Raw genomic sequence first — 69,063 nt, 5'->3', positions numbered from 1 at the left:
CATAATCCCTGGTGGCAGGTAGGATTGAAACCTACTGTAATCCATTCTGGAAGACTGATTCTTTGAGATCATCTGTGGCTGAAGCTATTCATGCTTGATCATGGCGGAAATAAGTTTTGTTCTCTCTGAAGAATATTTTTTGGAGAACAGGATCCCAAGTTCTTTATCCCAAAGTCCTTCAGAAGAAATACTACTGTTCTAGCAGCAATTCACAAATACTCAGTAGTTGTGAGCAGCTCTAGAATCAGGTCCTGCGATAGCAAGCTGAAGGTTGGTCTATTAAAAGATCCTGGTTGTAAGGGGCAAAAACTTAAGCAGTGACATTCAGGAGCTGAAAGCTGTCCTTTCCTAAGATGTCCCATTCCTGCAGCTGGCAGGGAACTTTCCAAGAGAAGAAGAGGGGAATTGTTAAGCAGTTGTTAGTCTAGTCTGGAGTACACTTTCCATTTGTGGAGCAGTTTAATTAACACTGTAGCATTCAGCCTTCCAGTCAGAATTTTATATCAAAAAAGCAAATGCTAAGTGGGTAAATAAAATTTTATTCATAATACATTGGATTTTGTCTTTGTCAGACTGTATTGTTTCATCTTACTTTTGCCTTGATATTGCTTTGTAGCTGAAGAAAGTGACCAACAGGTGTTATCTGCACAGTCCATTCTGAATCAGTGGAAGGACAGCATATAGTGCAGTAAATGCATGTCCTTGACATCTACCCAAAGTATTACTGCACCCTTTTTGTCAGCTTCCCTTCTATGCAAACAGAAATTTTTTTCTGTTGTGGCACACCAGATTCTAAGTTCTGCTACCTCCTGGCTGTGTTTCCCTAGGTGAGCAGTACCTGTTTGTGTATGGTGGCCGCTCTGCTCTGGAGACTGTGCTCGGCGATTGGCATTTCCTGCACGCTCCAGAACTCTCCTGCACTGCGGTAAGAATACACTCTGTGGGGATTAGAGTTAGAGCTGACTTCTGAACACCCAGCTTTTTAGTCACATACAGTCTCTACAGAACAGTGGAGGTTGGAAGTGACATCTGGAGGTCATCTAGTCCAGCATTCTAACTTAAAACTGGTCTAACAAGAGCAGGTTGCTCAATATATTGTCCAGGTAGGATTATCTCCATAGATGGAGACTCCACAATCTCTTTGGGCAACTTACTCCAGTGCTTGACCACCCTGATAGAACAATATGAGGGGGTTTTATGTCTATTTTTTTCTATGTCAGTTTGTGCCCATTGCCTCTTGCCCTTCTGCTGGATGCTACTGAGAACATATTGTCTCTGTCTTCTTTCACCTCTCCCATCATGAACTTAGTTAACTGTGAGCTGGACATTTTTGTGGAAGGATACTGTTGGAGACAGTATTAAAAGCTTTGCTACAGTCAAAACTGCCTCCACGTCTGCCGATTTGCCACAGTCATCTAGATTGCTGAATGTGTCATAAGAGGAAATTGAGTAGCAGAGGACTTACTCCCTCATTTACATACTGGCCACCAGCCTATGTAACTCTGTTTACTGTAACTCTTTGAGCCCAACCTTGTACATAGCACAGTTGTAGGGTGGGAGATGCATAATTGCAAGAGGTCACAAGCTAAGCGTGAGTAAGCAACATCCCACTGTCGTAGGAGGCCTACACTGTGTCTTCAGCTATGTAACCAGGAATGTTATCTGGTAGACACATGAATTGCTTCTTTTGTTTTTTACAGTGTTCTTAATGTCAGCAGACCTCCTGTAAAATACGCAAAGCTGACAGCTGAAAAGGAGGTGTAGGAGTGTAGGAGAGTGCCCCTTAATGACAGAGTGGCAAAGCTAGCCTTTGTTCCCCAAAACAGGAAAGAAGCCTAGAAGTTTCTCTCAATGATTAGGTAAAAAGCCACCTCATAGGACCTCAGAGACTTCACCAAAAACTCAGGGTCATCTTATTGGATAGAAGCCAAAAAGTCCCGCCTGGCCCATCAGGTAGAAAAGAGGAGAACAAAAAAACTAAGAGGCTTTTGTGAAGGTGTTTATACCAGGGGCAGACCTCTGTACCTGGCTCGAGTTTTTCTGTTTGTTATTTTGCCTTTTATTAAACCTTTTTGTTTCTAACACTGCAGCAGAAGCCATCCTGCTCATTACTTCCCTCCAAAGGTAATAGCTAAGCTATCCTTGGGTGTGTTAGGTTCCCTTTTGAGGGTTCATAAGACCTGGCCCGAGAAAAAGAACCTAGCAGACAGGGTGTAAAACAGCTGTATAGAGATATGCACCAAGAATGACCAGGCCACATACCTCACAGGGGGAGGTTTTGAAGGTCTTCTAGCTGTTGAATCTGAAGAAGATTCAAGATAGAAATAAATTTTCTAATATTTAAAATACTGCTGCAGAGAAGAAAATAATTGTTCTTAATTTTAACTTTGAGTAGTACAGGGAATCAGATGGACACTGAGAAAAGCTATTGATTGTGAAGCTAGCTGAGTCTGCAATAGACTGCCTAAAGAGGTGAGAAATTCTTGTTACTGCAGACTTTTGGAAATGGTTACATAAACATCCATCCATCCAGATGATAACATATAGTTTCATTTGTTGTAGGGAAAAGGTATGGATGAAGTGACCTCCAAATTTTTCAACATCACTTATTTGCTGTGATATTCCTTTAATGCCTGACCTTACATATTTTCATTTAGTGCTTGCACTAAAGGTTTTATTTCTGGATTTTAGTCCTGCAGTTGAGCCTTTTAACCCTCTCTATGGTTTGAGCAATTGATCACCTGCTTTGCTGGTCTCTGCATTAGTCTATGTGTTTCTAAGCTAACTTGGAGTTCCCAGGTGTATGTCTTGAGCAGAAAGCAGCCTGCAGGAATGAAGATAAAGTTACCTCTAATAAATGTGTGAAAATATAGCCTCTAAGGACTGATTGTATTAAATGTACTGAGAGCCAGACACAATGAAAATGGGAGCATGAAGCAGTCCCTAGAGGAACATGTGGGGAAGGTTCGATGTCAAAAAATGCAACCCCACAGGAAAAGGCATTTAAAAGCTTGGACATTGAGCAGACACTTAGCTTGGCAAACTTCAGCCTTGGATTGTGTTTTTTCAGATTGCTGTTGAGGGTCCAGTCCCAGAAAGCCGCCACTCTCACAGTGCCTGCAGCTGGGAAGGAGGTGTGCTGATTGCAGGAGGTCTGGGAATAGCTGAGCAGCCCTTGGGTTCAGTTTTCCTTCTGAGGGAGCTTGAACATGGCTTTCAGTGGCAGATGATAGAGACACACCCTCCTCTTGTCCCAAGGTAAGCAGAAGGCATTCATAGCATCATAAAATGGTTTGATTTGAAAGGGACCTCTTAAAGGCCGAGTAGTGCAACCTCCCTGCAATGAGTTAGGGGCATCTTCAACTAGACAGGTTTCTCATAGCATTCAGCAGAGACTCTTCAGCCTGTCTCTACCAGTGTCCCTTGCTAATGCAGTTCAACCTCATTTTGATCTCACAGGTATTCACATACTGCACATGTGCACGAAGGAAAGCTTCTGCTCGTTGGTGGAGTGTGGCTCCATGCATCCTCTGTGCCAGGTGTCACTGTCATAGACTTAATGACTGGTCTCTGCTTGAACTATGTGATTAATGTGGTAAGTACTGACATTTTTCTTTCAGGATAAGCAGTGTCCTGTGAAGGAACATAGTAACTTTATGGAGAGATATGATCAAATTCCAAAATGCTGTTACCCAGCACAGAGAACGTACAGTGTTAAGAGAGGGAGAGGTGGAATGTGCAGAAAACTGGAATGTGGAGTCGCTCTGTTTCAGACAAGGGGCAGCAGAACTGAAATGGGCACAAGCATAGTCACTTCAGGATGTCTGTGGAGGAAGGGAACAGGTAAACCAGAGGCTAAGTTAGTGTTTATGAAGGTCTGTAGTATAATTTCATTGAGAACTTTCGGATGGAAACTGCAGTGTGCTCTAGCTGCTGCCTGAAATATGAGAAAAAAAAAACACCACAGAAATACTGGAAACTCCACTGGAACATAAAAGCTTCCTGTAAGGATGATTGGACCCTGAACAGATTGCTCAGAGAGGCTGTCATATATCCATTATTGGCGATATTTGAAACCTGACTGGGCAAGCTATTGAAAAGCTTGCTTGAGTTGAGCCTGCTTTGAATGGGGTGGTTGGACTGGATGATGCTTGGAAGACCCTTCCTTTTCACTTACACTATTTGGTGACTTTCTTCTATGCATCACTGAAGAGCAGTCATACAGGTGGTGTCACAAAGCAGGACTTTGGCATACTCTGGCCAAAACTTGGTCTATGTCTTTGAGTATCCCTCATCTCAGATAATACTGCCTTGAGTAAAAAAAAGACATAGATCTGTTGGATGAAATCCATAGAAGGGCCACAAAGATGAGCAGAGAGCTGGAGCTGATCTCCTGTGAGGATGTGCTGAGAAAGTTGGGGTTGTTCAGCCTTAAGAGAGAGGGAGGGCTCTGGGGGGCTTCAGAGCCCCATCCAGTACTTAAAGCGGAGCTTGTAAGAAAGGTGGGAACATACTTTTTAGCAGGACCTGTCGTGATGGGACAAGGGGTGGTGGTTTTCATCTAAAGGACAGTAGCCTCAAACTAGGTATATGGATGAAATTTTTTATGAAGAGTACGGTGAGGCACTGACAAAGGCTGCCCAGAAAAGCTTTGGCTGCCCCATCCCTGCAAGAGCTAGAGGCCAGGTTAGATTGGGCTTGGAGCAGCCTGGTCTAGTGGAAGCTGTCCCTGCCCAGTGCAGGGGGTTGGAACAAGGTGGCATTTTTTAAGGTCCTTCCATCCCAAACCATTCTCTGTTTCTATAAGAACATTTCTTTGGCCTGATAAGTTTTTATTTGTCCTTTATGTAAAGAAACAAGTTTCTTTTGATAACTGTACATATGGCACCTGTTGTTGGTGAAACTGGAATTTGTGACGAGTCCATTTTTTATAGTGAACAGTGTGTGTGCATCCAGTTGACCTTGCAGCATTTTGCTAAGAGAGTAAAAGCATGAAACATGCTTAATTGTAGCTTAGTTTTCAATTACTGTCTGTAGCAGAAGTTATAAGTGGCCTCATTTAAATAAAATAGACTGTCCTTGTTGGACAGCAATGAGGATGGGTACAGTGATAGCAAAGTTGTATCTAAAAGAATGTAACTTTTTTTTGTTTACACTGAATAAGAAGTTGCAGATGGATTAGTGTCTTCCTTTGCTTGGGACCTGTTTGCTTTGACTAAGGTGAAACTAGGCATTTGAACCTGCCAGTTACATAGATAAGCTCTGGAACTCCTTGCCACAGGCCACGAATGCCAAAGATTTACATTGAATCACTGATTGGCTACCTTCTTGGGAGGAAAAGCATTAAGATTCAGGGAGTACAAAGGCATTTTCTCTCATTAAAAAATCACTGAACTGCAAGTTGGTGGGTGGGTGTCGTGGAGGAGTGCACCTCAGAGGTTACTTGTTCCTATATTCTCTAGCTGTCTGTTCTTGCCCACATTCAGGGCATGAAGTCCTGTGTGTTCAAAATCTGCTTTCCTTTTTCAGGAGCACCTGGAGTGGCCATTAATGCTACATAATCATAGCAGTGTCTTTCTGCCAGATGAGAAGGAGCTGTTGGTTATAGGCGGTGGTGGAAACTGCTTCTCCTTTGGGACACACTTGAATCCAGAGCCCGTCTTGCTGAGCCTCAGCAGCATCCTGACCAGACACTGAGTGGGACCAAGCAGGGCTGAACCCTGCTACTGCTCTGTGGGGAGACATCTGTTCACTCGAAGTCCAAAAGCAGCACAATATTTCCACAAAGGCTTTGTGTCCAGAATGCATTTGTGAAGGTGGGATCAGCAGCAACAGTTACAGCGAGGGATTCAAACCTCACTGGCTGTTGTGTTTTTACAGCTCTTTGTGTTGCTGTAAATAAAGTACTTCAAAAGCTGGCAGCAGTAGTCCTTAGAGGTGAAGAACAGTGTGGTTTGGGTTGGAAGACACTGTAAAGATCATCCTGTCTTACCCCCTGCCATGGGTAGGGAAACCTTCCACTAGACCAAGTTACTCCAAGCCCCATCCAACCTGGCCTTGGACACTTTCATGGATGGGGCAGGAACAGCTTCTTGGGGCAACTTGAGCCAGGGCCTCACCAGCCTCACAGGGAAGAATTTCTTCCCAATATCCAATCTAACTCTGTCTCATTTAGAAGCTGTTTTCCCATGTCCAGTCACTCCACGCCCTTGTAAATAGTCTTTCTCCATCCTTCTTCTTGGCCCCCTTCAAGTACTGCGAGGCCACAATTAGGTCACTTCAAAGCTTCTCCAGGTTGAACAACCCCAATTCTCTCAGCCTTTCCTCATAGCATGGAGGTGCTCCATCCTTTTCATCATCTTGGGGTCTCCTCTGGATTCTCCACATCTTTCCTGTGCTGGGTCCCCAGAGCTGCAGGCAGCACTGCAGATGAGATCTTACCAGAGGGCAGAAGTGAAGAATCCCCCCCCTTTACTGCTGCTCACACTATGGGATCAGCCCAGCACACAGGGCCAGAGCATGTCCAGCCTTTTATTCACCAGCATCCCCAAGGTCTTGGCCAGGACTGTTCTTGATCTCTTCATTCCCCAGCCTGGTTTGATACTGGGGGTTGTCCTGATCCACATGCAGCCCCACCAGTTGGTCATGTTAAACCTCATGGGCTCCCACGGGCCCTCTTCTTGAGCTTATTCAGGTCCCTCTGGATGGCATTTGGTCCTTTAGGATGTGGAGCTGCTAGAATGACTCCAGAGGAGGCCACAGAGATGCTCGAAGGCTGGAGCCTGTCTGTTCTGGAGACAGTCTGAAAGAGCTGGAGGTGTTCAGCCTGAGGAGGAGAAGGTTCCAGGGAGACCTTAGAGCCCCTGACTTCAAGAGAGCTGGAAATAAACTTTGGACAAGGGCCTGGAGTGCCAGGACAAGGGGGAATGGCTTCCCTTTGCCAGAGGGAAGGAATAGATGGGATATTGGGAAGTAATTGTTCCCTGTGAGGCCCTGCACAGGTTTCCTGGAGAAGCTGTGGCTGCCATTTATTTGGAAGTGTCCAAGGCCAGGTTGGATGGGGCTTGGAGCAACCTGGTCCAGTGGAAGGTTTGCCTGCCCATGGCAAGATGGTCGTACTTGATCTTTAAGGTCCCTTCCAACCCAAACCAATCTGTGATTCCATGATGGGTGACTGACTGCACATCAGTTGTTGGGTGCAGAGAAATTGTTAATAACTTTGTTTTCTTCTTTCTTTCTTTTCTCTCATCCAATATTTTTAGAATTTGTTTCTATTTATTGAACTGTCTCACTTTATGAGTTTCTTTCTCACTTTTTTTTCCTTACTGAATTGCCAGCTAGTGTTAAAGCACAAGACCCTTCCTTAGCTCCAGTGCCCTTCTCTGGATACACTCCAGCAACCTCAATGTCGTTATTGTTGTGCAGGGCCCAAAACTGAACACAGGATTCGAAGTCCAAGCTCACCAGTGCCCAGCACAGGGGCATGATCACTGCTCTTGTGTCATGGAGGCTCCCGAAACTGAGACAAATCATCTATTCAAAAGAGATCTATTTTATGAAGCAGTTAGCCTCCTCTTGCTCTCAGCAATTACAGATCCAACAACAACTGAAAACAGATTCATGATGTCAAATGAAATTGTTACCACCTGACTGACTTAAAGAATCCTGAAGGTTTCAGCAGGGCAATGTGGAATGCATGGCAGCAAGGGCTCTCCATTGGCCTCCTGTGGGGCTCCTGGGTATCCATAAGGGGGTTCTGACTGCCCCAGGATGATACACAGAGGGCTCTGTCTGCCCCACACTGTCACAAAGAGATTTCTGAGTGCCCCACACTGTCACAAAGAGGGCTCTGGCTGCCCCATGATGTCACACAGGAGACTCTGCCAGGCTATAAAAGGGGCACCACAGGAGCAGACAGTGCTGGGCACCACAGTCTGGCAGTGTCCTGGCAGACAACAGCCTCAGCCTCTGCCACCCCAGCAGGTTGGATTCCCCGCATGGGATCCTGCAGCTCTCTGGGGAGCCTCTTCACCAGCCCGTGCTGGTGACCTGGATTGCCACAGACGGTGCCATGGCCTTCCTCAACATCTTCACCGTGGGTGAGCTGGTGGCAATCACCATGGTGGTCCTGCAACTCATCCTGGTCATTGTCATGCTACGGGACAAGTGTCTATGGGTAGGTGGCCTCTGATCTGCTGTGTGCACTGGGCTGGGCTGGGCTGGGTTTGGCTGGGCTGGGTTGGGCTGAGCTGGGCCGGCCTGGGCTGGGCTGGGCTGGGCTGGGCTGGGCTGGGCTGGGCTGGGCTGGGCTGGGTTTGGCTGGGCTGGGTTGGGCTGAGCTGGGCCGGCCTGGGCTGGGCTGGGCTGGGCTGGGCCAGCTGGGTTGAGCTGAGCTGAGCTGGGCTGGGCTGGGCCGGGCCGTGTGGGTTTGGGGTGTGTTGGTGTGGCATGCCTGGCAGGACAGTGTGGAGCATTCTGGGGAGCTGCTCTTGTCTCACCCGTCCGTGGTTCTTGCAGAGGATCCGTCAGAGCCCAAAGCATCCAAGCGCAGCGAGAGGCCGGCTGGAGGGGCAGGGCAGCGTGGGCAGGGCACGGGGATCAGCACAGACCGGGCTGCCCCATGGCAGCTCCCCACGCGGTTCTGTGAGCTCCAGGAGGCGTTTCCCAAGGTTCATCCGGAGCTGCCAGGACTCCCAGGCGCTCTTCGAGGAGCACCGCAAGGAGCTGGAGGCGCAGCTGTCCCAGTGGCGATGGGGCCGGGGGAGCGGCATGGTGGTCCAGGCTGATACGCATGTTACACCAAGGCTGCTGGGGGCCAGAGAGCGTCCCCAGTGCCTTGGAGTGGAGTTGGCAAGGCCAGACAAGTACAAGGTGACAGAAGAGAACAAACCTAAGGACATAAGACGACGCAGTAGCAACAGCTCCGTGATGCTGCAGCGCAGAAGATCTGTGGCCATTGCCAGGTTGCTCCCTAGACTAGTGGTGATCATGAATCCCATTGTATTGGAAAGCAGCTGCAGCTGCAGCAGCAGCAGCAGCAGCAGCTCAGTGGAGCTGGAATACAGCACCAGCACTGCTGCTGGAAGGTTCCTGAGGCAGCTTCATGCCCATCTTCGGAGATACCTGGAAGCCTGGCAGACACGCCATGGGCAGCGCCGACGGTGCTTCAGCATCCGCTTGAGGCCTCGGTGGTGGCGGCGGTGCTGGACCCAGTTGAGAAAAAGGGTGTAATAAGAATGAGTAGTCAGGGAGGGGCAGGGGAGGAGGGGGTTTCAGGAACTGCCTGGGACAGCACAATCCCTGGGCCTCTACAGAGCCCTCTATGGAGCCTTCCTGTCCTCTGGCAGATCCTTTACAATTTGGCTGAGCGTCCCCTCCTCCAGGTCATTGATAGAAACAGGACTGGTCTCAGTGCTGCCCAGGGGAGCCCCACTGGTCACGGGATAGCAGCTGAATTAAACTGTCCCCTACCACTCTCTGGGTCTGGCCATCCAGACCTTTTTTTACTGTGAACAGTGGACCTGTCCAAGCCATGGGCAGCCAGTTTCTCCACAAGAATGCTTTGGGGAATGGCGTCAAAGGCTTAATAAAAGCCCAGGTAAACATCATCCTCAGCATTTTTTGTCTCCCACCAAGCAGTCACTTTGTCACAGAAGGAAAGCTGTGGACAATCCAGGAAACTTCATTGCACCCTGCTTTAAGGGTAGACTGAAGGACCCTGGGAACTACCACTCTGCCTACCAGCCTTCCCCTTGTGTCTGAGAAGATTCCCACTTTGGTATCTGCTCTTCCCCTGATTCTTACCCATCAACCCTTGACTCTGTCATCACCACTGTCAATTCCTAGAGTCAAAACATGCTGTCATATACAGGGCTGCCTCACTGCTTCTCCCTTGCTGAGCCCTTCTGAAGAGTTTATCTCCTCCCAAGTCCTTGTGCAACACCAGCCTATTTGTTGGCAGGATGCTGTGAGGGGCACCAAAGGCCTTGATGCTCAGCACTGATTGAAATATCCCAGGGCTGTCAACAGTCTGTTCAGCACAAATCCAAACCACAGGCCCACTGGAAGAAATTGAACTCTTCCTGCCCAACTCAGCATGTTCTCCAGCCTTTAATAATCCATGTTGTGTATGTCCTGCTCAGGTCCCACACCATCACAACACATGCTCACCACTCCTTTGCCCATTAAATGTCTGGGAAATGTCCATCAATCTCCAGAGCTGGGCAGCCTCTGTCCTGTGGAACCAGTGAAGTGGAGGGTGATGGAAGTGGAGGATCTTGTAGAGCCAGATAGGAGAAGCAGCTCCATTGGGCTGTGTAGCACTGTCACCCTTGCTCTGGGTAGAAGTGGTTCCCCAGGTCTTCTGCTTTCCCCTTTCCAAAAATGGAGGTTATAGTTCCCTTTTTCCAGTCATCAGGGACTTTACCTAACTGGCACAATTTTCCAAAAAATTATGGATAATGGCTTAGCAACTTCTGCTAGTTCCCTCTGGACCTGGGGGTGTATCTCTTCAGGTCCCATGGACTTGAGCACATTCAGGTTCCTTAGATGGTCTCAAGTCTGATCCTCTCAGTTGGCTCAGGGTCTTAATTCTCCCAGTCCCTGCATTTGCCTTTCTCAACTTGGCAGCATGGCTGGAGCACTTGGCATTGAAGACTGAGGCACAGAAGTCCTTGAGAACATCAGTCTTCTCTTTGTGCAGGGTAGTCAGGTCTGTTTCCTTCTGGAGGGGGCCCACATTATCCCAAGTCTCTTGCTTGCAACGCATCTATAGAAGGCCTTCTGTTATCCTTAATATCCCTGTGCTTGCCCTCCCCTTAATCTTCACCCACAAGCTCTCAGCTGGCTCCTCGTACTTCCCCAGGCAGAGTTCCATATCCCTAGAGGGCTGCATCCCCTCCTCATCTTCCTAGCTTGTCTTTCCTAAAAAGCCTCAGCCCTTCCATTCCAGTGCTCTAGTCATAGGAGCCATCCTACTATGTCTCCGAGGTATTCTGCTTTCCTTTTCACTTGTTGGTCGTTGCCAGTGCTTGCTTTTATTCAGATGGGAAAATTGCCAAGCAGTTTGGTTAAAAATGGCTTTCCTAAGTGTTTGGAGGAGATGAAAGAACCTGAAACTGTTTCTTCTGAAAAGTCCATAAAGATGGGATGCAGTATGAAGCTCACTGCTGTAACTGGCCAGTAACTTTCACTGATATTTTAACTATTAAAAAATGTGACTTCTATCATGAGTGTGTGTGTAGAATACAAAGGCTGTTGAGCCTTCTCCATTCTATGAAGCTTTGTTTGTGCATCTACATCCTAGGGAGCCCTTTGGGGTCCCCGTGGGGGTCTCCACCTCCTGCAGGGGGGCCAGATGCTGCGGGGGTGTGACCCCTGGGTGCCCGGAGCTGCGAGGGAGAGCATCTCACAGGGGCTGGGCAGGGCCTGCAGCATTGCTCAGGCATGCAGGGACAAGCCCTGCGCCAAGGGGCAGCGCCAGAGCGGGAGAGGAGAGGAACTCATCTACCCCAACCCACCTGAGCAGGTGGGACAGGGTGGGGGCACAAGAAGTTCTTTTTCCATTCATCTTTCCAGTCCATCCCACTAACCCCAGAAAATGGAGGTTTTTGTAGGGAAAAGGGTTTAAATTGAGGAGAAAATCTTTTCCATTTCTGTGTTTAATTTGAGGGTAAACACCTTATTTAATCTCCAGTATTTATTAAAATATTTGAAAAATGTCTCACAGTTTTAAGGTCAGTATTGTCAGTTTTTGTATTCTAAAAACCATCATCAAAACCCAGAAGGTTTTGACAGTTTAAAGTGATGGTGTTCTGGATTTAAATTGATATACATTTGATCTGACCATTTTTCTATTTATTCACACAGATTTTAAAAACATGGGAAATCTTCCGTAACGGACAGTGTTTCATTTACTTTGTCTATTATTTATACCAATATCTGGAATTTGGTACAGCTACTGACTGGAATTTTCTGGATGGATTCTGTGACATGTCCAGTGAGACGGAGAAGTAGCACTTCACAAATCTTCCCGAGTACTAATAATTGTACTCCTTTAGCTACACATTAAAACTAACAGATAACAGATCAGAACAGCAAGCAGAAAAAGAGAAGAAAAAAACCTCAGCAAGGGAACTCCTGGAGTTTTTCTGTTGTCAGTTTAAGATTGTGATCTTCCAACCATCCAGAAAAGCATCAGTACTAAAGAATTTAGGGAATTAAATGGAAATAAAATAGAGGGAATTAAAGCAAAATGCCACTGCTAAATATTCGTTGGCAAATTCTGCCTGTGTACCAGACAGAGAAAGCAGATTCCTGATCAAGGTTACTAAAAACAATACTCAGTGACTACTTCCAGCTGAGTATGAGCATTTGCTGTGATGTCACCTACCAATTAGAAGCCCAGGGACACTGCTTTGCAGATAAATAATGAGGAGAGAGGCTCTCAACTTCCTTCAGGTATGGCTTCCCCTGCTTGGTGGCAACAAGGCAGAGAATATGGCAAGAACTTTGACGTGTTTTAAGTTTTAGGGAAGGATGTTAGCAGTCAAGGTAAGTGGGCTAGGTGAGCAGTGGCTGGAGGGTGGAAGCAGTTGGTATTGCTCAGGTCTCCGTTCCTGGTGCAGCTCTCAGCTGCCGTTCTTGTTCACTGGTATAGCACCGAGACCCCCTCACCAATGACCCGGATCATTGCTCTTGTGGGAACTGATATTGAGCAGTAAATTTACGTTTGAGTGATTATGGGTTTTTTTAATATATATTATTATGTTGAGTCTAAGTCGTGTTAATAGTTTTAAATTATATTTTTGATACTTTGAGGTAACTTCTTTTTGGTTTTGTGGTTTTTTGTTCGTTTTTTTTTTTTTTCCTCTTTGTAACTAATATTATCAAGTAATTTTGTAACGATTTTGTGGTTTAACTGTAATCTGGGTAAGAGCGTACAAATTGTATTTTAAGAGTTTATGTTATGTATAGGATTTTTTGATTTACAATTTAAAGTTTGTGAGGGATAAGGTTAGGTGTTAAGAGGTATACTAACAATGTAGGTAGAAAATGGACTTTGTGGATTGGTGACTGACAAATACTGTATTTGGGTGTGTGGTTTTAGTTAGTTTAGTCTTGCTTATTTTTTGTTTTGGTTGTGGAACTATTTATCTTGAGGGTTTTGGTGTGTTTTAAATAAGGTTTGACAGAGTGATTAGGAATCTCATGTGGTTTCTTTTTTGTGGAAAGAGAAGTATAACTTTTTCTTTAGGTTATGAAATTTACAGGATTACTTTACTGACTACTTACTAAGTCTTGTACTAGAGTAGGTTTTTGTAACTCTGATTTTGAAATCAAAGAAGAAAAATGAGAAAACAGAGGTAGAGCAGTTTTCTGCTTATGGGATATAAAGGGTTTAACACGGAAGCTGCTTTGTCTAATCTTGCTTGGGGGGGTTTCCGTGCGACGGCCGGGCCGCCCTTGGGACCCGGCTGCAGGAGCGCAGCGATCTGCGCGCGCTGAACGTGAGGCGGCTCCGAGCCGAGCCGAACGGAGCCGAGCCGAGCCGAACGGAGCCGAGCCGGGCCGAACGGAGCCGAACGCACAGAGCGGCTCCGAGTTCGGCCGAATATAGATATTATTGTTTTATAATTCTAAATATAGAAACATATAATCAAGATATAAAAATATATATAGAAATATAAATTATAAATAGAAATATAAGTAATACGAAGATACGTAATATAGAACATAAATAACACTATACATCAATATACGTTTTAAAGGTAAATGTGAATATAAATATGAAAAATATAATTTTTAAAAAAATTAAATACCGTTTAAAAGAAAGGGGTTCTTTTTGGCTGTTACTTGGAGAGCGGCAGGGGTTTTATTTTAAATAATATAAGCGTTACAGAAGCAAAAATCTTAAAACAGAAATATATAATCAATATATACAGGCATGTATAAAAATATATAAATAAGTATAAATAATAGGAATAGATGCAATATAGAATATAAATTTATATAAAAATAGAAATTTATAAATATAAATTTAAAATCAACCTATGCATCCATATACATTATAAATGCAGAATATACATTATAAATGCAGAATATATTTAAATATTGTTTAAAATAAAGGGTGTTTTTTATGGTTTTTTTTGGGTTCTCATTGGATTAAAGGCAGTGGGATTTTTTATTCTGGGTGGTTGTGGGGCATTTATTTGAGAGGAGTTTTTGTAGGGGATCCCCCCTGTTCGTTTTAGCCCCGCCCCGCCCCGCCCGCAGCCCCGCGGCGTGCGGCACCCCCGGCTGAGGCGGGCGGCAGCGCCGCCGCCTTGTGGCCAGAGCGCGGTACTGCAGCTCCCCCCGGCTGAGGCGGGCGGCAGCGCCACCGCCTTGTGGCCAGAGCGCGGTACTGCAGCTCCCCCCGGCTGAGGCGGGCGGCAGCGCCGCCGCCTTGTGGCCAGAGCGCGGTACTGCAGCCTCCCGACAGGCAGCCGAGGGGCGGCGGCGAAAACGCCTCTCTGTGCCGCGCTGCTGCAGCGGCCGACGGCGTGGGGGGGGCTCGGCCGGGACGCGCTCGACCTTCTCAAGATGGCGGCAAAAAAGAGCGGGAAAGTCGAGGACCTCCGTCCGTTTACTGGACTGCCTGCGTGGCACCCCGAGGCCAGAGCAGCAGCGGCGGGATTTTGTGTGGCGATTCAAGTGCTGTGGACACGGGCTGTGGGCTCAACGGCACCGAGAGCTGAGGTATTTCGGCGGGTTTCTGACAGGCATAGGCGAAAACGCCTTTCTCTGCCGGGGGCCTGTCGCGGCCGCCATCTTGGGAGTGGCGTGTCGCGTCGTGTCGCGGACCGGCTTGACCTTCTCAAGAGGGCGGCCAAAAGGGCGGGAAAATCCAGGTTAGCCGAGAATAGCCGAGTGTAGCCGAAGAGCCGACGATAGCCGAGTTTTGCCGACAATAGCCGGGTGTAGCCGAAGAGCCGATGATAGCCGAGTTCAGCCGAAGTGCCGAAACAAGCCCAGCTTAGACCAACAGCCGAACCAAACCGCCGCTGCACGTACGTGTTTTAATCGCGTAACCAGGCGGACTCGGGAAAGCCGACAGCCGGAGTAGATTTCTGTTTGGTCTGTGTCTGTGAGGAGCGGGCTGTGTGCTGGACAGGCAGAGACGCTGTCGGAGCGTGGCGACAGCGCCAGCTGTGAGCTCTGACGATGATGAGGGCTCCGAGCAGCCCCAGCCCTGAGCTGCGAGGATGAGGAGGGGGCGGCTCCTGCCGGGAGGAGGCTGTTTTAGGGGGGAAGGGGTTGCCTGAGCTCCCTTTTGCCTGGAGCTGCTGAGCAGAGGGGTTTATGGGGGGCTCCCGGCGCTGTCTCGTGGAAGGACGCCGAGAGCTTCTCCGAGGGTCTGGGGGAACACCTGGATACGCACTTGGATGCGTGGAGCATTGCTCAAAGGAGGTGCCGAGGAACAAAGCTCCGTGCCGGGAAGCAGCAGCCGAACAGGTGAGCTCGTGTGGATTTGTAGCGGGGACTTTTCTCCTTTCCCTTTGCAATTTCATCTTGCCAATCCCACCCCGGTGCCCCCAGGAAAAAAACAAAAGAAAACCCCTAAAAAAACAACAACAACAAAAAAGGCAGGTGCCGTTATGAGAGCAAAAGTAATTAAAAAGCAGGAGGGGTGTTATGAGGGAAAAAAGTATTAAAAAGAAGGAAGCAACTCCTCTTCCATTACTGTCTGTGTTTGAACTGGGGAAGTTCCCTCCTCCATTTGTCGTTTTAAGGGTATTGGTTTGAAGGAAAACCTGCCTTCTCCAGTCTGTTAGGGGTATCGCAGGGGTGATAGGGAGTCCCTGGGTTCTATTTTAAATGGAAGGGGAAAAATGTTGTATCATGGGTTTGATTTGGAGTTTGCCCCCCCCCCCAAATTTTCATCATCCTAAGGTCTAAATTGAGGGGGCAGCGCTGTTGTCCCTCCTTTTCAAGGGTTTGAACTGAGGTCAAAATCCCCCTTTTACCACAGCTGGAGGAAAAGCCCTTTTTCTGCTACCGTCGGGGATGAAATTGCAGGGGAGAACACATTAATTCGCCCTGGCTGAAGCGGGCTGAGCAGCCCGCGCTGCCTCAGTTTCGGGGCTCGGCTGAAGGAAGCTGCAGCTCTCGCAGCCTTTGCGGGGTTGAACTGGGGCCGTGCCGCTGCCTTTGAGGGCGCTTCTTGTGCCCGCGGCCCGGCCCCGAAGGTTGCGGCGCGGGAGCGCTCCTGGCGCGGCCCGGGCAGTTGCTGCGCTGGGAGGGGAGCGCGGCCGGGCTGCCGCGGGAGTGCCGGAGCCGCGCCGGTGCGAGCCGTGCGGAGCCGAGGGGAGCCGTGCCGGGCCGGCGGGCGGCAGAGGCGGCACGGGCGCTGCGCGGGCCCCGGCCGCTGCCGGCCGCTCCGGGCGCGGGGCTCGGGCGCCGCCGGGGCCCCCTGGGCCCGGTGCCGGCCCCGCCGGGCAGGGGCAGCGGGCGGGGCTCTCCCGGCGCGGCGCGGCCCCTGCGTGCCGGAGGAGCCGCCGGAGGAGCCGCGTTCCTGCCGGGAGCCGCGGCTTTAATTATGGAAAGTTCTTTTACGTCGTGGCTTTGAGGTGGTTTGTAGGAATTTACTGTATCATTTTGTTTGCAGTTGGTGTGTCGTGAACTTCTTCGATGTTTCGGTTGTTGGCTCAGGCGTTGATGACAGGGCTGTTTTGGAATTGAGTTTTGTTGTCGCCTTTTTTTTTTTTTTTTTTTTTTTTTGGTGGGGTATTATGCTTTTAAACGATATGTTTTTTATAGTTGACTATGGTTTTTATGGATCGTGAAGCTTGCAGTGGAATGTAGGTTTTAAATTCCCTTGTGGTGGCTTTTATTAGCGTATGTAGTGTTTGTTTCTAGGTAGTGTCCTGTAGTAAATTTGTGCGGCTTTAAAAGTTCATATTATTGCATTTTTGTTTATCATATTATCGGGGTTTTATGTATTTGGTTTGTTTGATTGTAGTGTATGTTTTATGGTTACGAATAGTTAGGGAGGTATTGTTTCTGGTTACATTTATCCTTTGGCTTTGTGTTTATTTCTAGGTGGTATTTTTGTTTTATTGGACGGAGGAATTTTGGGTTTATTGAGTCAGGAATAATTTTTTTGTTAATTCTAGTTTGTTTGTTGGGGTTTTTTTTGGAGTTTGACTTGTTTTGTTTTTGCTTTTTATTGGTTTTATTTTTGGGGACGTGGGTATTTATATGGTGGGGTTTTTTGGTAGTTATTTGAGTAGGTTTTTTATTGTTTTCAATTTTTATTGTATCGTTAATTTGTTTAGTTATTAAGTTAATTTTATAGAGTATTGCTGCCTCCTTGAGTTAGCGTAGAGGTAGAGATTTGCTTATTTTTTTCAATAACATGAGGGGTCTGTTGCACAATTTGGAGTTTAGTAAGTTGGTTGGGTTTCTCTTTTTTTAGTGGTTTCTGGCATTTGCTGTGTGGTTTCCTATAGGGTTGGTTTTTAATTTTGTTCCATTTTTGTGATGTGATAAGAATTGTTAGTGAAAAGAGTGTAGTGTGTTTTTTTTCACTAGTATTTGGTTGCATGGTGGAGTTTTTTCGGTTTGTGGGGTTTTTTTTGGGTTTTTTTAAATTTTTCCTTGTTGCTTAGAGATTAAAGTTTTGTTTTTTGGGGTTAATTTGTAACTATTTTCACGGTTTTAGTGTGGTTTAGATTTGTGATGTGGGTGCAATGTATGATGAGAGTAATATTATGTGGAATTGATGGCAGGGTCGAAGACAGTTTTGTATCGCATATGCATTTTAATAATGGTAGTTGGGATGGTCAGAGGAATTGCATTTTAGTGTTTGTTTTTGAGGTGGTCTGGGGTTTTATTAGAGGCTAGGGGTTTTTTTTCGCTGGTGGAGCTATTCTGACTTTTTAATGATATTGGTGGGAATTTCATGCTGTTTCTTTTGTTATTTTACTTTTAGGAATTGGATCTTTGCAGTAGGCTTTTTGGTTTTGTATTTTTTCATGATCAAGTTGTTTTTGAGGAGAATTTGGATGGGTGTTTCAATTATTTTTGCTATACTTTTTATCTGATGTTGGTTTATTGTAAATGTTTTGGAGGTGATTTTTTAGTTTAATTTAGCTGCATTTACGGTAGATGGTAGGACTGTGTTTTTGTTTTTGGGGCAGTTGGTTATAGGTGTATTGTATGTTCTTTAAGTGAAGGTAAATGGTAGTTTGTATTTGTTAGAGGAAATGTTAGGGGAAAATGTATTGGTAATGTTAATAATGGCGTGTTATTTTGTGGTTTTGGATTTTAGTTTGTATTGGAGTTTTAATAAGTTTGATACAGTAGTGTTTAGTGGTGGAGTTATTTAAGGTATGTCAGCTTATGGTTCTTTTTAATTTGTTTTAGATCTGTGCATGGGTTAAATGGGGTTCTTGAAAGCTGAGTAGGTTTTGTTGATTACTTTTTGGTGTTTTAGTTTATGGAATATTTTTTGGATGGGAGTTCAAGTATTTTGAGTTGCTTGGTCTTGCTGGAGGTGTATTGTTGAGGAGATAATGGATATTTGTAGGGTTGTTTTTAAAGAGGTTTTGTTGTAGCTTGTCCTAGATAGTTGAGGTTAGGTGTTTATTTGTTTGATGGTTCTTGGCATTATAGTAGCTATTCTAAGGGTTTGTGTTTTTTTGGTTTTTGAAATATTTCTTTTAGACAAAGTTCATGTTCAGAATGTATGAATTTTTGGGTCAAAATAGAACTTAAGAATTTTATTTGTAGTGTGGGTTTTATAGGTTGTATTACAGTTAAACTTTATATTTGTATTAGGTTAGTAAAACAAATAGGTTTGTTTTATATTTTATGATAAGGATAGCGTATACTGTGTACAGGTGTTCATTAAGGTATTATATTTTAGCAGGTCTGAAGTGTTAAGTTAATGAATTTATATAGTTCACATGACAGGGATTATTTGTGTTTATTTAGTTAGAGGCAGGGCTTTTTTAGCTTTAAGGGTGATTTTAGCAAAGATATCAGAGGTTTTATTAACTGTATTGGGAATGGGGGCCTTTGTAAATAAGTGTGGTAGCTAGGTTGTGGGAAAATGGAATTGACATTTTTGGTGGCATTTTTGGGTATTGTCCTTTCAGAAATTTATGATTGTATTGCTGATTGCAGCTGTGACCAAGGGACCAGAGCCCGGTGACAGCGGGAAATTGCCAGCGAGAGAGGCGGCCTTCCTTTGCAGCGGACGTGGATTCTCATCCCAGGATGCTCGAGAGATAAGTCGAGGGCTGTGCCACGCTGAGGGGATGGAAGCGAGGTGCTGGGAGGGCCTTTTGAGTAGCTTCTTGGGAGGCAGGGATGTGCAGGAGATGGCCCCTTAGGCCACATGGAGGAGAAGTCTCAGCGTGCTGAGGTGCTCAGGGCAGAGCGGTCCTGGTGCCTGTCACTTGTGTCACTTGTCTGTCGTGCCTTCTGTGTCTTTTGGATGTCTCGTGTCTTGTGCCTTAGTCCTTTGAGGGGCTTATGGTTTGTCCTGTTCTGTGTCACGGGTGTCTGGGTGTTTGGGCCGATGCCGCTCTGCCCTGCTGCAAAGCCTGGTGTAGGTATCATAGGAGAAGTCCTGGGGGCCTGGAAAGATGCTGGTTTTTTCTGGAAGAATTACGTGAGAGCAGAAAAGTTACAATGGCATTGCAGTTCCCTGCACAGAAAAGACCCAGGGAAGCGGAACACAGCCAGGTGGTTTTGTGTGGCACCACAACTGAGAGCATCAGTTAGGTGAGGAGGCGCGAGCAGCTCCCCGCTTTCGCAGACACAGTAGCAATGTCAAGCAGTTTCGCCCTTTTCCAGACCACTGGCACGTGCTTGGGGACAATAAGCTGTATTTTTTACAGCCAGGTCTTCTGAGCCGCACTCCTCCTGCTCTGGGGTGGCCGCTGCTCACTGATCACGGTGAAAACAACCTTGTGTCCCGGCACCCTGCAAAATTCCCAGCTTAGATGCCACTGAAGCGCAGCTTTGGCTTTCAGGCATCTCCCTTGCAACCTGTGCCTTGTGTGGTCTCTGCAGGGAATTAGTTATTAATTAATTGCTTCCAATTTTTTTTTAATTTCCAAAGAATATCAGGTGACTTTTACATCCTCTTCAGTGCTCCCCAAGCTTCACACCACACCTGAGTGCTGACTTTCACTGCCTACAGGTCTTTTCTGACCGAAATGATTCTGTGAATTTTTCCCTTAACTTGAGCTTAAGGGCAAAGCGCCGCATTGATTGCATTTTGGAGAGAGAGGTTTGAAGGCTCGGCTGTAAATTTCTCTTATGTCCCGTCTTCCGGGTTCATTCCATTCGTGTTGTAATTTGCAAGTGGCAGAAGAGTGTTGCTGTTTATTAAAAGCAATAGCGCTCTCAAAGTGTTGATGGGGGTGATGATGGCAGGGGTGCCAATTGTGAAAAATAACTTTGCCCACATCTTCCCCAGGGCCTGGGCAGAGAGAGGTGGAGCTGGGCCGTGGAGTCCCCCGGATCCTTCCACGGGTGTGGGCGTCTGCAGCACCGGGGATCCGTGGCAACAACTCCTTCCTGCAGAGGCTGAAAGCTGAGCCTACAATTTCAAGCAGGACAATCACCTTCCCAAGGCAATAACAAGCGCCTCCCAAGAGCAGCTGGTGAAGGCGGCTCAGAAGGGATGTGGTGAAACGTTTGGTCCATCCGTCGTGCTTCTGGACGTGGTAGGGGAGACACACCTTTTCATAGACGACACTGTATTTTTTAGTCTTTGTGTTTGTCTGTGCTCCCATTCTGATCACCCCTTGAATTATTATTTTTCAAGAAGATGTCTAGGAGAGAAATTCCGTTTATTCGGGGACAGCCATAATTTTCATCTGTTTAAAATGCACCAGGTGTCTTTAAGCCCTGCAAAGCCACCGAGAGCTCCAGAGTTTGTAGTGCAGTTTTCTGCAGCACTGACTTACTCTCTGTTGCGGTACCCATGCCCTGAGGTACCAGGTAGGCTCAATAGCAGGAGCAGGAGAAACTGACCTGAGAGATGCTTTGGGTACTACAGCCCAGCCAGGTTTTATGCCGCCTGCAAAGTCTGGCCTTGCACTACAAAGCGGTCTGCTGTTGCCATCGGCTGGAAACATCCCTAATGGATGTTTCCAGACGTGGGGAGGAGTATCTGCTCCTGTTACAGCAGTACTGGGGGCTTTTCCCCCACTGGGTCTCTGTGAACTGGCCAAGACCAAGGCGTGCAGCAGGCTGTTACCGCTCTCTGCACGGTGAAGCACCTTCGACCAAGGTCAGTGTAAGAGCAAAGCAATTCTTGCAAGAAAAGCCTGCTACTAGAGGGGTCAAAAATTATCCTTCCAAAGGAATTCATGCTTCTTGTCCCTTACAACTCTCCTGTTGCATCACACCGTAGAATGGTTTGGGTTGGAAGGGACCTCAAAAACGACCCAGTTCCATCCCCCTGTCCCGGGCAGGGACACCTTCCCCTGGGCCAGGTTGCTTTGCTGTGCCCCCAGATCTGTCACCTGAGCTGAGCCGTCCCCACACGTTCCACGCATGTTCCCGCAGAGACCACGCAAGCTTTGCCACAAGGAAAAGTCCTAAAGGCCCTGTTCATCCCAAAGACATCAAGCCTAGAATTTCTTTCTTGCTGCACTGTTTGCACTCCTTTCTTTCTCAAAGTGTCACGCACACGAAATATTGCTGCGGCCTACTCCTGTGGGATTTTCAGGAGTATTGGATATAGTTTCCTTTTTTTTTTCCCTTTTCTTTGTAGCAGGAATCTTCAAAATCCTTTCCTCCTCCTCAAGACTCTGGGGCTCCTCATTCCGTAGAAGGTAAGAGCACATAAAGTGGTGGGACGGGGAAATGCCTTCTCGCTTGCCAACAGCCTTAAGCTGTACAGGGTGCTGTTTGCCACAGGCATTCTTAGCTCCGTGTCATCAGGCCCCAGTCTAATCTGCCAGGTGTAATTGCCATGGAATAAAATCCTTTGCTGGTGGCTGATCGCCCCCAGTCAATTGGATTACACAGGCAGGAGCTGGTGCTGCCAAAGGCAGCGAGGGTTTAGGAATCGTGGCTGCTGCTGCTGCTGCCGGGGCTTTAAAGGCTCCTGCTGAAAGGAGGAGTCAATGGGGTGTGCATCCTCCCCCAGCAGAGCTGGGAATAGCAGGACCCGTGACTGTGCTGTCTCTGAGCTACGCTGCTACTGCCTAAAACCTGTCCTGCAGTGTGCCGTGGAATTGCAGAGCAAGGGCTGGTTAGGGCATAAAGCCTGGCCAGGGGTGACAGGGACCGTTTCAGGCAGCACAGGGAAGTGGTGCCGCTTTGCCTGGTGGAGAAGGTGTGAAAATGAGTTAGCCCAGACCCAGGGCACCGTCGGCTGTGGCCATTGGCCTCCAGCTGGCTGCGCGGGGGGACAGAGGCAGCCTGCGCCTTTACAAACGTGTTTATTGTTCAAAGCGCCTCTCTTAGCCTTCGCTAGCAGAATTCCGCATCTTCAGTTTGAAAACTACCAGACCCAGAGCCCGAGCATCTATTGTAGCCTGGAGGACTTGTAGCATGGGAGAGGCAAGAACCTGCATCCTGCGCCGTGCGTGCTCTTACTTGATGTGGGAGTCCTAATGGTATTATTAAGGCGTGGCCTCAATATGTCTCTTACTGCCTTGCCATTCGTGAAGCCCGAGGCTGGCTTGTCCTGGTTAGCTGTCTGATGTGGAGGAGCTGACCTGCCAACTCCTGTGGAAGTGAGTGCTCTCCGTGGAGTGACATCCTGTAAAATTTCTGTCACAGAATCTCTGTCTTTATGGCTCTCCTCCACCGAGAAGGACATGGCCTCGTTGTCAGCAATTGCTATTTCTGCAATAGCGTAAAAATGCTATCTTAGTACTATTTATTATTTCAAAAGAAAATACTTTGAATCTGTGTAAGTGATAGCTAAAATGCCACCTGAAAGCTAGAAAGAGCACATACCTATAATCCTCTTCCCTCTTGTGTCACCGAGTGTGTGAGACAGAAAGGCCCTTCCCGTGGAGGGATAACGGCACTGAAAGATCTTTTTCGGGAAAAGCAGAACACTGGAACACGGAAGTAGCCTTCAGTTCCTGCAGCAGATTTGGGACCACGTGGAAGGAGGAGCAGAGCTGGCCCGGTGCCACAGCTGCGCATGCAGTGGGGATGGAGAAGCTGCCATTGTCTGTCTTCTCGGCTGAGCCTTTAAAAACAAGGCACGTCTCTGTAGTGCCTTTTCGAGCCTGACATAAAAGTTCCCCCTAGACGTCCAAAGGCAGCTGTTTTCTTAGCAGAAGGCGGTCAGGAAGAGGCAAAGCAGGCAAAGGCATCAGCTAAGTCTGGCTAAAAAAGTTGGCTAACCTGTTTCTCCCCCCTCCTAAGCAGCCAATTTGGAAGCACTCTGCAGAGATCTATCTGCCTGGGAGGAGAAGCAGAGGCAACCACTGAAAAGTGGCACGTGAGCTCTGGTGAGGACTGCTGCTCCGCCTGCCTTGGTGTGGGAACTGCTGAGCTGCCGTTCCTGTGGTGGGAGTGTTTCTCCTCTCATGCAGGCAAGGCAGAGACCTCCCAGGTAAGGAGCAGGTAAGGTTTAAGTGACGAGATGTCCCAAGGAAGAAGTGACATGACAAAAGGAAATGGCCTCGAGTTGCACCAGGGAAGGCTTAGATTGGATTGTAGGAAACACTTCCTGACTGAAAGGGTGGTGAGGCATTGGAGCAGGCTGCCCAGGGAAGTCCCCGTCCCTGGAGACATGGAAAGGATGTGTAGACGTGGTGTTTAGGGACCTGATTTGGGGGTGGGGGGGGCTTGGCAGTGCTGGGGCAACGAGGGAGGGAGGCAGGGAGGGAGAAAAATCCTCTCTTAACATGTACCAATTAATCTGTGAAACTCATCACGGCAGGACAGCACGAAGACTGAAAGTGTGGCAAGATGTGGAGTGAAATGGAGAATCCGAGAAGTGACAAGAGCATCCGGTGCACAGGGGGACTGTGCATTTTGCTTTTTGCTTGGATTTCAACTCCAAAGTTGTGAGGAATTTGGAATGAGATGGGACATTTCAGAAGAAGACCAAGGAGAGGAAGAAGAACTTGTTGCAGTCCTGGCAAAATCTTTTTTTCCTAGCTAATAAAAGAAGTTAGTGTGGAAAAAAAAAAAAAAAAGAAAAAGTGTTTTTTTTCCCTTCACTCGTATATTCTTTGGTGGTGGATGTATGGTGTGTTGTTTTCCTTTTTGGTATTATTAACTATGTGCAATTTGGTTTTGGAGTGAAGATAACCTTATGGATGGGGTTGGTTTGTATTTGAGGTAGAATTAATTTCAGTAGGTTTTCTTAACAGACTTCTGAGATGTATGATATTGGGATTTTGGTTGTGTTCCTTGTATGTGTAAAGATACAGATTTGGTAGGGCTAGCTGGGCTGCTGGAGTTTTGGGTGGTAATTTATTAGATGGCTTTTGCTGGATGCCATTTTTAATTTTTGAAAGTTTTTTTTTAATGTAGCAGTTTTAAAGTGGTTTTTAAGAATTCATAGTATTGTTTTATATTGTTTCTGCTTGGTGTATGATAAGGGATATGGTGTACCTCTTGAATGTTATGCTTTTGGTGTTCATAAGTTTCGATTTATTTCTGGATAAATGTTTTTTTTTTTTTTTTTTTTTTAGTTTTTGGGCTCAGGCGCATTTATGTGGTGGGTTTCTATAGGCAATTTTTAAAAATCTGTGTAGTGATCTTTTAAAGTATTTTAATATTCAATTTTTATTATGCTTTTAATTGGCTTTTTAAAAATTCTTTTCATGGATTATTGGTTATTATTTGTGAGTTAGCATAAAGGTAGAGCTTTGGGGGCTTTTTTTAGACGTGTTTAGGGTCAGTTGTACAGTTTGGAGTTTAGTGAGTTGGTCTGATGTATTTTTTATGCCATTTGTTTTTATTAGCAGTTATTTCATTTTAAATGTGTATTTGAGTTTTTTGGGTTTTTGAGATGTTGGTTGAGGAGGAAGTTTATGATTCTAAATGATGGGGGTTTTGGGGTAATAACAATGGGATTTTAAAATTGATTTATAGTTGGGTTTATTTGAATTTTGAATGGGGTTAAGTGTGGTGGGATCCTTGTTCTGTTAGTAATAGAAACAGGTTTTGTTTTTAAACGGTGTGACGGGGCGAGCGTGTACTGCGGCCTGGTGCTGAGCAGGGCGTGGTGGTTTTGTGCTGCTGATGTGTTAGGTCAGTGAATGCATATGGTTTACTGTATAGTTTAAAATAGAAATAGCTTCAAATTTTAAAAGAAAAATGAAATTATAATGATAAAAATAAATACAGAAAAGAGATCAATACATAAAACTATAATATAGAGTGTACTATTGTAAAGATAATATGATATATAAAATGCTGTCTGTTGTATATCTATACAAATATATAAATGTAGATTGTAAATATAAAAATATTTCAATATAGTTTAAAATAGGGTGTTTTTTGTTTTTATTAGGTTGTAGGCAGGGGTTTTTAATAAATAGTATAAAGATAATTAATCTGAAAATATAAATCAAATCTAAACATATAGAAAATATATATCGAGAGGTATAAATATTAAATATAAAGAATCTAATTTAATAGATGATATAATATTATATTATATTTTCTAGAATATATATAAAGAAAATTATAAATGTCTATGTAAATATAATTATGAGAGAGATAATTTAAGTATTTTAAAATATGGTTAAAATAAAGGGCTGTCTTTGGTTTTTATTTTGTTAGAGGCAAGGGTTTTATTTGAAATCATGTAAAGTATTATAGAAATATAAATCTAAATATAGAAATTCGTAATAAAGGTACAAAGACAGATAATTAGAATTAAACCATAAATACAAATTTAAATAGATGTAAGTAATATGAAGGTAAGTAATATAGAATATAAATAATATTATAGAGCAATAGCAACTATAAATATAAATGTGAATATAAACATGAAAAAAGATAAATATTAAAATATGTAAATATAATTTAAATAAAGGGGTTTTTGGTTTTTATTTGGTTAGAGACGGGGTTTTCATTTTAAATAATATAAATATGGATATTGTTTCATAATCATCAATATAGAAATCTATAATCAGGATGTAAAAATATATATAGAAATATAAAATATAAATAAAGTAATGAGAAGAGATCTAGTAGAATACAAGTAACACTGTAAGTCAATATACATTTTAAGTGTAAATGAATATAAATTTTGAAAGTAATTTAAAAAAAAAATTAAACACAGTTTAAGAGAAAGGTTCTTTTTGGCTTTTCTTTGGATAGCTGCAGGGGTTTTATTTTAAATAATATGTGTTACAGAACTAAAAATATGAATCCAGAAATATAGAATCAATATATAAAGAAATGCATAAACATATATAAGTAAAGTAATATGAGTAGATGTAATATAGAATATGAATTTATCTATAAATTTATAAATATGAATGTAGAACTAAACATGATATATCCATGTACATTATGGATATAAAAGTGAATATAAATATGAAAAAATAATGCAATATATTTAAATATTGTTTAAAAGGAAGGCTTTGTGGGGTTTTTTTGGTTGTTACTGGGTTAGAGGCAGGGATTTTTTTTTTTCCCCCCTTCCGGGTTGTTTTGGGGTATTTATTTTAGAAGAGGTTTTGGAGGGGATCTCCCCTGTTCGTTTTAGCCCCGCCCCGCCCCGCCCGCAGCCCCGCGGCGTGCGGCGCCCCCGGCTGAGGCGGGCGGCAGCGCCGCCGCCTTGTGGCCAGAGCGCGGTACTGCAGCTCCCCCCGGCTGAGGCGGGCGGCAGCGCCGCCGCCTTGTGGCCAGAGCGCGGTACTGCAGCTCCCCCCGGCTGAGGCGGGCGGCAGCGCCGCCGCCTTGTGGCCAGAGCGCGGTACTGCAGTCTCCCGACAGGCAGCCGAGAGGCGGCGGCGAAAACGCCTCTCTGTGCCGCGCTGCTGCAGCGGCCGACGGCGTGGGGGGGGCTCGGCCGGGACGCGCTCGACCTTGTCAAGATGGCGGCAAAAAGAGCGGGAAAGTCGAGGACCTCCGTCCGTTTACTGGACTGCCTGCGTGGCACCCCGAGGCCCGAGCAGCAGCGGCGGGATTTTCTGTGGCGATTCAAGTGCTGTGGACACGGGCTGTGGGCTCAACGGCACCGAGAGCTGAGGTATTTCGGCGGGTTTCTGACAGGCATGGGCGAAAACGCCTTTCTCTGCCGGGGGCCTGTCGCGGCCGCCATCTTGGAAGTGGCGTGTCGCGTCGTGTCGCGGACCGGCTTGACCTTCTCAAGAGGGCGGTCAAAAGGGCGGGAAAAATGAGGCCCACGGTGTGTCTATTGAGCTGCCCGCAGGGCGCTTCAACGCCGGCGCGGCCCCGGAGGATTTTTCTGTGGCGATTCAAGTGCTGTGGACACGGGCTGTGCGCTCAGCGGCGCCGCGGGCGGTGGCGTTTGTGGCGGGCGCTGACAGGCTTGAGTATAGACGCCTCCCTTTGCCGAGGGCTTCTCGCGGCCGCCATCTTGAGAGTGGCGTGTCGCGTCGTGTCGCGGACCGGCTTGACCTTCTCAAGAGGGCGGCCAAAAGGGCGGGAAAATCCAGGTTAGCCGAGAATAGCCGGGTGTAGCCGAAGAGCCGGCGATAGCCGAGTTTTGCCGACAATAGCCGGGTGTAGCCGAAGAGCCGACGATAGCCGAGTTTTGCCGACAATAGCCGGGTGTAGCCGAAGAGCCGACGATAGCCGAGTGTAGCCGAAGAGCCGACGATAGCCGAGTTCAGCCGAAGTGCCGAAACAAGCCCAGCTTAGACCAACAGCCGAACCAAACCGCCGCTGCACGTACGTGTTTTAATCGCGTAACCAGGCGGACTCGGGAAAGCCGACAGCCGGAGTAGATTTCTCTTTGGTCTGTGTCTGTGAGGAGCGGGCTGTGTGCTGGACAGGCAGAGACGCTGTCGGAGCGTGGCGACAGCGCCAGCTGTGAGCTCTGACGATGATGAGGGCTCCGAGCAGCCCCAGCCCTGAGCTGCGAGGATGAGGAGGGGGCGGCTCCTGCCGGGAGGAGGCTGTTTTAGGGGGGAAGGGGTTGCCTGAGCTCCCTTTTGCCTGGAGCTGCTGAGCAGAGGGGTTTATGGGGGGCTCCCGGCGCTGTCTCGTGGAAGGACGCCGAGAGCTTCTCCGAGGGTCTGGGGGAACACCTGGATACGCACTTGGATGCGTGGAGCATTGCTCAAAGGAGGTGCCGAGGAACAAAGCTCCGTGCCGGGAAGCAGCAGCCGAACAGGTGAGCTCGTGTGGCTTTGTAGCGGGGACTTTTCTCCTTTCCCTTTGCAATTTCATCTTGCCAATCCCACCCCGGTGCCCCCAGGAAAAAAACAAAAGAAAACCCCTAAAAAAACAACAACAACAAAAAAGGCAGGTGCGGTTATGAGAGCAAAAGTAATTAAAAAGCAGGAGGGGGTGTTATGAGGGAAAAAAGTATTGAAAAGAAGGAAGCAACTCCTCTTCCATTACTGTCTGTGTTTGAACTGGGGAAGTTCCCTCCTCCATTTGTCGTTTTAAGGGTATTGGTTTGAAGGAAAACCTGCCTTCTCCAGTCTGTTAGGGGTATCGCAGGGGTGATAGGGAGTCCCTGGGTTCTATTTTAAATGGAAGGGGAAAAATGTTGTATCATGGGTTTGATTTGGAGTTTGCCCCCCCCCCAAATTTTCATCATCCTAAGGTCTAAATTGAGGGGGCAGCGCTGTTGTCCCTCCTTTTCAAGGGTTTGAACTGAGGTCAAAATCCCCCTTTTACCACAGTTGGAGGAAAAGCCCTTTTTCTGCTACCGTCGGGGATGAAATTGCAGGGGAGAACACATTAATTCGCCCTGGCTGAAGCGGGCTGAGCAGCCCGCGCTGCCTCAGTTTCGGGGCTCGGCTGAAGGAAGCTGCAGCTCTCGCAGCCTTTGCGGGGTTGAACTGGGGCCGTGCCGCTGCCTTTGAGGGCGCTTCTTGTGCCCGCGGCCCGGCCCCGAAGGTTGCGGCGCGGGAGCGCTCCTGGCGCGGCCCGGGCAGTTGCTGCGCTGGGAGGGGAGCGCGGCCGGGCTGCCGCGGGAGTGCCGGAGCCGCGCCGGTGCGAGCCGTGCGGAGCCGAGGGGAGCCGTGCCGGGCCGGCGGGCGGCAGAGGCGGCACGGGCGCTGCGCGGGCCCCGGCCGCTGCCGGCCGCTCCGGGCGCGGGGCTCGGGCGCCGCCGGGGCCCCCTGGGCCCGGTGCCGGCCCCGCCGGGCAGGGGCAGCGGGCGGGGCTCTCCCGGCGCGGCGCGGCCCCTGCGTGCCGGAGGAGGAGCCGCCGGAGGAGCCGCGTTCCCGCCGGGAGCCGCGGCTTTAATTATGGAAAGTTCTTTTACGTCGTGGCTTTGAGGTGGTTTGTAGGAATTTACTGTATCATTTTGTTTGCAGTTGGTGTGTCGTGAACTTCTTCGATGTTTCGGTTGTTGGCTCAGGCGTTGATGACAGGGCTGTTTTGGAATTGAGTTTTGTTGTCGGTTTTTTTTTTTTTTTTGGTGGGGTATTATGCTTTTAAACGATATGTTTTTTATAGTTGACTATGGTTTTTATGGATCGTGAAGCTTGCAGTGGAATGTAGGTTTTAAATTCCCTTGTGGTGGCTTTTATTAGCGTATGTAGTGTTTGTTTCTAGGTAGTGTCCTGTAGTAAATTTGTGCGGCTTTAAAAGTTCATATTATTGCATTTTTGTTTATCATATTATCGGGGTTTTATGTATTTGGTTTGTTTGATTGTAGTGTATGTTTTATGGTTACGAATAGTTAGGGAGGTATTGTTTCTGGTTACATTTATCCTTTGGCTTTGTGTTTATTTCTAGGTGGTATTTTTGTTTTATTGGACGGAGGAATTTTGGGTTTATTGAGTCAGGAATAATTTTTTTGTTAATTCTAGTTTGTTTGTTGGGGTTTTTTTGTAGTTTGACTTGTTTTGTTTTTGCTTTTTATTGGTTTTATTTTTGGGGACGTGGGTATTTATATGGTGGGTTTTTTTGGTAGTTATTTGAGTAGGTTTTTTATTGTTTTCAATTTTTATTGTATCGTTAATTTGTTTAGTTATTAAGTTAATTTTATAGAGTATTGCTGCCTCCTTGAGTTAGCGTAGAGGTAGAGATTTGCTTATTTTTTTTAATAACATGAGGGGTCTGTTGTACAATTTGGAGTTTAGTAAGTTGGTTGGGTTTCTCTTTTTTTAGTGGTTTCTGGCATTTGCTGTGTGGTTTCCTATAGGGTTGGTTTTTAATTTTGTTCCATTTTTTGTGATGTGATAAGAATTGTTAGTGAAAAGAGTGTAGTGTGTTTTTTTTTCGCTAGTATTTGGTTGCATGGTGGAGTTTTTTCGGTTTGTGGGGGTTTTTTTGGTTTTTTTTTGGGTTTTTTTAAATTTTTCCTTGTTGCTTAGAGATTAAAGTTTTGTTTTTTGGGGTTAATTTGTAACTATTTTCACGGTTTTAGTGTGGTTTAGATTTGTGATGTGGGTGCAATGTATGATGAGAGTAATATTATGTGGAATTGATGGCAGGGTCGAAGACAGTTTTGTATCGCATATGCATTTTAATAATGGTAGTTGGGATGGTCAGAGGAATTGCATTTTGGTGTTTGTTTTTGAGGTGGTCTGGGGTTTTATTAGAGGCTAGGGGGTTTTTTTCGCTGGTGGAGCTATTCTGACTTTTTAATGATATTGGTGGGAATTTCATGCTGTTTCTTTTGTTATTTTACTTTTAGGAATTGGATCTTTGCAGTAGGCTTTTTGGTTTTGTATTTTTTCATGATCAAGTTGTTTTTGAGGAGAATTTGGATGGGTGTTTCAATTATTTTTGCTATACTTTCTATCTGATGTTGGTTTATTGTAAATGTTTTGGAGGTGATTTTTTAGTTTAATTTAGCTGCATTTACGGTAGATGGTAGGACTGTGTTTTTGCTTTTGGGGCAGTTGGTTATAGGTGTATTGTATGTTCTTTAAGTGAAGGTAAATGGTAGTTTGTATTTGTTAGAGGAAATGTTAGAAAAAAATGTATTGGTAATGTTAATAATGGCGTGTTATTTTGTGGTTTTGGATTTTAGTTTGTATTGGAGTTTTAATAAGTTTGATACAGTAGTGTTTAGTGGTGGAGTTATTTAAGGTATGTCAGCTTATGGTTCTTTTTAATTTGTTTTAGATCTGTGCATAGGTTAAATGGGGTTCTTGAAAGCTGAGTAGGTTTTGTTGATTACTTTTTGGTGTTTTAGTTTATGGAATATTTTTTGGATGGGAGTTCAAGTATTTTGAGTTGCTTGGTCTTGCTGGAGGTGTATTGTTGAGGAGATAATGGTTATTTGTAGGGTTGTTTTTAAAGAGGTTTTGTTGTAGCTTGTCCTAGATATTTGAGGGTAGGTGTTTATTTGTTTGATGGTTCTTGGCATTATAGTAGCTATTCTAAGGGTTTGTGTTTTTTTGGTTTTTGAAATATTTCTTTTAGACAAAGTTCATGTTCAGAATGTATGAATTTTTGGGTCAAAATAGAACTTATGAATTTTATTTGTAGTGTGGGTTTTATAGGTTGTGTTACAGTTAAACTTTATATTTGTATTAGGTGAGTAAAACAAATAGGTTTGTTTTATATTTTATGATAAGGATAGCGTATACTGTGTACAGGTGTTCATTAAGGTATTATATTTTAGCAGGTCTGAAGTGTTAAGTTAATGAATTTATATAGTTCACCAGACAGGGATTATTTGTGTTTATTTAGTTAGAGGCAGGGCTTTTTTAGCTTTAAGGGTGATTTTAGCAAAGATATCAGAGGTTTTATTAACTGTATTGGGAATGGGGGCCTTTGTAAATAATGTGGTAGCTAGCTTGTGGGAAAATGGAATTGACATTTTTGGTGGCATTTTTGGGTATTGTCCTTTCAGAAATTTATGATTGTGTTCCTGATTGCAGCCGTGACCAAGGGACCAGAGCCCGGTGACTGCGGGACATTGCCAGCGAGACAGGCGGCCTTCCTTTGCAGCGGACGTGGATTCTCATCCCAGGATGCTCGAGCGATAAGTCGAGGGCTGTGCCACGCTGAGGGGATGGAAGCGAGGTGCTGGGAGGGCCTTTTGAGTAGCTTCTTGGGAGGCAGGGATGTGCAGGAGATGGCCCCTTAGGCCACATGGAGGAGAAGTCTCAGCGTGCTGAGGTGCTCAGGGCAGAGCGGTCCTGGTGCCTGTCACTTGTGTCACTTGTCTGTCGTGCCTTCTGTGTCTTTTGGATGTCTCGTGCCTTAGTCCTTTGAGGGGCTTATGGTTTGTCCTGTTCTGTGTCACGGGTGTCTGGGTGTTTGGGCCGATGCCGCTCTGCCCTGCTGCAAAGCCTGGTGTAGGTATCATAGGAGAAGTCCTGGGGGCCTGGAAAGATGCTGGTTTTTTCTGAAAGATTTACGTGAGAGCAGAAAAGTTACAATGGCATTGCAGTTCCCTGCACAGAAAAGACCCAGGGAAGCGGAACACAGCCAGGTGGTTTTGTGTGGCACCACAACTGAGAGCATCAGTTAGGTGAGGAGGCGCGAGCAGCTCCCCGCTTTCGCAGACACAGTAGCAATGTCAAGCAGTTTCGCCCTTTTCCAGACCACTGGCACGTGCTTGGGGACAATAAGCTGTATTTTTTACAGCCAGGTCTTCTGAGCCGCACTCCTCCTGCTCTGGGGTGGCCGCTGCTCACTGATCACGGTGAAAACAACCTTGTGTCCCGGCACCCTGCAAAATTCCCAGCTTAGATGGCACTGAAGCGCAGCTTTGGCTTTCAGGCATCTCCCTTGCAACCTGTGCCTTGTGTGGTCTCTGCAGGGAATTAGTTATTAATTAATTGCTTCCAATTTTTTTTTAATTTCCAAAGAATATCAGGTGACTTTTACATCCTCTGCAGAGATCTGTCTGCCTGGGAGGAGAAGCAGAGGCAACCACTGAAAAGTGGCACGTGAGCTCTGGTGAGGACTGCTGCTCCGCCTGCCTTGGTGTGGGAACTGCTGAGCTGCCGTTCCTGTGGTGGGAGTGTTTCTCCTCTCATGCAGGCAAGGCAGAGACCTCCCAGGTAAGGAGCAGGTAAGGTTTAAGTGACGAGATGTCCCAAGGAAGAAGTGACATGACAAAAGGAAATGGCCTCGAGTTGCACCAGGGAAGGCTTAGATTGGATTGTAGGAAACACTTCCTGACTGAAAGGGTGGTGAGGCATTGGAGCAGGCTGCCCAGGGAAGTCCCCGTCCCTGGAGACATGGAAAGGATGTGTAGACGTGGTGTTTAGGGACCTGATTTGGGGGTGGGGGGGGCTTGGCAGTGCTGGGGCAACGAGGGAGGGAGGCAGGGAGGGAGAAAAATCCTCTCTTAACATGTACCAATTAATCTGTGAAACTCATCACAGCAGGACAGCACGAAGACTGAAAGTGTGGCTAGATGTGGAGTGAAATGGAGAATCCGAGAAGTGACAAGAGCATCCGGTGCACAGGGGGACTGTGCATTTTGCTTTTTGCTTGGATTTCAACTCCAAAGTTGTGAGGAATTTGGAATGAGATGGGACATTTCAGAAGAAGACCAAGGAGAGGAAGAAGAACTTGTTGCAGTCCTGGCAAAATCTTTTTTTCCTAGCTAATAAAAGAAGTTAGTTTGAAAAAAAAAAAAGTGGTTTTTTTTTCCTTCACTCGTATATTCTTTGGTGGTGGATGTATGGTGTGTTGTTTTCCTTTTCGGTATTATTAACTATGTGCAATTTGGTTTTGGAGTGAAGATAACCTTATGGATGGGGTTGATTTGTATTTGAGGTAGAATTAATTTCAGTAGGTTTTCTTAACAGACTTCTGAGATGTATAATATTGGGATTTTGGTTGTGTTCCTTGTATGTGTAAAGATACAGATTTGGTAGGGCTAGCTGGGCTGCTGGAGTTTTGAGTGTTAATTTATTAGATGGCTTTTGCTGGATGCCATTTTTAATTTTTGAAATTTTTTTTTTCATGTAGCAGTTTTAAAGTGGTTTTTAAGAATTCATAGTATTGTTTTATATTTTTTCTGCTTGGTGTATGATAAGGGATATGGTGTACCTCTTGAATGTTATGCTTTTGGTGTTCATAAGTTTCGATTTATTTCTGGATAAATTTTTTTTTTTTTTTTTTTAGTTTTAGTTTTTGGGCTCAGGCGCATTTATGTGGTGGGTTTCTATAGGCAATTTTTTAAAATCTGTGTAGTGATCTTTTAAAGTATTTTAATATTCAATTTTTATTATGCTTTTAATTGGCTTTTTAGAAATTCTTTTTATGGATTATTGGTTATTATTTGTGAGTTAGCATAAAGGTAGAGCTTTGGGGGCTTTTTGAAGACGTGTTTAGGGTCAGTTGTACAGTTTGGAGTTTAGTGAGTTGGTCTGATGTATTTTTTATGCTATTTGTTTTTATTAGCAGTTATTTCATTTTAAATGTGTATTTGAGTTTTTTGGGTTTTTGAGATGTTGGTTGAGGAGGAAGTTTACGCTTATAAATGATGGGGGTTTTGGGGTAATAGCAATGGGATTTTAAAATTGATTTATAGTTGGGTTTATTTGAATTTTGAATGGGGTTAAGTGTGGTGGGATCCTTGTTCTGTTAGTAATAGAAACAGGTTTTGTTTTTAAACGGTGTGACGGGGCGAGCGTGTACTGCGGCCTGGTGCTGAGCAGGGCGTGGTGGTTTTGTGCTGCTGATGTGTTAGGTCAGTGAATGCATATGGTTTACTGTATAGTTTAAAATAGAAATAGCTTCAAATTTTAAAAGAAAAATGAAATTATAATGATAAAAATAAATACAGAAAAGAGATCAATACATAAAACTATAATATAGAGTGTACTATTGTAAAGATAATATGATATATAAAATGCTGTCTGTTGTATATCTATACAAATATATAAATGTAGATTGTAAATATAAAAATATTTCAATATAGTTTAAAATAGGGTGTTTTTTGTTTTTATTAGGTTGTAGGCAGGGGTTTTTAATAAATAGTATAAAGATAATTAATCTGAAAATATAAATCAAATCTAAACATATAGAAAATATATATCGAGAGGTATAAATATTAAATATAAAGAATCTAATTTAATAGATGATATAATATTATATTATATTTTCTAGAATATATATAAAGAAAATTATAAATGTCTATGTAAATATAATTATGAGAGAGATAATTTAAGTATTTTAAAATATGGTTAAAATAAAGGGCTGTCTTTGGTTTTTATTTTGTTAGAGGCAAGGGTTTTATTTGAAATCATGTAAAGTATTATAGAAATATAAATCTAAATATAGAAATTCGTAATAAAGGTACAAAGACAGATAATTAGAATTAAACCATAAATACAAATTTAAATAGATGTAAGTAATATGAAGGTAAGTAATATAGAATATAAATAATATTATAGAGCAATAGCAACTATAAATATAAATGTGAATATAAACATGAAAAAAGATAAATATTAAAATATGTAAATATAATTTAAATAAAGGGGTTTTTGGTTTTTATTTGGTTAGAGACGGGGTTTTCATTTTAAATAATATAAATATGGATATTGTTTCATAATCATCAATATAGAAATCTATAATCAGGATGTAAAAATATATATAGAAATATAAAATATAAATAAAGTAATGAGAAGAGATCTAGTAGAATACAAGTAACACTGTAAGTCAATATACATTTTAAGTGTAAATGAATATAAATTTTGAAAGTAATTTAAAAAAAAAATTAAACACAGTTTAAGAGAAAGGTTCTTTTTGGCTTTTCTTTGGATAGCTGCAGGGGTTTTATTTTAAATAATATGTGTTACAGAACTAAAAATATGAATCCAGAAATATAGAATCAATATATAAAGAAATGCATAAACATATATAAGTAAAGTAATATGAGTAGATGTAATATAGAATATGAATTTATCTATAAATTTATAAATATGAATGTAGAACTAAACATGATATATCCATGTACATTATGGATATAAAAGTGAATATAAATATGAAAAAATAATGCAATATATTTAAATATTGTTTAAAAGGAAGGCTTTGTGGGGTTTTTTTGCTTGTTACTGGGTTAGAGGCAGGGATTTTTTTTTTCCCCCCTTCCGGGTTGTTTTGGGGTATTTATTTTAGAAGAGGTTTTGGAGGGGATCCCCCCTGTTCGTTTTAGCCCCGCCCCGCCCCGCCCGCAGCCCCGCGGCGTGCGGCGCCCCCGGCTGAGGCGGGCGGCAGCGCCGCCGCCTTGTGGCCAGAGCGCGGTACTGCAGCTCCCCCCGGCTGAGGCGGGCGGCAGCGCCGCCGCCTTGTGGCCAGAGCGCGGTACTGCAGCTCCCCCCGGCTGAGGCGGGCGGCAGCGCCGCCGCCTTGTGGCCAGAGCGCGGTACTGCAGCTCCCCCCGGCTGAGGCGGGCGGCAGCGCCGCCGCCTTGTGGCCAGAGCGCGGTACTGCAGCCTCCCGACAGGCAGCCGAGGGGCGGCGGCGAAAACGCCTCTCTGTGCCGCGCTGCTGCAGCGGCCGACGGCGTGGGGGGGGCTCGGCCGGGACGCGCTCGACCTTCTCAAGATGGCGGCAAAAAAGAGCGGGAAAGTCGAGGACCTCCGTCCGTTTACTGGACTGCCTGCGTGGCACCCCGAGGCCAGAACAGCAGCGGCGGGATTTTCTGTGGCGATTCAAGTGCTGTGGACACGGGCTGTGGGCTCAACGGCACCGAGAGCTGAGGTATTTCGGCGGGTTTCTGACAGGCATAGGCGAAAACGCCTTTCTCTGCCGGGGGCCTCTCCCGGCCGCCATCTTGGGAGTGGCGTGTCGCGTCGTGTCGCGGACCGGCTTGACCTTCTCAAGAGGGCGGCCAAAAGGGCGGGAAAAATTAGGCCCGTGGTGTGTCTATTGAGCTGCCCGCACGCCGCTCCAACGCCGGCGCGGCCCCGGAGGAATTTTCTGTGGCGATTCAAGTGCTGTGGACACGGGCTGTGCGCTTAGCGGCGCCGCGGGCAGAGGCGTTTGTGGCGGGCGCTGACAGGCTTGAGTTTAGACGCCTCTCTTTGCCGAGGGCTTCTCGCGGCCGCTATCTTGAGAGTGGCGTGTCGCGTCGTGTCGCGGACCGGCTTGACCTTCTCAAGAGGGCGGCCAAAAGGGCGGGAAAATCCAGGTTAGCCGAGAATAGCCGGGTGTAGCCGAAGAGCCGACGATAGCCGAGTTTTGCCGACAATAGCCGGGTGTAGCCGACAATAGCCGATGATAGCCGAGTTCAGCCGAAGTGCCGAAACAAGCCCAGCTTAGACCAACAGCCGAACCAAACCGCCGCTGCACGTACGCGTTTTAATCGCGTAACCAGGCGGACTCGGGAAAGCCGACAGCCGGAGTAGATTTCTCTTTGGTCTGTGTCTGTCAGGAGCGGGCTGTGTGCTGGACAGGCAGAGACGCTGTCGGAGCGTGGCGACAGCGCCAGCTGTGAGCTCTGAGGATGATGAGGGCTCCGAGCAGCCCCAGCCCTGAGCTGCGAGGATGAGGAGGGGGCGGCTCCTGCCGGGAGGAGGCTGTTTTAGGGGGGAAGGGGTCGCCTGAGCTCCCTTTTGCCTGGAGCTGCTGAGCAGAGGGGTTTATGGGGGGCTCCCGGCGCTGTCTCGTGGAAGGACGCCGAGAGCTTCTCCGAGGGTCTGGGGGAACACCTGGATACGCACTTGGATGCGTGGAGCATTGCTCAAAGGAGGTGCCGAGGAACAAAGCTCCGTGCCGGGAAGCAGCAGCCGAACAGGTGAGCTCGTGTGGATTTGTAGCGGGGACTTTTCTCCTTTCCCTTTGCAATTTCATCTTGCCAATCCCTCCCCGGTGCCCCCAGGAAAAAAAGGAAAAAAAAAAAAAACTAAAAAAAAACAACAACAAAAAAAAGGCAGGTGCGGTTATGAGAGCAAAAGTAATTAAAAAGCAGGAGGGGGTGTTATGAGGGAAAAAAGTATTGAAAAGAAGGAAGCAACTCCTCTTCCATTACTGTCTGTGTTTGAACTGGGGAAGTTCCCTCCTCCATTTGTCGTTTTAAGGGTATTGGTTTGAAGGAAAACCTGCCTTCTCCAGTCTGTTAGGGGTATCGCAGGGGTGATAGGGAGTCCCTGGGTTCTATTTTAAATGGAAGGGGAAAAATGTTGTATCATGGGTTTGATTTGGAGTTTGCCCCCCCCCAAATTTTCATCATCCTAAGGTCTAAATTAAGGGGGCAGCGCTGTTGTCCCTCCTTTTCAAGGGTTTGAACTGAGGTCAAAATCCTCCTTTTACCACAGTTGGAGGAAAAGCCCTTTTTCTGCTACCGTCGGGGATGAAATTGAAGGGGAGAACACATTAATTCGCCCTGGCTGAAGCGGGCTGAGCAGCCCGCGCTGCCTCAGTTTCGGGGCTCGGCTGAAGGAAGCTGCAGCTCTCGCAGCCTTTGCGGGGTTGAACTGGGGCCGTGCCGCTGCCTTTGAGGGCGCTTCTTGTGCCCGCGGCCCGGCCCCGAAGGTTGCGGCGCGGGAGCGCTCCTGGCGCGGCCCGGGCAGTTGCTGCGCTGGGAGGGGAGCGCGGCCGGGCTGCCGCGGGAGTGCCGGAGCCGCGCCGGTGCGAGCCGTGCGGAGCCGAGGGGAGCCGTGCCGGGCCGGCGGGCGGCAGAGGCGGCACGGGCGCTGCGCGGGCCCCGGCCGCTGCCGGCCGCTCCGGGCGCGGGGCTCGGGCGCCGCCGGGGCCCCCTGGGCCCGGTGCCGGCCCCGCCGGGCAGGGGCAGCGGGCGGGGCTCTCCCGGCGCGGCGCGGCCCCTGCGTGCCGGAGGAGGAGCCGCCGGAGGAGCCGCGTTCCCGCCGGGAGCCGCGGCTTTAATTATGGAAAGTTCTTTTACGTCGTGGCTTTGAGGTGGTTTGTAGGAATTTACTGTATCATTTTGTTTGCAGTTGGTGTGTCGTGAACTTCTTCGATGTTTCGGTTGTTGGCTCAGGCGTTGATGACAGGGCTGTTTTGGAATTGAGTTTTGTTGTCGGTTTTTTTTTTTTTTTTTTGGTGGGGTATTATGCTTTTAAACGATATGTTTTTTATAGTTGACTATGGTTTTTATGGATCGTGAAGCTTGCAGTGGAATGTAGGTTTTAAATTCCCTTGTGGTGGCTTTTATTAGCGTATGTAGTGTTTGTTTCTAGGTAGTGTCCTGTAGTAAATTTGTGCGGCTTTAAAAGTTCATATTATTGCATTTTTGTTTATCATATTATCGGGGTTTTATGTATTTGGTTTGTTTGATTGTAGTGTATGTTTTATGGTTACGAATAGTTAGGGAGGTATTGTTTCTGGTTACATTTATCCTTTGGCTTTGTGTTTATTTCTAGGTGGTATTTTTGTTTTATTGGACGGAGGAATTTTGGGTTTATTGAGTCAGGAATAATTTTTTTGTTAATTCTAGTTTGTTTGTTGGGGTTTTTTTTGGAGTTTGACTTGTTTTGTTTTTGCTTTTTATTGGTTTTATTTTTGGGGACGTGGGTATTTATATGGTGGGGCTTTTTGGTAGTTATTTGAGTAGGTTTTTTATTGTTTTCAATTTTTATTGTATCGTTAATTTGTTTAGTTATTAAGTTAATTTTATGGAGTATTGCTGCCTCCTTGAGTTAGCGTAGAGGTAGAGATTTGCTTATTTTTTTTAATAACATGAGGGGTCTGTTGTACAATTTGGAGTTTAGTAAGTTGGTTGGGTTTCTCTTTTTTTAGTGGTTTCTGGCATTTGCTGTGTGGTTTCCTATAGGGTTGGTTTTTAATTTTGTTCCATTTTTGTGATGTGATAAGAATTGTTAGTGAAAAGAGTGTAGTGTGTTTTTTTTTCGCTAGTATTTGGTTGCATGGTGGAGTTTTTTCGGTTTGTGGGGGTTTTTTTGTTTTTTTGGGTTTTTTTAAATTTTTCCTTGTTGCTTAAAGATTAAAGTTTTGTTTTTTGGGGTTAATTTGTAACTATTTTCACGGTTTTAGTGTGGTTTAGATTTGTGATGTGGGTGCAATGTATGATGAGAGTAATATTATGTGGAATTGATGGCAGGGTCGAAGACAGTTTTGTATCGCATATGCATTTTAATAATGGTAGTTGGGATGGTCAGAGGAATTGCATTTTGGTGTTTGTTTTTGAGGTGGTCTGGGGTTTTATTAGAGGCTAGGGGGTTTTTTTCGCTGGTGGAGCTATTCTGACTTTTTAATGATATTGGTGGGAATTTCATGCTGTTTCTTTTGTTATTTTACTTTTAGGAATTGGATCTTTGCAGTAGGCTTTTAGGTTTTGTATTTTTTCATGATCAAGTTGTTTTTGAGGAGAATTTGGATGAGTGTTTCAATTATTTTTGCTATACTTTCTATCTGATGTTGGTTTATTGTAAATGTTTTGGAGGTGATTTTTTAGTTTAATTTAGCTGCATTTACGGTAGATGGTAGGACTGTGTTTTTGCTTTTGGGGCAGTTGGTTATAGGTGTATTGTATGTTCTTTAAGTGAAGGTAAATGGTAGTTTGTATTTGTTAGAGGAAATGTTAGGGGAAAATGTATTGGTAATGTTAATAATGGCGTGTTATTTTGTGGTTTTGGATTTTAGTTTGTATTGGAGTTTTAATAAGTTTGATACAGTAGTGTTTAGTGGTGGAGTTAATTAAGGTATGTCAGCTTATGGTTCTTTTTAATTTGTTTTAGATCTGTGCATGGGTTAAATGGGGTTCTTGAAAGCTGAGTAGGTTTTGTTGATTACTTTTTGGTGTTTTAGTTTATGGAATATTTTTTGGATGGGAGTTCAAGTATTTTGAGTTGCTTGGTCTTGCTGGAGGTGTATTGTTGAGGAGATAATGGTTATTTGTAGGGTTGTTTTTAAAGAGGTTTTGTTGTAGCTTGTCCTAGATATTTGAGGGTAGGTGTTTATTTGTTTGATGGTTCTTGGCATTATAGTAGCTATTCTAAGGGTTTGTGTTTTTTTGGTTTTTGAAATATTTCTTTTAGACAAAGTTCATGTTCAGAATGTATGAATTTTTGGGTCAAAATAGAACTTATGAATTTTATTTGTAGTGTGGGTTTTAGAGGTTGTATTACAGTTAAACTTTATATTTGTATTAGGTGAGTAAAACAAATAGGTTTGTTTTATATTTTATGATAAGGATAGCGTATACTGTGTACAGGTGTTCATTAAGGTATTATATTTTAGCAGGTCTGAAGTGTTAAGTTAATGAATTTATATAGTTCACATGACAGGGATTATTTGTGTTTATTTAGTTAGAGGCAGGGCTTTTTTAGCTTTAAGGGTGATTTTAGCAAAGATATCAGAGGTTTTATTAACTGTATTGGGAATGGGGGCCTTTGTAAATAAGAGTGGTAGCTAGCTTGTGGGAAAATGGAATTGACATTTTTGGTGGCATTTTTGGGTATTGTCCTTTCAGAAATTTATGATTGTGTTCCTGATTGCAGCCGTGACCAAGGGACCAGAGCCCGGTGACAGCAGGAAATTGCCAGCGAGAGAGGCGGCCTTCCTTTGCAGCGGACGTGGATTCTCGTCCCAGGATGCTCGAGCGATAAGTCGAGGGCTGTGCCACGCTGAGGGGATGGAAGCGAGGTGCTGGGAGGGCCTTTTGAGTAGCTTCTTGGGAGGCAGGGATGTGCAGGAGATGGCCCCTTAGGCCACATGGAGGAGAAGTCTCAGCGTGCTGAGGTGCTCAGGGCAGAGCGGTCCTGGTGCCTGTCACTTGTGTCACTTGTCTGTCGTGCCTTCTGTGTCTTTTGGATGTCTCGTGTCTTGTGCCTTAGTCCTTTGAGGGGCTTATGGTTTGTCCTGTTCTGTGTCACGGGTGTCTGGGTGTTTGGGCCGATGCCGCTCTGCCCTGCTGCAAAGCCTGGTGTAGGTATCATAGGAGAAGTCCTGGGGGCCTGGAAAGATGCTGGTTTTTTCTGAAAGATTTACGTGAGAGCAGAAAAGTTACAATGGCATTGCAGTTCCCTGCACAGAAAAGACCCAGGGAAGCGGAACACAGCCAGGTGGTTTTGTGTGGCACCACAACTGAGAGCATCAGTTAGGTGAGGAGGCGCGAGCAGCTCCCCGCTTTCGCAGACACAGTAGCAATGTCAAGCAGTTTCGCCCTTTTCCAGACCACTGGCACGTGCTTGGGGACAATAAGCTGTATTTTTTACAGCCAGGTCTTCTGAGCCGCACTCCTCCTGCTCTGGGGTGGCCGCTGCTCACTGATCACGGTGAAAACAACCTTGTGTCCCGGCACCCTGCAAAATTCCCAGCTTAGATGGCACTGAAGCGCAGCTTTGGCTTTCAGGCATCTCCCTTGCAACCTGTGCCTTGTGTGGTCTCTGCAGGGAATTAGTTATTAATTAATTGCTTCCAATTTTTTTTTAATTTCCAAAGAATATCAGGTGACTTTTACATCCTCTGCAGAGATCTATCTGCCTGGGAGGAGAAGCAGAGGCAACCACTGAAAAGTGGCACGTGAGCTCTGGTGAGGACTGCTGCTCCGCCTGCCTTGGTGTGGGAACTGCTGAGCTGCCGTTCCTGTGGTGGGAGTGTTTCTCCTCTCGTGCAGGCAAGGCAGAGACCTCCCAGGTAAGGAGCAGGTAAGGTTTAAGTGACGAGATGTCCCAAGGAAGAAGTGACATGACAAAAGGAAATGGCCTCGAGTTGCACCAGGGAAGGCTTAGATTGGATTGTAGGAAACACTTCCTGACTGAAAGGGTGGTGAGGCATTGGAGCAGGCTGCCCAGGGAAGTCCCCGTCCCTGGAGACATGGAAAGGATGTGTAGACGTGGTGTTTAGAGACCTGATTTGGGGGTGGGGGGGGCTTGGCAGTGCTGGGGCAACGAGGGAGGCAGGGAGGGAGAAAAATCCTCTCTTAACATGTACCAATTAATCTGTGAAACTCATCACAGCAGGACAGCACGAAGACTGAAAGTGTGGCTAGATGTGGAGTGAAATGGAGAATCCGAGAAGTGACAAGAGCATCCGGTGCACAGGGGGACTGTGGATTTTGCTTTTTGCTTGGATTTCAACTCCAAAGTTGTGAGGAATTTGGAATGAGATGGGACATTTCAGAAGAAGACCAAGGAGAGGAAGAAGAACTTGTTGCAGTCCTGGCAAAATCTTTTTTTCCTAGCTAATAAAAGAAGTTAGTGTGGAAAAAAAAAAAAGTGGTTTTTTTTTCCTTCACTCGTATATTCTTTGGTGGTGGATGTATGGTGTGTTGTTTTCCTTTTCGGTATTATTAACTATGTGCAATTTGGTTTTGGAGTGAAGATAACCTTATGGATGGGGTTGATTTGTATTTGAGGTAGAATTAATTTCAGTAGGTTTTCTTAACAGACTTCTGAGATGTATAATATTGGGATTTTGGTTGTGTTCCTTGTATGTGTAAAGATACAGATTTGGTAGGGCTAGCTGGGCTGCTGGAGTTTTGAGTGGTAATTTATTAGATGGCTTTTGCTGGATGCCATTTTTAATTTTTGAAATTTTTTTTTTCATGTAGCAGTTTTAAAGTGGTTTTTAAGAATTCATAGTATTGTTTTATATTTTTTCTGCTTGGTGTATGATAAGGGATATGGTGTACCTCTTGAATGTTATGCTTTTGGTGTTCATAAGTTTCGATTTATTTCTGGATAAATTTTTTTTTTTTTTTTTTTAGTTTTAGTTTTTGGGCTCAGGCGCATTTATGTGGTGGGTTTCTATAGGCAATTTTTTAAAATCTGTGTAGTGATCTTTTAAAGTATTTTAATATTCAATTTTTATTATGCTTTTAATTGGCTTTTTAGAAATTCTTTTTATGGATTATTGGTTATTATTTGTGAGTTAGCATAAAGGTAGAGCTTTGGGGGCTTTTTTAAGACGTGTTTAGGGTCAGTTGTACAGTTTGGAGTTTAGTGAGTTGGTCTGATGTATTTTTTATGCCATTTGTTTTTATTAGCAGTTATTTCATTTTAAATGTGTATTTGAGTTTTTTGGGTTTTTGAGATGTTGGTTGAGGAGGAAGTTTACGCTTATAAATGATGGGGGTTTTGGGGTAATAGCAATGGGATTTTAAAATTGATTTATAGTTGGGTTTATTTGAATTTTGAATGGGGTTAAGTGTGGTGGGATCCTTGTTCTGTTAGTAATAGAAACAGGTTTTGTTTTTAAACGGTGTGACGGGGCGAGCGTGTACTGCGGCCTGGTGCTGAGCAGGGCGTGGTGGTTTTGTGCTGCTGATGTGTTAGGTCAGTGAATGCATATGGTTTACTGTAGAGTTTAAAATAGAAATAGCTTCAAATTTTAAAAGAAAAATGAAATTATAATGATAAAAATAAATACAGAAAACAGATCAATACATAAAACTATAATATATAGTGTACTATTGTAAAGATAATATGATATATAAAATGCTGTCTCTTGTATGTCTATACAAATATATAAATATAGATTGTAAATATAAAAATATTTAAATATTGTTTAAAATAGGGTGTTTTTTTGTTTTTATTAGGTTGTAGGCAGGGGTTTTTAATAAATAGTATAAATATAATTAATCTGAAAATATAAATCAAATCTAAACATATAGAAAATATATATCGAGAGGTATAAATATTAAATATAAATCATCTAATTTAATAGATGATATTATATTATATTTTCTAGAATATATATAAAGAAAATTATAAATGTCTATGTAAATATAATTATGAGAGAGATAATTTAAGTATTTTAAAATATGGTTAAAATAAAGGGCTGTCTTTGGTTTTTATTTTGTTAGAGGCAAGGGTTTTATTTGAAATCATGTAAAGTATTATAGAAATATAAATCTAAATATAGAAATTCATAATAAAGGTACAAAGACAGATAATTAGAATTAAACCATAAATACAAATTTAAATAGATGTAAGTAATATGAAGGTAAGTAATAGAGAATATAAATAATATTATAGAGCAATAGAAACTATAAATATAAATATGAAAAAAGATAAATATTACAATATGTAAATATAGTTTAAATAAAGGGTTTTTTGGTTTTTATTTGGTTAGAGATGGGGTTTTCATTTTAAATAATATAAATATGGATATTGTTTCATAATTATCAATATAGAAATCTATAATCAAGATATAAAAATATATATAGAAATATAAAATATAAATAATGTAATGAGAATAAATGTAGAATACAAGTAACACTGTAAGTCAGTATACATTTTAAGTGTAAATGAATATAAATTTTGAAAGTAATTTAAAAAAAAATTTAAACACAGTTTAAGAGAAAGAGGTTCTTTTTGGCTTTTCTTTGGATAGCTGCAGGGGTTTTATTTTAAATAATATGTGTTACAGAACTAAAAATATGAATCCAGAAATATAGAATCAATATATAAAGAAATGCATAAACATATATAAGTAAAGTAATATGAGTAGATGTAATATAGAATATGAATTTATCTATAAATTTATAAATGTAGAACTAAACATGATATATCCATGTACATTATGGATATAAAAGTGAATATAAATATGAAAAAATAATGCAATATATTTAAATATTGTTTAAAAGAAAGGCTTTGTGGGGTTTTTTTGCTTGTTACTGGGTTAGAGGCAGGGATTTTTTTTTTCCCCCTTCCGGGTTGTTTTGGGGCATTTATTTCAGAAGAGGTTTTGGAGGGGATCCCCCCTGTTCGTTTTAGCCCCGCCCCGCCCCGCCCGCAGCCCCGCGGCGTGCGGCGGCCCCGGCTGAGGCGGGCGGCAGCGCCGCCGCCTTGTGGCCAGAGCGCGGTACTGCAGCTCCCCCCGGCTGAGGCGGGCGGCAGCGCCGCCGCCTTGTGGCCAGAGCGCGGTACTGCAGCTCCCCCCGGCTGAGGCGGGCGGCAGCGCCGCCGCCTTGTGGCCAGAGCGCGGTACTGCAGTCTCCCGACAGGCAGCCGAGAGGCGGCGGCGAAAACGCCTCTCTGTGCCGCGCTGCTGCAGCGGCCGACGGCGTGGGGGGGGCTCGGCCGGGACGCGCTCGACCTTGTCAAGATGGCGGCAAAAAGAGCGGGAAAGTCGAGGACCTCCGTCCGTTTACGGGACTGCCTGCGTGGCACCCCGAGGCCCGAGCAGCAGCGGCGGGATTTTCTGTGGCGATTCAAGTGCTGTGGACACGGGCTGTGGGCTCAACGGCACCGAGAGCTGAGGTATTTCGGCGGGTTTCTGACAGGCATGGGCGAAAACGGCTTTCTCTGCCGGGGGCCTGTCGCGGCCGCCATCTTGGAAGTGGCGTGTCGCGTCGTGTCGCGGACCGGCTTGACCTTCTCAAGAGGGCGGTCAAAAGGGCGGGAAAAATGAGGCCCACGGTGTGTCTATTGAGCTGCCCGCAGGGCGCTTCAACGCCGGCGCGGCCCCGGAGGATTTTTCTGTGGCGATTCAAGTGCTGTGGACACGGGCTGTGCGCTCAGCGGCGCCGCGGGCGGTGGCGTTTGTGGCGGGCGCTGACAGGCTTGAGTATAGACGCCTCCCTTTGCCGAGGGCTTCTCGCGGCCGCCATCTTGAGAGTGGCGTGTCGCGTCGTGTCGCGGACCGGCTTGACCTTCTCAAGAGGGCGGCCAAAAGGGCGGGAAAATCCAGGTTAGCCGAGAATAGCCGGGTGTAGCCGAAGAGCCGGCGATAGCCGAGTTTTGCCGACAATAGCCGGGTGTAGCCGAAGAGCCGACGATAGCCGAGTTTTGCCGACAATAGCCGGGTGTAGCCGAAGAGCCGACGATAGCCGAGTGTAGCCGAAGAGCCGACGATAGCCGAGTTCAGCCGAAGTGCCGAAACAAGCCCAGCTTAGACCAACAGCCGAACCAAACCGCCGCTGCACGTACGTGTTTTAATCGCGTAACCAGGCGGACTCGGGAAAGCCGACAGCCGGAGTAGATTTCTCTTTGGTCTGTGTCTGTGAGGAGCGGGCTGTGTGCTGGACAGGCAGAGACGCTGTCGGAGCGTGGCGACAGCGCCAGCTGTGAGCTCTGACGATGATGAGGGCTCCGAGCAGCCCCAGCCCTGAGCTGCGAGGATGAGGAGGGGGCGGCTCCTGCCGGGAGGAGGCTGTTTTAGGGGGGAAGGGGTTGCCTGAGCTCCCTTTTGCCTGGAGCTGCTGAGCAGAGGGGTTTATGGGGGGCTCCCGGCGCTGTCTCGTGGAAGGACGCCGAGAGCTTCTCCGAGGGTCTGGGGGAACACCTGGATACGCACTTGGATGCGTGGAGCATTGCTCAAAGGAGGTGCCGAGGAACAAAGCTCCGTGCCGGGAAGCAGCAGCCGAACAGGTGAGCTCGTGTGGATTTGTAGCGGGGACTTTTCTCCTTTCCCTTTGCAATTTCATCTTGCCAATCCCTCCCCGGTGCCCCCAGGAAAAAAAGGAAAAAAAAAAAAAACTAAAAAAAAACAACAACAAAAAAAAGGCAGGTGCGGTTATGAGAGCAAAAGTAATTAAAAAGCAGGAGGGGGTGTTATGAGGGAAAAAAGTATTGAAAAGAAGGAAGCAACTCCTCTTCCATTACTGTCTGTGTTTGAACTGGGGAAGTTCCCTCCTCCATTTGTCGTTTTAAGGGTATTGGTTTGAAGGAAAACCTGCCTTCTCCAGTCTGTTAGGGGTATCGCAGGGGTGATAGGGAGTCCCTGGGTTCTATTTTAAATGGAAGGGGAAAAATGTTGTATCATGGGTTTGATTTGGAGTTTGCCCCCCCCCCAAATTTTCATCATCCTAAGGTCTAAATTGAGGGGGCAGCGCTCTTGTCCCTCCTTTTCAAGGGTTTGAACTGAGGTCAAAATCCCCCTTTTACCACAGTTGGAGGAAAAGCCCTTTTTCTGCTACCGTCGGGGATGAAATTGCAGGGGAGAACACATTAATTCGCCCTGGCTGAAGCGGGCTGAGCAGCCCGCGCTGCCTCAGTTTCGGGGTTCGGCTGAAGGAAGCTGCAGCTCTCGCAGCCTTTGCGGGGTTGAACTGGGGCCGTGCCGCTGCCTTTGAGGGCGCTTCTTGTGCCCGCGGCCCGGCCCCGAAGGTTGCGGCGCGGGAGCGCTCCTGGCGCGGCCCGGGCAGTTGCTGCGCTGGGAGGGGAGCGCGGCCGGGCTGCCGCGGGAGTGCCGGAGCCGCGCCGGTGCGAGCCGTGCGGAGCCGAGGGGAGCCGTGCCGGGCCGGCGGGCGGCAGAGGCGGCACGGGCGCTGCGCGGGCCCCGGCCGCTGCCGGCCGCTCCGGGCGCGGGGCTCGGGCGCCGCCGGGGCCCCCTGGGCCCGGTGCCGGCCCCGCCGGGCAGGGGCAGCGGGCGGGGCTCTCCCGGCGCGGCGCGGCCCCTGCGTGCCGGAGGAGCCGCCGGAGGAGCCGCGTTCCCGCCGGGAGCCGCGGCTTTAATTATGGAAAGTTCTTTTACGTCGTGGCTTTGAGGTGGTTTGTAGGAATTTACTGTATCATTTTGTTTGCAGTTGGTGTGTCGTGAACTTCTTCGATGTTTCGGTTGTTGGCTCAGGCGTTGATGACAGGGCTGTTTTGGAATTGAGTTTTGTTGTCGGTTTTTTTTTTTTTTTTGGTGGGGTATTATGCTTTTAAACGATATGTTTTTTATAGTTGACTATGGTTTTTATGGATCGTGAAGCTTGCAGTGGAATGTAGGTTTTAAATTCCCTTGTGGTGGCTTTTATTAGCGTATGTAGTGTTTGTTTCTAGGTAGTGTCCTGTAGTAAATTTGTGCGGCTTTAAAAGTTCATATTATTGCATTTTTGTTTATCATATTATCGGGGTTTTATGTATTTGGTTTGTTTGATTGTAGTGTATGTTTTATGGTTACGAATAGTTAGGGAGGTATTGTTTCTGGTTACATTTATCCTTTGGCTTTGTGTTTATTTCTAGGTGGTATTTTTGTTTTATTGGACGGAGGAATTTTGGGTTTATTGAGTCAGGAATAATTTTTTTGTTAATTCTAGTTTGTTTGTTGGGGTTTTTTTGTAGTTTGACTTGTTTTGTTTTTGCTTTTTATTGGTTTTATTTTTGGGGACGTGGGTATTTATATGGTGGGTTTTTTTGGTAGTTATTTGAGTAGGTTTTTTATTGTTTTCAATTTTTATTGTATCGTTAATTTGTTTAGTTATTAAGTTAATTTTATAGAGTATTGCTGCCTCCTTGAGTTAGCGTAGAGGTAGAGATTTGCTTATTTTTTTTAATAACATGAGGGGTCTGTTGTACAATTTGGAGTTTAGTAAGTTGGTTGGGTTTCTCTTTTTTTAGTGGTTTCTGGCATTTGCTGTGTGGTTTCCTATAGGGTTGGTTTTTAATTTTGTTCCATTTTTTGTGATGTGATAAGAATTGTTAGTGAAAAGAGTGTAGTGTGTTTTTTTTTCGCTAGTATTTGGTTGCATGGTGGAGTTTTTTCGGTTTGTGGGGGTTTTTTTGGTTTTTTTTTGGGTTTTTTTAAATTTTTCCTTGTTGCTTAGAGATTAAAGTTTTGTTTTTTGGGGTTAATTTGTAACTATTTTCACGGTTTTAGTGTGGTTTAGATTTGTGATGTGGGTGCAATGTATGATGAGAGTAATATTATGTGGAATTGATGGCAGGGTCGAAGACAGTTTTGTATCGCATATGCATTTTAATAATGGTAGTTGGGATGGTCAGAGGAATTGCATTTTGGTGTTTGTTTTTGAGGTGGTCTGGGGTTTTATTAGAGGCTAGGGGGTTTTTTTCGCTGGTGGAGCTATTCTGACTTTTTAATGATATTGGTGGGAATTTCATGCTGTTTCTTTTGTTATTTTACTTTTAGGAATTGGATCTTTGCAGTAGGCTTTTTGGTTTTGTATTTTTTCATGATCAAGTTGTTTTTGAGGAGAATTTGGATGGGTGTTTCAATTATTTTTGCTATACTTTCTATCTGATGTTGGTTTATTGTAAATGTTTTGGAGGTGATTTTTTAGTTTAATTTAGCTGCATTTACGGTAGATGGTAGGACTGTGTTTTTGCTTTTGGGGCAGTTGGTTATAGGTGTATTGTATGTTCTTTAAGTGAAGGTAAATGGTAGTTTGTATTTGTTAGAGGAAATGTTAGAGAAAAATGTATTGGTAATGTTAATAATGGCGTGTTATTTTGTGGTTTTGGATTTTAGTTTGTATTGGAGTTTTAATAAGTTTGATACAGTAGTGTTTAGTGGTGGAGTTATTTAAGGTATGTCAGTTTATGGTTCTTTTTAATTTGTTTTAGATCTGTGCATAGGTTAAATGGGGTTCTTGAAAGCTGAGTAGGTTTTGTTGATTACTTTTTGGTGTTTTAGTTTATGGAATATTTTTTGGATGGGAGTTCAAGTATTTTGAGTTGCTTGGTCTTGCTGGAGGTGTATTGTTGAGGAGATAATGGTTATTTGTAGGGTTGTTTTTAAAGAGGTTTTGTTGTAGCTTGTCCTAGATATTTGAGGGTAGGTGTTTATTTGTTTGATGGTTCTTGGCATTATAGTAGCTATTCTAAGGGTTTGTGGTTTTTTGGTTTTTGAAATATTTCTTTTAGACAAAGTTCATGTTCAGAATGTATGAATTTTTGGGTCAAAATAGAACTTATGAATTTTATTTGTAGTGTGGGTTTTATAGGTTGTGTTACAGTTAAACTTTATATTTGTATTAGGTGAGTAAAACAAATAGGTTTGTTTTATATTTTATGATAAGGATAGCGTATACTGTGTACAGGTGTTCATTAAGGTATTATATTTTAGCAGGTCTGAAGTGTTAAGTTAATGAATTTATATAGTTCACCAGACAGGGATTGTTTGTGTTTATTTAGTTAGAGGCAGGGCTTTTTTAGCTTTAAGGGTGATTTTAGCAAAGATATCAGAGGTTTTATTAACTGTATTGGGAATGGGGGCCTTTGTAAATAAGTGTGGTAGCTAGGTTGTGGGAAAATGGAATTGACATTTTTGGTGGCATTTTTGGGTATTGTCCTTTCAGAAATTTATGATTGTATTGCTGATTGCAGCTGTGACCAAGGGACCAGAGCCCGGTGACAGCGGGAAATTGCCAGCGAGAGAGGCGGCCTTCCTTTGCAGCGGACGTGGATTCTCATCCCAGGATGCTCGAGAGATAAGTCGAGGGCTGTGCCACGCTGAGGGGATGGAAGCGAGGTGCTGGGAGGGCCTTTTGAGTAGCTTCTTGGGAGGCAGGGATGTGCAGGAGATGGCCCCTTAGGCCACATGGAGGAGAAGTCTCAGCGTGCTGAGGTGCTCAGGGCAGAGCGGTCCTGGTGCCTGTCACTTGTGTCACTTGTCTGTCGTGCCTTCTGTGTCTTTTGGATGTCTCGTGTCTTGTGCCTTAGTCCTTTGAGGGGCTTATGGTTTGTCCTGTTCTGTGTCACGGGTGTCTGGGTGTTTGGGCCGATGCCGCTCTGCCCTGCTGCAAAGCCTGGTGTAGGTATCATAGGAGAAGTCCTGGGGGCCTGGAAAGATGCTGGTTTTTTCTGGAAGATTTACGTGAGAGCAGAAAAGTTACAATGGCATTGCAGTTCCCTGCACAGAAAAGACCCAGGGAAGCGGAACACAGCCAGGTGGTTTTGTGTGGCACCACAACTGAGAGCATCAGTTAGGTGAGGAGGCGCGAGCAGCTCCCCGCTTTCGCAGACACAGTAGCAATGTCAAGCAGTTTCGCCCTTTTCCAGACCACTGGCACGTGCTTGGGGACAATAAGCTGTATTTTTTACAGCCAGGTCTTCTGAGCCGCACTCCTCCTGCTCTGGGGTGGCCGCTGCTCACTGATCACGGTGAAAACAACCTTGTGTCCCGGCACCCTGCAAAATTCCCAGCTTAGATGCCACTGAAGCGCAGCTTTGGCTTTCAGGCATCTCCCTTGCAACCTGTGCCTTGTGTGGTCTCTGCAGGGAATTAGTTATTAATTAATTGCTTCCAATTTTTTTTTAATTTCCAAAGAATATCAGGTGACTTTTACATCCTCTTCAGTGCTCCCCAAGCTTCACACCACACCTAAGTGCTGACTTTCACTGCCTACAGGTCTTTTCTGACCGAAATGATACTGCGAATTCTTCCCTTAACTTGAGCTTAAGGGCAAAGCGCCGCATTGATTGCATTTTGGAGAGAGAGGTTTGAAGGCTCGGCTGTAAATTTCTCTTGTGTCCCGTCTTCCGGGTTCATTCGTGTTGTAATTTGCAAGTGGCAGAAGAGCGTTGCTGTTTATTAAAAGCAATAGCGCTCTCAAAGTGTCGATGGGGGTGATGATGGCAGGGGTGACAATTGCGAAAAATAACTTTGCCCACATCTTCCCCAGGGCCTGGGCAGAGAGAGGTGGAGCTGGGCCGTGGAGTCCCCCGGATCCTTCCACGGGTGTGGGCGTCTGCAGCACCGGGGATCCGTGGCAACAACTCCTTCCTGCAGAGGCTGAAAGCTGAGCCTACAATTTCAAGCAGGACAATCACCTTCCCAAGGCAATAACAAGCGCCTCCCAAGAGCAGCTGGTGAAGGCGGCTCAGAAGGGATGTGGTGAAACGTTTGGTCCATCCATCGTGCTTCTGGACGTGGTAGGGGAGACACACCTTTTCATAGACGACACTGTATTTTTTAGTCTTTGTGTTTGTCTGTGCTCCCATTCTGATCACCCCTTGAATTATTATTTTTCAAGAAGATGTCTAGGAGAGAAATTCCGTTTATTCGGGGACAGCCATAATTTTCATCTGTTTAAAATGCACCAGGTGTCTTTAAGCCCTGCAAAGCCACCGAGAGCTCCAGAGTTTGTAGTGCAGTTTTCTGCAGCACTGACTTACTCTCTGTTGCGGTACCCATGCCCTGAGGTACCAGGTAGGCTCAATAGCAGGAGCAGGAGAAACTGACCTGAGAGATGCTTTGGGTACTACAGCCCAGCCAGGTTTTATGCCGCCTGCAAAGTCTGGCCTTGCACTACAAAGCGGTCTGCTGTTGCCATCGGCTGGAAACATCCCTAATGGATGTTTCCAGACGTGGGGAGGAGTATCTGCTCCTGTTACAGCAGTACTGGGGGCTTTTCCCCCACTGGGTCTCTGTGAACTGGCCAAGACCAAGGCGTGCAGCAGGCTGTTACCGCTCTCTGCACGGTGAAGCACCTGCGACCAAGGTCAGTGTAAGAGCAAAGCAATTCTTGCAAGAAAAGCCTGCTACTAGAGGGGTCAAAAATTATCCTTCCAAAGGAATTCATGCTTCTCGTCCCTTACAACTCTCCTGTTGCATCACACCGTAGAATGGTTTGGGTTGGAAGGGACCTCAAAAACGACCCAGTTCCATCCCCCTGTCCCGGGCAGGGACACCTTCCCCTGGGCCAGGTTGCTTTGCTGTGCCCCCAGATCTGTCACCTGAGCTGAGCCGTCCCCACACGTTCCACGCATGTTCCCGCAGAGACCACGCAAGCTTTGCCACAAGGAAAAGTCCTAAAGGCCCTGTTCATCCCAAAGACATCAAGCCTAGAATTTCTTTCTTGCTGCACTGTTTGCACTCCTTTCTTTCTCAAAGTGTCACGCACACGAAATATTGCTGCGGCCTACTCCTGTGGGATTTTCAGGAGTATTGGATATAGTTTCCTTTTTTTTTTTTCCCTTTTCTTTGTAGCAGGAATCTTCAAAATCCTTTCCTCCTCCTCAAGACTCTGGGGCTCCTCATTCCGTAGAAGGTAAGAGCACATAAAGTGGTGGGACGGGGAAATGCCTTCTCGCTTGCCAACAGCCTTAAGCTGTACAGGGTGCTGTTTGCCACAGGCATTCTTAGCTCCGTGTCATCAGGCCCCAGTCTAATCTGCCAGGTGTAATTGCCATGGAATAAAATCCTTTGCTGGTGGCTGATCGCCCCCAGTCAATTGGATTACACAGGCAGGAGCTGGTGCTGCCAAAGGCAGCGAAGGTTTAGGAATCGTGGCTGCTGCTGCTGCTGCCGGGGCTTTAAAGGCTCCTGCTGAAAGGAGGAGTCAATGGGGTGTGCATCCTCCCCCAGCAGAGCTGGGAATAGCAGGACCCGTGACTGTGCTGTCTCTGAGCTACGCTGCTACTGCCTAAAACCTGTCCTGCAGTGTGCCGTGGAATTGCAGAGCAAGGGCTGGTTAGGGCATAAAGCCTGGCCAGGGGTGACAGGGACCGTTTCAGGCAGCACAGGGAAGTGGTGCCGCTTTGCCTGGTGGAGAAGGTGTGAAAATGAGTTAGCCCAGGCACACGGCACCGTCGGCTGTGGCCAGTGGCCTCCAGCTGGCTGCGCTGCTGTGGGGACATAGGCAGCCTGCGCCTTTACAAACGTGTTTATTGTTCAAAGCGCCTCTCTTAGCCTTCGCTAGCAGAATTCCGCATCTTCAGTTTGAAAACTACCAGACCCAGAGCCCGAGCATCTATTGTAGCCTGGAGGACTTGTAGCATGGGAGAGGCAAGAACCTGCATCCTGCGCCGTGCGTGCTCTTACTTGATGTGGGAGTCCTAATGGTATTATTAAGGCGTGGCCTCAATATGTCTCTTACTGCCTTGCCATTCGTGAAGCCCGAGGCTGGCTTGTCCTGGTTAGCTGTCTGATGTGGAGGAGCTGACCTGCCAACTCCTGTGGAAGTGAGTGCTCTCCGTGGAGTGACATCCTGTAAAATTTCTGTCACAGAATCTCTGTCTTTATGGCTCTCCTCCACCGAGAAGGACATGGCCTCGTCAGCAATTGCTATTTCTGCAATAGCGTAAAAATGCTATCTTAGTACTATTTATTATTTCAAAAGAAAATACTTTGAATCTGTGTAAGTGATAGCTAAAATGCCACCTGAAAGCTAGAAAGAGCACACACCTATAATCCTCTTCCCTCTTGTGTCACCGAGTGTGTGAGACAGAAAGGCCCTTCCCGGGGAGGGATAACGGCACTGAAAGATCTTTTCCGGGAAAAGCAGAACACTGGAACACGGAAGTAGCCTTCAGTTCCTGCAGCAGATTTGGGACCACGTGGAAGGAGGAGCAGAGCTGGCCCGGTGCCACAGCTGCGCATGCAGTGGGGATGGAGAAGCTGCCATTGTCTGTCTTCTCGGCTGAGCCTTTAAAAACAAGGCACGTCTCTGTAGTGCCTTTTCGAGCCTGACATAAAAGTTCCCCCTAGACGTCCAAAGGCAGCTGTTTTCTTAGCAGAAGGCGGTCAGGAAGAGGCAAAGCAGGCAAAGGCATCAGCTAAGTCTGGCTAAAGAAGTTGGCTAACCTGTTTCTCCCCCCTTCTAAGCAGCCAATTTGGAAGCTCTCTGCAGAGATCTATCTGCCTGGGAGGAGAAGCAGAGCCAACCACTGAAAAGTGGCACGTGAGCTCTGGTGAGGACTGCTGCTCCGCCTGCCTTGGTGTGGGAACTGCTGAGCTGCCATTCCTGTGGTGGGAGTGTTTCTCCTCTCATGCAGGCAAGGCAGAGACCTTCCAGGTAAGGAGCAGGTAAGGTTTAAGTGACGAGATGTCCCAAGGAAGAAGTGACATGACAAAAGGAAATGGCCTCGAGTTGCACCAGGGAAGGCTTAGATTGGATTGTAGGAAACACTTCCTGACTGAAAGGGTGGTGAGGCATTGGAGCAGGCTGCCCAGGGAAGTCCCCGTCCCTGGAGACATGGAAAGGATGTGTAGACGTGGTGTTTAGGGACCTGATTTGGGGGTGGGGGGGGCTTGGCAGTGCTGGGGCAACGAGGGAGGCAGGGAGGGAGAAAAATCCTCTCTTAACATGTACCAATTAATCTGTGAAACTCATCACGGCAGGACAGCAGGAAGACTGAAAGTGTGATAAGGTGTGGAGTGAAATGGAGAATCCGAGAAGTGACAAGAGCATCCGGTGCACAGGGGGACTGTGCAGTTTGCTTTTTGCTTGGATTTCAACTCCAAAGTTGTGAGGAATTTGGAATGAGATGGGACATTTCAGAAGAAGACCAAGGAGAGGAAGAAGAAGTTGTTGCAGTCCTGGCAAAATCTTTTTTTCCTAGCTAATAAAAGAAGTTAGTTTGAAAAAAAAAAAAAAGTGTTTTTTTTTCCTTCACTCGTATATTCTTTGGTGGTGGATGTATGGTGTGTTGTTTTCCTTTTTGTATTATTAACTATGTGCAATTTGGTTTTGGAGTGAAGATAACCTTATGGATGGGGTTGGTTTGTATTTGAGGTAGAATTAATTTCAATTGGTTTCCTTAACAGACTTCTGAGATGTATAATATTGGGATTTTGGTTGTGTTCCTTGTATGTGTAAAGATACAGATTTGGTAGGGCTAGCTGGGCTGCTGGAGTTTTGGGTGTTAATTTATTAGATGGCTTTTGCTGGATGCCATTTTTAATTTTTGAAAGTTTTTTTCATGTAGCAGTTTTAAAGTGGTTTGTTTTATATTTATATATATTTATATATATTTATATATATTTATTTATATTTATATATATTTATATATTTATATATTTATTTATTTATATATATTTATATATTTATTGTTTTATATTTTATGATAAGGATAGCGTATACTGTGTACAGGTGTTCATTAAGGTATTATATTTTAGCAGGTCTGAAGTGTTAAGTTAATGAATTTATATAGTTCACCAGACAGGGATTATTTGTGTTTATTTAGTTAGAGGCAGGGCTTTTTTAGCTTTAAGGGTGATTTTAGCAAAGATATCAGAGGTTTTATTAACTATATTGGGAATGGGGGTCTTTGTAAATAAGTGTGGTAGCTAGATTGTGGGAAAATGGAATTGACATATTTGGTGAAATTCTTGGGTATTGTCCTTTCGGAAATTTATGATTGTATTGCTGATTGCAGCTGTGACCAAGCGACCAGAGCCCGGTGACTGTAGGACATTGCCAGCGAGAGAGGCGGCCTTCCTTTGCAGCGGACGTGGATTCTCATCCCAGGATGCTCGAGAGATTCTCATCCCAGGATGCTCGAGAGATAAGTCGAGGGCTGTGCCACGCTGAGGGGATGGAAGCGAGGTGCTGGGAGGGCCTTTTGAGTAGCTTCTTGGGAGGCAGGGATGTGCAGGAGATGGCCCCTTAGGCCACATGGAGGAGAAGTCTCAGCGTGCTGAGGTGCTCAGGGCAGAGCGGTCCCGGTGCCTGTCACTTGTGTCACTTGTCTGTCGTGCCTTCTGTGTCTTTTGGATGTCTCATGTCACGTGTCTTGTGCCTTAGTCCTTTGAGGGGCTTATGGTTTGTCCTGTTCTGTGTCACGGGTGTCTGGGTGTTTGGGCCGATGCCGCTCTGCCCTGCTGCAAAGCCTGGTGTAGGTATCATAGGAGAAGTCCTGGGGGCCTGGAAATTTGTAATGCAGGATGTAGGTGAGCTCTGGATGGGATTTGTAGATTGACGCTAGATGTCTGGAGCTCCTGTGGTATCCTGCAGCACTCTGACTTTTGTGCTAACGTTCTTTCAGGTGCAGCCAGCTGAATTCCGTGGCAGAGGGGCCCGTGCCGGGTGAGTGGGTTGCCCCAAGCAGGTCAGTCTCCGTTCGGCTTTGCAGGGGAAGCATACGTGGAGACTCTGTGTTCACTGCGTTGTTCTTTGTCTTGATTTTTAGGAAGTCAAGCCGGGTATCAGCAGGCAAGGTGAGCAGAGACTGGTGAAAGGAAGCAGGTGGTATTGCTCAGGTCTCGATTTCTGGTGCAACACTTAGGCTCCGTTCTCATTTGTGTGCTTTAGGCGTTCCACTCACTGCTTTAGGCCGAGACCCCCTCAGCAACTGGCCAATGGACCCGGTTCATGGCTTTTATGGGAATTGGTCTTGAGGAGTAAATTTCTGTTCAAGTGATTTTTTTTTTTTTTAATCTATTATTATGTTGTGTCTTAGTCCTGTTAATTGTTTTGAATTTTATTTTTGATACTTTGAGGCAACTTCTTTGTGGTTTTCTGTTTTTTTGTTTGGTTTTTTTTGTAGCTAATATTATACAAGTTTTTTTTTTCTAATGATTTTAGTAATTTTAATTATTGTGGCTTAACTGTAATTTGGGTAAGGGTGTATAAATTGTAGTTTAAGAGTTTGTGATATATAGGATTTATTGATTTACAATTTAAAGTTTGCGAGTGATAACGTTAGGTGTTAAGAGGTATACTAGCAATGTATGTAGAAAATGGATTTTTAGGATTGGTGACTGATGAACACTGTATTTGGATGCGTGGTTTTAGTTAGGGTTGCTTATGTGTTTTGTTTTGGTTGTGGAACTATTTATGTAGGGTTTTTTTGGTGTATTTTAAATAACGTTTGACACAGTGAGTAGCAATCTCGTCTATTTATTTTTTGTGGAAACAGGTATAACTTTTTTTTCAGGTTATGAAATTTACAGGATTACTTTATTGATTACTTACTAAATATTGTTCTCGAGTAGGTTTTCGTAACTCTGATTTTGAAATCAAAGAAAAATGAGTGGAAAAAGATGAGGTAGAGCAGTTTTCTCCTTATGGGATATAAAGGGTTTAACACAGAAGCTGCTTTGTCTAATCTTGCTTGGGGGGGTTTCCGTGCGACGGCCGGGCCGCCCTTGGGACCCGGCTGCAGGAGCGCAGCGATCTGCGCGCGCTGAACGTGAGGCGGCTCCGAGCCGAGCCGAACGGAGCCGAGCCGAGCCGAACGGAGCGAGCGGCTCCGAGTTCTGCCGAAGCGAGCCCAGCGTAGCCCATAATAGCCGAGTTTAGCCGATAATAGCCGAATTTAGCCGAAGACCCGGGTGCAGCCGAACCGAACCGAGCTCCGCCGAGCGCAGCATCCCCGGCACGGCCGGGTGGGCTCGGGGTTCTGTGAGGCTTCCCCTCCTGTCCCTCTCTCTACCCGTCCTTCCTCCTGCCCGCATTCCCCTCTGCCCCCCCAAACTCAGCTCCTTCCTGTCCTGTCCCTAGCCCGCTACTTCCTTCTGTTCCCCTTCTCTCTCCCTCCTCTGTCCACGGTCCCTCTTCTCCTTCTCTCGGGATTTCCCTTCCCCTCCCGCTTTCCTCCCCAGTCCGACCTCCCTCCCTACCCTGCTATCGCTCCTCTCTTCCTGTTCCCCCTTTCGTTCTTTCCCCGCGGCCGCGGGGCTCGGGGCGCCGGAGAATAAAGCCCAGAGGGCCGGAGCCCGGCGCCCCTCGGCCCCTGCAGGAGTCCCCGCACGGGGCCGGAGCTCTCGGCGGATCCCCCCGTGCCGCTCAGACACAGCGCCCGACACTGCCGGACCTGCGGCTCTCCCGACATGCCGCTGAGAGCGGCCCCGCTCTGTGCCGAGCCGTCCCTGCCGCTCCCTGTCTCTGCCCCTCGGGGTGACAGCGAGGCTGGGGAGGAACTTCAGCCCTTCTGGGGGCTGCCCCCCCTTTCTTGGTGCGGCGGAGTCCCTTTCTGGGGGGATGTGCGTGTGGAAAGGGCTTGAAGGAAGCGCTGCGCTGCTCTCCAGGGCAGTTTGACTCGTTCGGTGCCTTCTTTGGGGGTGGGGAAAGGGGGGTCAAGACTCGGGGCTCTGATGTCATTTGGGGCACCCCAAGGTCCCGAGGAGAGGGAGCCACACGGCGGTGGGGGAGCAGGTGGGTGGCGAATGAGCGGGGTCATGCTGGGTGCCGTCCTCCAGAGGGACCCAAAGCTGCCACAAAATTCACGGGGAGGGGTGGGTGTAGAATACTAAAACATGACAAGTTTTTCGTGTTTATAGGTATTGCTAAAGAATAGTAATTTGTCTCTAAATTCATTTGGGAAGAATCACAGAGCAGCCCCGAGTGTGAGCTGTGAGGATGATGACTGGGGCTGTTTTAGGGGGAGGGTTTGTGTCAGCTCCCTTTTGCCTGGAGCTGCTGAGTAGAAGGGTTTATGGGGGGCTCCCGGGGGTGTCTCGGGGAAGGACAGTTAGAGCTTCTCCGAGGGTCTCGGGGAGCACCTGGATACGCAATTGGATGCGTGGGGCATTGCTTAAGGGAGGTGGCGAGGGCCAAAGCTTCGTGCTGGGAGGCAGCAGCTGAACAGGTGAGTTCGTGTGGATTTGTAGTGGGGACTTCTTTCCGTTTTCCATTTCATCTTGCCAATCCCTCCCCGGTGCCCCCAGAAAAAAAAAAAGGGGGGGGATTGCGAGGACAATAGAAATATGAAGTGTGGGAGGCAAGTTCTCTTCCATTATTGCCTGTGTTTGAATAGGATGGGATCCCCCTTCACTTGTGGTTTTAGGGTATTGATTTAAGGAATACCTGCTTTTCCCGGGTGTTAGGGGTATCAGAGGGGTGAAAGGGAATCCCTGTGTTCTATTTTAAAGGTTTAAAGGAAAGGGAAGAAATACTGTCATGTTATGGGTTTGATTTGGAGTTTGCCCCCCCCCCCCCATTTTAGTCATCCTAAGGTTTAAATTGAGGGGGCAGCCATGTTGTCCCTCCTTTTAAAGGGTTTGAATTGAGGTAAAAGCCCCCTCTTGCCATCATTTGAAGGATTTCATTTGCGGAAAACCCCTTTTTTCTGCTATTATAGGCTGTTATAGATACAAATTATAATATTGGCTTTTCAGAAATATTAAAATGGATTTTATATGCATGATGTTAAAGTAATTTTGCTATAAAGATATAGTTTGTATTTCTGCTGTTAATTAAGCTTAGACATAATAGTGAAATAGCTATGCTTGTGTTAAAATGCCTGCTTGGGTGGGATAACACCCAATGAACACAGGATGAGGACACCTGCTACAGCTATGCCAACTAACAGCACGCACCGTCTGAACAAAGCATGAAGCAAAGCAAGACTCAAACTGGAAGTGATAAGGAGAAGGAGCCGAAACCACAGCCAAGAAACACATATGCTCTAATAAAGGCAGACCTGAGGAGGGGCCATGTAAAATAGTTCCTGGAAAATATAAACTACTTTATGGATATGCATAAGGACTATTAATATGCAACAGGCTGATGTAAGGGTAAAGGTAGTTGAGGGTATCCCCAAAGGTAAGTGTGGTCTTGGCTGAGAGCCAAGATGCATCCTTTGCTCTATGGTCCTTTTCTCCTATTTTCCTTCATTCAACTTAATAAATTTTTACAGGAGAGTGTATGTGTTTTTCACTTAGGGGATGAAATTGAAGGGGAGAACACATTAATTCGCCCTGGCTGAAGCGGGGTGAGCAGCCCGCGCTGCCTCAGTTTCGGGGTTCAGCTGAAGGAAGCTGCAGCTCTCGCAGCCTTTGCGGGGTTGAACTGGGGCCGTGCCGCTGCCTTTGAGGGCGCTTCTTGCGCCCGCGGCCCGGCCCCGAAGGTTGCGGCGCGGGAGCGCTCCTGGCGCGGCCCGGGCAGTTGCTGCGGTGGGAGGGGAACGCGGCCGGGCTGCCGCGGGAGTGCCGGAGCCGCGCCGGTGCGAGCCGCGCGGAGCCGAGGGGAGCCGTGCCGGGCCGGCGGGCGGCAGAGGCGGCACGGGCGCTGCGCGGGCCCCGGCCGCTGCCGGCCGCTCCGGGCGCGGGGCTCGGGCGCCGCCGGGGCCCCCTGGGCCCGGTGCCGGCCCCGCCGGGCAGGGGCAGCGGGCGGGGCTCTCCCGGCGCGGCGCGGCCCCTGCGTGCCGGAGGAGCCGCCGGAGGAGCCGCGTTCCTGCCGGGAGCCGCGCTCCGTCCGGTACCGGGAGCGCGGGGCCGCCCCCGGGTGCCGAGCGCCGCCTCTCCCGTGTTCTCCGCGGTGCCCCCAGCACCGCCGAGAGGCGCCAGCCCGGGAGCGAGTCCCGCCAAGGGGCGCTGGGGGACGCTTGTGGCTTGTCAGTTTCTGAGCGTGCTTGCCAAAATCACTGAAAGGAGGAGAGGGGGAACAAACGAAGCCCCGACCGCGCAGGCATTTTTGTCTGTGGGCTAGGTTGGTGTTCCTCTGTAAGAGAGGCACAGCTTTAAATAATACCATGGGCGCCTTCTAGAAACAGTGTTCGATGGATTTCGCACTCCGTCGTGAGACCTCCGGGTGTGCGTTTTTTCATTGCAGCGTCCATCCAGCGGCAGGGGCAGAGGGAATTGCGGAGGGGGTGTGGCGAGGGTGTGTTATGGGGTTTTTGGTGGTGGTTTGGTTTTCTGTATCGGAGGAAAGTTGAATAGTTTTAGAAGAAATTACAGTTTTGGCCAAATTTTTCGTTTTGGATAATACATGAGACGTTAGGTAAAATAAGTAAAAAAATAGATCTTTTTCTGTTGTTTGTGTTCAGCAATATAGCTGAGAGAGGATTTGGGTGAAGATGATAAAGGATTTCCTATTATATCACTTTAGGACGTTTTGTTTTCTTATATCGTCGGTTTAATTCTCAAATTAATTTATTTTAATTGTATGTACACATTCATATATACCTGTAGGTAAATATATTTAGTGGCAGTGCTGTTTAATAAACAGTGGCATTTATATATGGTTTTTAGTCCAATTTTTTTTGGTGGTATATAGTGTCCTGTTTTATTTTTTGGTGTTATTTACTACTTGTAGTTTGCTTTTGTGATTTTTTAAATAAGTTTGGTACAGCAGCATTTAATGGTGGAGTTATTTAAGGTATGATACTTTACAGTAAATTTTTATTTCATTCAGTTACATGTGTAGGTTAAATGGGGTTATTGAAGGGTGAGTGGGTTTTGTTGATTTCTTTCGGTGTTTTAGTTTACAGAGTGTTTTTTGGATGGGAATTACAGTTTTTTGAGTTGTTTGGTGTTGCTGGTGGTGTGTTGTTGAGGTGGTAATTGGTATTTGTTGGGGTGTTTTTTAAGAAGAGTTGTTAGAGATGGTGTTCAATAGTTGAAGTCAGGTGTTTAATTGGTTTATGTTTTTTGGCTGTATAGTAGTTATTTTTAATGTGTATTTGAGATTTTTGGGTTTTAGAAATATTTGTTTTGCAGAAAGTTCATGTTTAGAATGTATGAGTTTTCAGGTTATAATAGAATTCTAAAATTTTATTTTTAGTGAGATTTTAAGGTTTTATTGCAGTTAAATTTTGTGAAGTTTTTATTACATTAGTAATAGAAATAGGTTTTGTTTTACATGTTGTGATGAAATCAGTGTGTACTGTGTACCGGTGATCAGGTTTTATACTTGGGTGGATTTGATATGCTTAGGTTAATAATTTGGTATAGTTTATAAGACTTTTTTTTGCTTCTTATTTGGTTAAAGGCAAGGGTTTTTTTAGTTTTATGGGGGTTTTGGCATAGATTTTAGAGGTTTCATTAAAGGTATCGGACGTGGGGTCTTTGTTATTACATTAGGTAGTGTGGTTGTGGGTAATTGGAGGTGGCTTTTTTTTGGTGGAATTTTTTGAGTTTTGTTTTTTAAAATTTCTATATTTGTGTGCTTAGGGCAGTGGTGCTTCTGCTGGAATTCTAACCATCCATTCTTGATTGTGCATTTTAGATGGTCCATTCATGTTATGCCCAGACTCCCTTACAAGTGGGCCAACAGACCCGGTTCATCTCCCCGGTGGGAAGTTAGGAATTAGTACAGGGCTCTGTGATAAAGCCTTGATCTTGTCCATTCGAAGGTGTCACTCCGGTAGCCTTCAGGAACGGGTGAGGAGTTGCCATAAGTCAGGGAGGTAGTGAGGAGGAGCCAGGGTCCACTCAGGTTTCAGCAATGCCACACCAGATCATCGCCTCTTAATCCAGGGGTACCCTGCAAAAACAGCATCCATCTCTGAGCCTTAGTGCTTTGAGGGGACTATCAGAAACCGAGGCGTCCATCTTAGCATCTCTGATCTTAGTGTTTCTCTGCCCGGTGCCGATTCTGTCAAAGCATTGACTTGCGATCTCGGACAGTCATGAGAATCACACCTATTTTTGCAGCATTCAGTTAAATGTCTTTCAAGGTCTTGTTCTGAGCTGTTCTTGACAGCTGTGCACTGCAGCAATCCCTTATAGAGGATTAGGACGTGTACGGAGACTAAGATAGGTAGAGGATTCTGAGCCCTGAGTGAGCGGCTCCTGCCCAAAATTCCAAATGGCGCAAGATTCCACCCAGACTTAAGATGCCTCCACCGCAAACTCAGGCCGCTTTGAAACTCACAAGTGCCTCCTGCAAACTGACACCAGGTACCTGGGCTGGTGAGTTCTGCTGTACATGGAAAAGTCCAGCCCTGTTGTTCAGCTGCCTGTGGCCCCGAAAGTCCAACTGCCTGGTGAAGTTTCACACGCCGCAGGATTACCGCAGATGCCGGATGTCTCCACCGCAAACTAAGGCTGATTTGAGAGTCACAAATGCCTCCTTCAATGTGACACCAAAAACCTGGGCTGGAGAGTTTTGTCTCTCAGGGAAAAGTCCGGCATTGGTCTTCAGCTGCTCGTGGCCCCGAGTGGATGACTGCCTGATCATTTTTCCACAGCGTAAGATTCCACCCAGACTTAAGATGTCTCCACCGCAAACTGAGGCTGCTTTGAGAGTCACAAGTGCCTCCTTCAATATGACACCAGAAACCTGGGCTGCTGACTTTTGTCTCTCAGGGAAAAGTCCTGCTTTGTTGTTCAGCTGCCTGTGGCCCTGAGTGGTCGATTGCCAGCTGATTTTCCACACTTTGCAGGATTCAATCCAGACCCAAGCTGCCACCACCACAAACTGAGGTTGCTTTGAGAGTCCCAAGTGCCTCCTGCAAACTGACACCAGGTACCTGGGCTGCTGAGTTTTGTCTCTCAGGGAAATGTCCAGCCCTCTTGTTCAGCTGCTTGTGGCTCTGAGTGGCCGACTGCCAGCTGATTTTATGCCCTTTGCAGGATTCTATCCAGACCCAAGCTGCCACCACCACAAACTCATGCTGCTTTGAGAGTCACTAGTGCCTCCTGCAAACTGACACCTGGAACCTGGACTGGTGAGTTTTCCCTCTTAAGGTAAACTCCAGCTTCGTTATTCAGCTGCTTGTGGTCCCGAGTGGATGACTGCCTGATGATTTTTCCACAGCGTAAGATTCCACCCAGACTTAAGATGTCTCCACCGCAAACTGAGGCTTCTTTGAGAGTCCCAAATGCCTCCTTCAATGTGACACCAAAAACCTGGACCGGTGAGTTTTGTCTCTCAGGGAAAAGTCTGGCATTGGTCTTCAGCTGCTTGTGGCCCCGAGTGGATGAGTGCCAGCTGTGTTTTGCACAACGCAAGATTCCACCCGGACTCAAGATGTCTCCATCGCAAACTCAGGCTGCCTTGAGAGTCCCAAATGCCTCCTGCAAACTGACACCAGAAACCTGGGCCTGCTGAGTTTTGTCTCTCAGGGAAAAGTCCAGCCCTCTTGTTCAGCTGCCTGTGGCCCTGAGTGGCCGACCGCCAGCTGATTTTCTGCGCTTTGCAGGATTCTATCCAGACTTAAGATGCCCTCACCGCAAACTCATGCTGCTTTGAGAGTCACAAGTGCCTCCTGCAAACTGACACCAGAAACCTGGGCTGCTGACTTTTGTCTCTCAGGGAAAAGCCCGGCATTGGTCTTCAGCTAATGGTGGCCCAGAGTGGATGACTGCCAGCTGCTTTTTCTACAGGGCAAGAATCCACCCAGACATAAGATGCTCCCACCGCAAACTCAGGCTGCTATGAGACTCAAAAGTGCCTCCTGCAAAATGACACCAGGTACCTGGGCGAGTTTTGCTTCTCTTGGAAATGTCCAGCCCTGTTGTTCAGCTACCTGTGGCCCCGAGAGTCCAACTGCCTGGTGAATTTTTGCACGCTGCAGGATTCCCCCCAGATGCCAGATGCCTCCACTGCAAACTCAGGCTGCTTTGAGAGTCCCAAGTGTCCCCTTCAAACTGACACCTGGAACCTCAGCAGGTGAGTTTTGTCTCTCAGGGAAAAGTCTGGCATTGTTCTTCAGCTGCTTGTGGTCCCGAGTGGATGACTGCCTGATGATTTTTGCACAGCACAAGATTCCACCCAGACTTCAGATGCCTCCACCGCAAACTGAGGCTTCTTTGAGAGTCCCAAGTGCCTCCTGGAAACTGACACCAGAAACCTGGGCTGCTGACTTTTGTCTCTCAGGGAAAAGTCCTGCTTTTTTGTTCAGCTGCCTGTGGCCCTGAGCGGCCGACTGCCAGCTGATTTTCCGCACTTTGCAGGATTCCATCCAGACCCAAGCTGCCACCACCGCAAACTGAGGCTGCTTTGAGACTCACAAGCGCCCCCTTGAAACTGACACCTGGAACCTGGACTGGTGAGTTTTCCCTCTTAAGGTAAACTCCAGCTTTATTATTCAGCTGCTTGTGGTCCCGAGTGGATGACTGCCTGATGATTTTTCCACAGCGTAAGATTCCACGCAGACTTAAGATGTCTCCTCCGCAAACTGAGGCTTCTTTGAGAGTCCCAAATGCCTCCTTCAATGTGACACCAAAAACCTGGACCGGTGAGTTTTGTCTCTCACAGAAAAGTCTGGCATTGGTCTTCAGCTGCTCGTGGCCCCAAGTGGATGAGTGCCTGATGATTTTTCCACAGCACAAGATTCCACCCAGACTTAAGATGTCTCCACCGCAATCTCAGCCTGCTTTGATAGTCACAAGTGCCTCCTTCAAACTGACACCAGAAACCTGGGCTAATGACTTTTGTCTCTCAGGGAAAAGCCCGGTATTGGTCTTCAGCTGCTTGTGGCCCCGAGTGGATGACTGCCAGCTGCTTTTTCCACAGCGTAAGATTCCATCCAGACATAAGATGTCTCCACCACAAACTGAGGCTGCTATGAGAGTCCCAAGTGCCTCCTGCAAACTGACACCAGAAACCCGGGCTGGTGAGTTTTGCTTCTCTTGGAAATGTCCAGCCCTGTTGTTCAGCTCCCTGTGGCCCTGAGAGTCCAACTGCCTGGTGAATTTTTGCACACTGCAGGATTCCCCCCAGATGCCAGATGTCTCCACCGCAAACTCAGGCTGCTTTGAGAATCCCAAGTGCCTCTTTCAATGTTATACAAAAAACCTGGGCTGGTGAGTTTTGTCTCTCAGGGAAAAGTCCAGCTTTGATGTTCAACTGCTTGTGGTCCCCAGTGGATGAGCGTCAGCTGATTTTTGCACACCGCAAGATTCCACCCTGACTTAAGATACCTCCACACCAAACTCATGCTGCTATGAGAGTCCCAAGTGCCTCCTGCAAACTGACACCATAAACCTGGGCTGCTGACTTTTGTCTCTCAGGGAAAAGTCCGGCATTGGTCTTCAGCTGCTCGTGGTCCCGAGTGGATGACTGCCTGATCATTTTTCCACAGCACAAGATTCCACCCGGACCTAAGATGTCTCCACCGCAAACTGAGGCTGCTTTGAGAGTCCCAAGTGCCTCCTGCAAACTGACACCAGAAACCTGGGCTGCTGACTTTTGTCTCTCAGGGAAAAGTCCTGCTTTGTTTTTCAGCTGCCTGTGGCCCTGAGTGGCCGACTGCCAGCTGATTTTCCGCACTTTGCAGGATTCTATCCGGACCCAAGCTGCCACCACCGCAAAGTGAGGCTGCTTTGAGAGTCACAAGTGCCTCCTGCAAACTGACACCAGAAACCTGGGCTGCTGACTTTTGTCTCTCAGGGCAAAGTCCAGCATTGGTCTTCAGCTGCTCGTGGCCCCGAGTGGATGAGTGCCAGCTGATTTTTTCCAGAGCAAGATTCCACCCGGACTTAAGATGTCTCCGCCGCAAACTGAGGCTGCTTTGAGCGTCCCAAATGCCTCCTTCAATGTGACACCAGAAACCTGGGCTGCTGAGTTTTGTCTCTCAGGGAAAAGTCCAGCCCTGTTCTTCAGGGACCTGTGGCCTGAGATTCCAACTGCCTGGTGAAGTTTCGCACGCCGCAGGATTCTCCACAGATGCCAGATGCGTACATCACAAACTCAAGCTGCTTTGAGAGTCCCAAGTGCCCCCTTCAAACTGACACCTGGAACCTGGGTGGGTGACTTTTCTTTATCGGGTGCAACTTCAGCATTTTTGTTTAGCTGCCTGTGACTCCGAGTGGCCAACTGCCTGATCATTTTCTGCAATTTGCAGGATTCTATCCAGACCCAAGATACCATCACCGTGAACTCTGGCTGCTTTCAGAGTCTGAAGTGCCTGTTGCAGACTAACTGCTGAATCCTGGGATGCTGGGTTTTGTTTGTCAGGGAGAAGTCCGGCATTGGTCTTCAGCTTCTTGTGGCCCCGAGTGGATGAGTGCCAGCTGATTTTTCCAGAGTGCAAGATTCCACCAGATTTAAGATGCCACCGCCACAAACTCAGGCTGCTTTGAGAGTCCCAAGTGCCTCCTCCACGCTGGCACCAGGAGCCTGCTCATTTATTTGCTATTATTTCAGTTTCAGTGGAGGCCACTACCTATTTTCTGATTTTAAAGGATATTTTTTTGAAGCAAGTTCTGTGATTTTCAGCCTTTTAAGCATTATCTGCATTTCAGGGCACCTCTTTCTGTTCCTTAGGGTCGAGTATCTCAGAGAAGGGCCTGTCCTGCTTATGGTTATCCTTATGCTACCCAGGCGACTATCATTTTTGTAATTTTTGTTTATAATGTAGATGGCCTTCATTAGAGGTCTCAAGGAGAGTTAGGTCATTCATATCATTAGTAGTGTCCTCCATCTTATTTAGTTACATGTAAGGCACCGGTTAGTACTCAGCAAGAACTAATTACATAAGTTAATAGCAAATTACCTAATTTATCTGATCCTGCTACCTGAACACAGAGTTCCGTTTCTTACCCGCGTCTGCCGCTTCAGTCCAAGGTGCTGTAGCAAAAAGGAAAACGTTTGCTTTTCTCTGAAGAGTTTTCTCCTGTGGCAAGCCCTTTACCCCCTCAAACTGAAGTCAGAAGGGCCAAACAGCTGCAGCTGCTCTGAAGCCTTTTATACCCGGTAGGATTTGCCTCCTCCCTTTTCTCGGGCACCGTGGCAACGAGAGGCGGGCCCCATCAGGGGTATATTAACCCCAGGCTTTGCTAAGGGGCTTCATTCCCTCCTTGGGATTTGCTCAGGTAACATCTCTCCTTTCATTTCAGCAAAGAGGCTCTTTCGGCTTATATTAGGTTGTTTTCAGCAGGTGCTTTTGGGCACACAAAGCAACACAAGCTTTGAAGATTCTATGCAGAAAACAGCATGGAGTAGAGGGAATATTTAAGTTCAGGATTTTGGGTTGTGAGTTCAGAGGCAGTAAGTTGCTTTTGTAATTTCTGATTTTGTTCTTGTTTTTTGGTTTTGTTTTGGTTTGGGTTTGTTTTTTGTTTTGTTTT

At 46.1% G+C, this 69,063-nt stretch overlaps 1 protein-coding gene and 4 long non-coding RNA genes across 24 annotated transcripts in view; all 5 read left to right on the top strand.

Annotated features, from left to right (window-relative positions):
- LCMT2 (leucine carboxyl methyltransferase 2) overlaps positions 1-11,225 on the top strand; it is a 24,537-nt gene extending 13,312 nt beyond the window's left edge. Inside the window, exons 10-15 of one of the 3 annotated variants that reach the window (XM_064404759.1) lie at positions 828-925; positions 3,071-3,258; positions 3,460-3,595; positions 5,530-5,816; positions 7,426-8,176; positions 8,518-11,225. In XM_064404759.1, the coding sequence (XP_064260829.1) occupies positions 828-925; positions 3,071-3,258; positions 3,460-3,595; positions 5,530-5,697 (590 nt within the window). In that variant the 3' untranslated portion in view covers positions 5,698-5,816; positions 7,426-8,176; positions 8,518-11,225. Of the gene's footprint in view, positions 1-827; positions 926-3,070; positions 3,259-3,459; positions 3,596-5,529; positions 8,177-8,517 lie in introns of all 3 variants that reach the window. The other 2 variants (XM_064404758.1, XM_064404747.1) reach the window with 2 other exon arrangements.
- A 3,696-nt stretch (positions 11,226-14,921) lies between these two features.
- LOC135290766 (uncharacterized) lies at positions 14,922-24,174 on the top strand. Of its 7 annotated transcripts, none has more exons than XR_010353601.1 (4): positions 14,982-15,495; positions 19,171-20,723; positions 21,782-21,839; positions 23,398-24,160. It is a non-coding gene; the product is annotated as an uncharacterized LOC135290766 (long non-coding RNA). The 7 variants fall into 7 exon arrangements; XR_010353593.1 differs by having other exon boundaries at positions 23,395-24,160; XR_010353590.1 differs by having other exon boundaries at positions 21,779-21,839.
- A 3,222-nt stretch (positions 24,175-27,396) lies between these two features.
- On the top strand, positions 27,397-58,416 carry LOC135290738 (uncharacterized). Of its 12 annotated transcripts, XR_010353523.1 has the most exons (6): positions 46,763-47,303; positions 50,985-52,532; positions 53,590-53,650; positions 54,818-57,431; positions 57,513-57,540; positions 57,635-58,416. It is a non-coding gene; the product is annotated as an uncharacterized LOC135290738 (long non-coding RNA). The 12 variants fall into 12 exon arrangements; XR_010353537.1 differs by lacking the exon at positions 46,763-47,303 and adding exons at positions 27,397-28,300; positions 31,980-32,124 and having other exon boundaries at positions 52,283-52,532; positions 54,818-58,416; XR_010353551.1 differs by lacking the exon at positions 46,763-47,303 and adding exons at positions 29,337-29,418; positions 31,980-32,124 and having other exon boundaries at positions 52,283-52,532; positions 54,818-58,416.
- A 1,818-nt stretch (positions 58,417-60,234) lies between these two features.
- Positions 60,235-60,966, top strand: LOC135295148 (uncharacterized). Its single transcript, XR_010357167.1, has 2 exons — positions 60,235-60,643; positions 60,693-60,966. It is a non-coding gene; the product is annotated as an uncharacterized LOC135295148 (long non-coding RNA).
- A 7,808-nt stretch (positions 60,967-68,774) lies between these two features.
- Positions 68,775-69,063, top strand: part of LOC135290730 (uncharacterized) — a 3,588-nt gene continuing 3,299 nt past the window's right edge. The window contains exon 1 of the long non-coding RNA XR_010353510.1: positions 68,775-68,983. This is a non-coding gene — a long non-coding RNA (uncharacterized LOC135290730). The remainder of the gene's footprint in view (positions 68,984-69,063) is intronic.

Source organism: Passer domesticus, chromosome 2 (assembly GCF_036417665.1).
Source record: "Passer domesticus isolate bPasDom1 chromosome 2, bPasDom1.hap1, whole genome shotgun sequence".
Taxonomy (NCBI): domain Eukaryota; kingdom Metazoa; phylum Chordata; class Aves; order Passeriformes; family Passeridae; genus Passer; species Passer domesticus.
Note: the sequence above shows the minus strand (reverse complement) of the source record. Positions and strands in the feature narration are given on the sequence as shown.